At 41.9% G+C, this 72,089-nt stretch overlaps 1 protein-coding gene and 1 long non-coding RNA gene across 3 annotated transcripts; one reads left to right on the forward strand and one right to left on the reverse strand.

Moving 5' to 3' along the window:
- The first annotated feature begins 15,691 nt into the window (after positions 1 to 15,691).
- On the forward strand, positions 15,692 to 26,460 carry Bmp2 (bone morphogenetic protein 2). 2 transcript variants are annotated; one of them, XM_039104435.2, is made up of 3 exons: positions 15,692 to 16,811; positions 17,916 to 18,213; positions 24,425 to 26,460. In XM_039104435.2, the coding sequence occupies exons 2-3, from the start codon at positions 18,045 to 18,047 to the stop codon at positions 25,264 to 25,266; spliced, it is 1,011 nt and encodes a 336-aa protein (XP_038960363.1). In that variant the 5' UTR covers positions 15,692 to 16,811; positions 17,916 to 18,044; the 3' UTR covers positions 25,267 to 26,460. The 2 variants fall into 2 exon arrangements, with proteins under 2 accessions (XP_038960363.1, NP_058874.2); NM_017178.2 differs by having other exon boundaries at positions 16,568 to 16,811; positions 17,864 to 18,213; positions 24,425 to 25,281.
- Positions 26,461 to 35,529: 9,069 nt separating this feature from the next.
- Positions 35,530 to 55,785, reverse strand: LOC134486302 (uncharacterized). The gene is made up of 3 exons (XR_010065110.1): positions 55,180 to 55,785; positions 38,171 to 38,234; positions 35,530 to 36,654 (listed from the first exon to the last, which is right to left on the reverse strand). It is a non-coding gene; the product is annotated as an uncharacterized LOC134486302 (long non-coding RNA).
- Between the last annotated feature and the right edge of the window lie 16,304 nt (positions 55,786 to 72,089).

The following is a 72,089-nucleotide window of genomic DNA, read 5'->3' on the forward strand; positions in this document are numbered from 1 at the left end:
AAGGGGGGGGGAATATCTAAATGCCTACAAGAGGGGGAAATTAAATAATCTGAAGCAACAATCCCAATCAGACAATACTCCCACTGAAAACAAAAAGGTAGATACATGTGGGAAGAGCTCTAAGATGTATTTGTTTTTTAAAAAGGGAAAAGGGACTTAGAGATGCTTGGTGGTTAAGAACACAGGGCAGCTTTACAGAGGATCAGAGTTGAATTCCTAGCACCCATAGGCAGCTTACAGCCATCTGTAGCTCTAGTTCCAAGGGACCTGATACTTTCTTCTGGATTCTGTGACCACCAGGCAAACACATGGTAAACAGACATCCATGCAGGCAAACTGCCCCTACACATAAAAACAAAATAATAATAAAATTACGATTTAAAAAGCAAAAACATATGTTATAGATTAGTGTCTGTGAAGCCAGACTTCTATAAGAAAAGAGTATAAGACAAATAGGTGCATGTGTAAAAATATCATGTCTTGATTTGTAAGTTTATACATGCACTCATTAATCTGGCAACCCTTAAGGAAGGTCACTCGAGCTAGGAAAGAAGATTGCTACTTTTATGCTATGCATTTTGATGCTGCTTAAATATCCTAACATATGCATCTCTTACTATCTCTAGTTATCCAGCAGTAGAACCCTGGGTATACATAATCATTTTACTTTTGTCAAAGAAAATACTTAAAATAGCGTTTGCAATAAAAACGATGTGATTGTGCAGGTTTCCATGATTTACTAATTTCTCTATTAACATAAAAATAATTCCCTGAAATGTCTTGATGGTTTATAAATAAAGCATGAGTAATAACTTGGTTTTCTGTGTATGAGTTGTTTGAATGTCGATATTTTCCATTGTTTGTGTGACTGGAGTGCAGGTGCGTTCTCCTGTTGCCCTAACAGATGCCTGGTCCACATGGGAGAGCATCGTCTGCTTCCCAGGCCTTGAACCTGCGGCTTCTAAAGGTAGTCCATTAAGTTACAGGTATGCCTGGAGATACAGATGTGCTCCCCACAGATGTGCTCCCTACAGATGTGCTCCCCACAGATGTGCTCCCTACAGATGTGCTCGTCTCCCAACTCATTCACCTGTCCCTGAGTTTTCCCCTTTACTACGCAGAAACACTTAGCCTCGTATATGTCTACTTATTTTTCTTTATCTTGCCTAATTTTTGACATCATAACCAAAAGGACATTGCCAGGGCCAATGTCCAGGAACTATCACTTTAAGTTTTCATTTATGACATTAAACCCTATATCTACATCTTTAACATTCTTAATAATTCTCATGGTGTGAGGCAGGGTCAGAATGCATTGTTTTGCATGTGAGCACCATTTCCCTAACATCATCTACTGAAGAGGTTTTTCTTGCCACATTTCTGTATCCCAAAGAGTTTAGGTGTAGAACAATTAGACTGTAATGTGACAGGATTGAAAGGTGGTAGGATCTCAGGTCAAGGGGACATCACTCTCGTGAATAGATTTAATATTGTTCTCATTGGCCTGGACTTACTAATACAGGAACAAATGCTTCTAAGTCAAGACCACCGCTTTTGTCTTGACAGCTCTCCCCTTGGCCTCCCATCCCTCTGCTGCTCGGCTGTGAAATAATGAATCAACGAGCTCTCAGTAGACGTGGCCACTGGGCTGGATTTCAGTCCCTGGAACTGTGACTTTGATAAATCTGTGGTATTTATTTGTTCTGTTTGTGGGGCTGAGGACACATTCTGAGGCCTTTCATATAATAGGCAAGTGCCACCACCAATTAGTAATCCCCACCCCACATAGCTACTCTTCATAAATTACTCAGTGTTTGCTATAGCCTCAGAACAAGCAGACTCTGTGCTTTTAGTGATACTAGCAGATTTTTGTTAGCAGAATACGTAGGGGACTATTTCTTGGCTGTTTGTTATAATGATCTGTTTTTATGCAAGTATAATATTGTTTTGACTATTCTAGCTTTGTAATATAGTTTAAAATCAGAGAGTGGTGTCTATGATTTTTTTTTTGTTTTTTTGGTGTTGCCTAAAATTTCTTTTTGGGGGGTGGTTTGCTTAAAACTGGCTATTTGGGGTCTTCTATAGTTATATAGATTTTTAAGGTATTCTTTCTATTTTCTGGAAAAAAAGTGGAATTTTGCTTGGGACTGTACTGAATCTGTAGATCACTTTATATAGAGTGGACATTTTCAAAATAGTAGTTCCTTTCATCTGTATGCATGGGGGATCATCCATTGTCCATTTATTCCAATGTACTTCGGTCCCCCTCACCATTGTATGCTTGTGCCTAATCCAGTGTCCCCATCCTTCACAGCCTTGACTAAACTTGCTCAGTATTACTCAGAGCAACAAGACACTGAAGTAACTTAACTGTGTTTTGCTAAGTGACTGGGTCGGAATTGGGGAAGGTTGGAAAGACGGCTCAGCTGTTGCATTTTAGCCACATAGCCTATGGGCCCAAGTGTGAAGCCCAGCACTCATGCAGGAAGCTGGGTATGGATGTGCTGGTGTTTGTTGTGTATCCAGTACCAGGGATGTAGAGACGGGAAAACCCTTGGATTTTGCTGGTCAGCCAATCTTGCTGTGAGCATCAGGAACAAGCAAGGGGTTCTGTCTCAAAAAACAAAGTCAACAGTACAAGGTGAGCAGTTGTTGTCTGTTCTCCACATGAACACACAGAGAAACACATACGCAAATTCTTAGCCACTGCGAACACATTCAGGCAGAATCTATAGTGTATATTTAAACCGGACACTAGGAAACCCGCAAAAACATGGATGAAATAAGACATTGTGTTAAATGGAATAAACCAGACACAGAAAGACCAACACTGATTTCACATGCATGAGGAGTCAAAACAGATTATGCTTATGATGCAGAGTGCTTACCTGGGTGTAAGGATGGGTCATAGGGAGATTTTGGGTTCAGGGTACAAAGTGTCCATTTTAAATAGGGCGGACAGGATCTATGGATTTAATGCTTAGCCTGAGTGACTGTGGAGTTGTGAATTAATTAACTTACACAACACATGCGCGTGTGAAATAATATGTCTTGAGTAGATTCAGTCTTCATTTGCTAATTTCATTGTTTTAATATAAATAAGTACAACAATTGGAGGCACATTGAGGGCTTCTGATTAGGATGGTTGGAGGAGAGACTATGGGGTTTGCACACAGTTCGAAACATTAGAGAGGTAATATAGAATCAGTCTTGAAAGTGCTCCTTACATCACTCAGGTATTTTACAGGTAGTCTGCCTTACTGAAGTTATTCAAAGATAACTGAATAACTGAATGAACTCGACGCCCTTGTTCTATGGAGTACTATACAAGCAATAAACATAATGATCAAATAAAGAAGCAGGGGGATGACCATGGAGATGCTGTTTCGCTCAGTTCCTCTTGTGGCTTAATTTGAGGTGGACATAAGAAAAACCCAAAGGTGGAATTGCTATTTTTAACTTGTGATGAAAACATGAAGTACCGAGACAACTCATCCGAAAGCTGCCCCCGTTCTACAGGTGGCCATGCAGATGCAGGAGGCCCCATGGGAAAGGAAGCTTAGACATTTCTATCATCCCCGTGGCGAAACCCACTCCTAACATGGGTGAGGAAAAAAAATCATAGTGAAAGCTAGCCTCAGAGCTTTCCTCTGTAGGGGTCTGTCTGCCATTTCAGGTACTGTTGGCTCTGCAGTGAGAAACTCAAAGCCACTCTGAATTTGGAGCCGAACATTTGAGACTCTAGCGGCCTCTTCCTGGGTTCGTGAGAAGCGAACGGTGAGATCTGTGTCCTCACACAGTCCACTCTTGCCCTCTTCTTCGCTTTCCTCTGTAGTTTTTCAGGACAAATAGACAACTTTGTGTTTTTCCAGATAAAAAGCTGACAAACTTCGTGATATGTGGCCCCATAGCGTCATTACAGAAGCTGCGGCACACTTAACAACTTCAAAATAAAGTGAATCCTGTCCCCTGACATTTTCTTATAATCGTATGTAATCTATACATAACACAATTATAAAATCATTGTTAGTTTCACCTTTAAATGATTGCAGACTCCATCACCATTCACTCAACATATCAAAAATAACCACTGTTCATGAATCTGTGTGTTTTCTGGAGATTTTGTACTTTATTTGTCAAAAAAAAAAAAATGCGGAAACAGCCGTCTGACTTGAATCACTGCCAAGTCAGCAAAAACTCAATCGGTGGAAAGCAAATCTATTGCTAAGATTAATTTTCAAAACATTTAATCATATTTGCTTTCCTTATTGCTCTTACGACTGTTGCCTTTCCGGGATGACCAAATATTGTCCAGCTGTTAGCCTTTTGTACATGTGCATGGGTCTTTTGTCAATGAATTATTTAAGCACAAATGGCTCCCTGAGGTGGAAGCTGCCTGGTGAAAGGACTTGGCTTCCCTTTGAATACACATTGACTGCTATGAATGGCCCTGAAGGAACGGCCATAAGGACTTCGTCACTGAGCCTTGTGACAATGGAGGGTTTGGGTTTGGGAACACAACGCGGTCTTCCTAATAATGTTTCCTGTACATTTATTAGCAGGGCCTGCTCCCGCACTTCGTACGTCAGGTCACCCCAACTCGCTTTTCATCCTTGTGCTAAGATCCTTCCAATTTTATCTTTTCAGTTTCTTTCAGAGCCTTTCCCTCTCACACTTCTGCTGAGTGCAAACTCCCCATCTTGTACTTAAGTAAATGACGACCTTTAATTTGTCTTCGCCTGTAATCTGGCACTACTCCAAGCCATCATGCCCACTTCTACCGACAAGATTTTTTTCCCGTGGGCAAAGTAGATCCTATGGGGAAAAGACCAAATTCCTCCGCCCAGCAAAATGCTGGCACTTCTCTCCCCGCTTCCCCTCTTCCCCTCTTCCCCTCTTCCGTCCAGTCACACTTAATTGCAGAAGATTTCTTTAATGCTTCTTGATGTTTCATGCCTTTCTGCTTTTACCCCTGCTGGTCTTCCTGCCTGGAATTCCCTTCCCTACCCCTGTGTGTCTGCCTAACACCTGCTCAATTTTCATGATCCAATACGAGGGTTGCATCCTCCCAGGAAAGCTTCTCTGACCTTCAGGTGAAGGTAGTAACTCTATTCTTGGCACAGTTTCTGGGCCATGTATAAACTTCTTTTTGGTTGATTTGTTAAATTGACATGTTTGACTTTGTCACTCCAGAAACTTAGCAGCGCCTGGAAAAGTGCGAGTCGGGTGAATGAATACATGACCCAAACATTCAAACATCCACGATTTTCCTCCTCCTCCTCCTCCTCCTCCTCCTCCTCCTCCTCCTCCTCCTCCTCCTCCTCTTCCTCCTCCTCCTCCTCCTTCTCTCTCTCTCTCTCTCTCTCTCTCTCTCTCTCTCTCTCTCTCTCTCAGTGCAATTCAAGCTTAAATTCAAAGCAGTTTGATTAACACTATCTCGTGTCAGTTGAACAGCCAATGTTTCTGATTTGGTGGCAAGAATTTAAGGGTAAGTACATTAGAGGTAGTGACACAAAGAAAGTTGGGAGAAAGGGAGGGAGGGAGGGAGAGTGGGTTGCAAAGGATGCAGATGTGTCCTTAAGTCAGGGAGAGCTTTGGAGGTCAGCTACTGTCGAATTGCTACTTTAATGCTCCCTGGTCATTTGTTAAAGGCTTGGCCAGCAGCATACACGAGAAGAGCAAACTACCAAACGGGAAAAACTTAGCAGACAAGGAAACACTGCAGAGGTCAGCGTGGTGGGGGCTGTGGCAGGGAGAGACATCTGCTACATCTGGTTTTCTGCACAACTGCAGAGCAAGCATCATAAAGTGAAATATTGTATTTCTCACTAGATCTGGTGACAAACGTCTGAAATTCTACCACTTAGGGCCAACACAGAAGAACTGCACAGTTGGGGCCAACCTGGGCTACAGTTGAGAGAGTAGCAGCAAAACAGTGTTCTCCCCCTCAAAAGAAAGACACTTCTGAAAAATGTCATAGGTCATATATACCCACTCAGGTTTTTCTCAAGGGGAAAAAAACCACAGTAGTTGGGAAAAGAGGAGCATTTAAATGTCTCACTAAGCAAAATTTTTTAATCCCCCAAGGTGCTTTTCTACCAAGACTTAGTGGTCAAAGTAATTCTCTTAGGCCGCTGCTGTTGAACCAAAGTGGTTTTGAAACTGAAATTTAAAGCTTTGCAAAGTTCTCTCACTAGAGTAATGAGTAGCCAAGGTGAGTAGAATTCTCAGCCTGTCCAGTCCATGATGATCCTAAGGACAGAAGCAGATACCTGGCAGTTGAGAGATAGGTTGCCAGGAGTAGGAGACATTTTTTGGGTCCACCAGATTGTAGGAATTGCACAGACATGCAAATCATTCTCAGTGAGGAAACCTGGAGGGGACAGAGCCTACAGCTGTGCTATTTTCCCATGTGGTTGATTTTTGGAAAGAGCAAATAATCATTTAAAAATTCTCCAAAAAACCAACTCATGGCCCCTTGGTTGATAGGCAAATGTCCTCTGATACTGAAAAGCTTATTTCCCCCATTTTAAAGCTAAATTCCTAAGTGCCGAGTTGTAAGAATAGTAGCATTTACTACGGGGAGATTCATTTTCTCTACTGATAACTTAGCCTTATTTTATTTCTTGGCTTCTAACACCTCTCCCATAGGCAAATTTGTCTTATTTATTAAAAGTAAGCATAATAAGGTCAATCACTCACAAAGAACCTTTATAACCACTGTGCGAATCACCAAAGTTTCATTTATAAACTGGCTGTTGGGACTAAGAAGATAATTTAGCTGGTAAGTGTGTGTTACAGACATAAGAATCCAGGTTTAAGTCTCAGTAGCCTTGTCAGAAACTGGCTGTGTGGAAACAGTAATCCCAGCACTGGGGAGGCAGAGGCAGGCAGATCCTGATAGCTCACTGGCCAACTAGCTGAGCTAAGTCAGCAATCCCAGATTCTAGTAAGAGACCTGACTCTAGTAAGAGACCTGGTCTTGGAAAGCAAGGAAAATGGTTCCTGAGAAACCAACCTCAGGCATCTCCACCCAAGTATACATACATACATACACACACACACACACACACACACACACACACACACACACACACACACAGAGGCATTCACATACACACACACATACACACACACATGCATTCACATACACACACATACACACACACACATACACACACACTCACACACATACACTCACATACACACACACAAACACACACATATATACACATACACACACACAAACACACACACATACACACACATACACATACACACACACGCATACACAAAGACACACACAAAGACACACACAAAGACACACACATACACACACATACACACACTCACACACACACACACACACACACACACACACACACACACACACACACACACACCAAAGCAAAAGCCAATCAACAAATAAAGCAATATTCCCCTAGAGTGAAATAAACTGACTATGTTTTATAATATGTTCAGAAATCATTTCAACAGCTCGGATATACTCTGTGAATTCAGTTAATAATTATTTTGATTGATTTATTTTAAAATTGCAGATATTAATAGCTTGCAGTCAAAGAAGGGGCCTAATTAGATGTCAATTCCCTGATAGTCCTTAATTTTTCAAATAAATGTATATGAGAGGGAAAACTATAGAATCGTTATAGCTGGTAAATAAAAATAAACTAAAAAATATTTTAAGGCTTTACTGCAGTTTGACTCCACAGACAGGCAGCATTGAATAATACTTTTTAAAAGTTCACACTGAGTGGTGGGACTCTCAAGCAAACTTGGTTTGGCTGACAGTGATTGGTCAGAGTTTCACAGAGAGGGATCGGGTGAGACGTAGGAACATGAGGAGATGGACTAAGCGGATGCCTAGGTTTCTGGCACCGCCCTTGTTTACAGGCCCTCTTCTATCCTATTAGCTTATGCCAGCCCCTTCTCTAAAACACGGACCCATTTAAAGAACTGACCAGTATGTCTCCCTATTGACAAACCAAAATGGAAACACTGGGAGACCAAGATTGATTTGTGTAGAAGTGGAACTGGACACAGGACAACAATAATAAGATAAGAAAGAGGAATGAACATGAGTCTGACAAAAGTCAGATGGTTACCTCTAAAAAGGCCCACTCTTACTGTCTCCATGGAGAACCCTTGGGAAATCACCCAGGGTGAAGGTCTTGTGCACTGGAGGGTCTCTCAAGACCAGTTTAGACTGAAACAAAATCTTATTTCCTAAATTTAAATTTTTATTCATTTGTTCTTAATTTATTGATTTATTCACTCCAATTGAGGGAACCCAATACCCATTCCCTCCTTTCTTCCTAGTCCTATCCTCTTGAAGATCCTTGCCCACCCATTCTCCTCTGAGAAGGGAGAGCACAGCCCTGGGTAACCCATCCTTCCCCTTCCTCACATAAATACATCACTCACTGCAGGACCAGATACATCTTCCCTCATTGAGGCCAGACAAGGCAAGCCAGTTAGGGGAACGGGGTCCACATGCAATCATATTTCCTAAAACAAGTGCATTTGCTCATTTGACTTATTTTCTATTAGCTCTCAGTTCAAAGACCTAGAAAATATATAATATTCAATGTGGATCAGAACTAAAAATTTTCCAGATAAATGTTATTTCCTTAGAAAATCTTTGTCTTCATAGGAAATAGGGCACTACTCTAATCCTATTTAATAATGAACTTTCTGGAGAATCTGACATCTATGTTGGAAGTGATGAGCTTTCTCAGAACTACTGTAAGGCTCAATGAAAAATCCAGCCACAGCAACTGTCTCTAGCTGAGACCTTCATTTGTAAAGAGTCACAGGTATAGCTCTGTTCACTAAGGAATAGAAAGGCTGGGAAAGTGACCCAATATGTCAGGCAGAAAGTTACTTTAAACTTGAATTGTTAAAGTGAAAAATACCATTAGTTTCTACATTCAAACAAAACGTCAATAATGGGTTTCTATATAAGAGCTGATTGTAAAGAAACCAATGAGAGTAAAGATTTGTCTCTATATTAAAAGCATGGGTATAGGGCCTTTGCCAGATCTATTTAAAGATAGATCTTTATATGGAGAAGGATTTGATCACATTTATAGTTAAGTTGAAAACTGGCCTCTTGAAGCACTGCATTTTTTCTAGTTATCAGTTAAATTCCCATTCTAGTTTTCCAGGTCCCCAACCCCCTCCCACTGAGTCCCCATTGCCAGCTTCCTGTTCCTATGTTCAGTTTCCTCAGCACGTCTTCCTCACTCCATGTGACCTCCTACTTCCTCCTGATCAGTGACCTAGAAACATCACCAAAGAGCTGGGCCCTGGGTGCCCTGGTCCCTGTCCTCAACATCATTTGGGACAGTATGTTAGCCTTTCCAGAGACTTGCATCAAATGCATTCTAAGACAAATGGCCATCAGCACTGTTTTCCTTCTCTGAATACATTCTTGGGAGCACCTTCATCTCTTCTCAACAATCCACTCTTCTTCAGGCAGGCTCTGTCTCAGGAATCTACAGTTCCATGGCTTGATCCCTAATCTGAGCTCTGGAGTACGGTCTAATGACCTGTTCCAGATTTCTATGAGGCTATTTAGATCCAAGTCTCTCTGTGAGCTTTCATCACACCTATCTGGGCACCGTTTATTTATTTATTTATTTATTTATTTATTTATTTATTTATTTATTTATTTATGCCATCTGGAATCTTGCAGATTCTTCTCTCTCATAAATTTGTGCCACACATCTATATCCCATATCCTGCCCTGCCAACTTACATGACAACTTTCGTGTGGACCCCTCCCCCAACACACACACACACACACACACACACACACACACACACACACACACACACACACAATCTGTCCATATAATTTTCAAAGCTACTCATTGGTCCTTTACCTATGGTTTCCCTACTTCCCCTGACTACTAACAAACGCTAGATTTATAATAGACATCTCCATCATTGGTACTCCTCTGGTCAATAATTACTCTTGATTCATACTCTTCAGACGATCAGCCAAGAGCTACAAGGTCTTAATGATGCTTTTGTTGCAACTGTGTTATGTCTGATAGTCTTGTTTTTGTATTTCTAGATACAGGCTTTATCTTGTTCTTTACCTGAAACATCTAATTCTACAGATGAGAGTAGGATTCTGAGTGTCTGGTATATAGACTTTGCATCATTCCCTATCTGTGAGTGTAAACTGTATCTGTGAATGCGACAGAGCTTTACTCTCATTGTTGGGTTGCGTTGTGTGGTAATAATGAAGAGATTTCCATATGTGTAGTCAATTGAAGGTGAGTTAATCAAAATTAGATTATCCTGAACAGGCCTACGATCAACAGGTGAAACTTGCAAAGATAATTCTAACCCTAAAAAAAAGAGAGTCTACTGCTGGCTCTTTTTTTGAAAGAAGTGATCAAGGATGAGTTCTAGACCTGGAAGAAAGTGAATCCTGCCAACAACCACAGGTACTTGGAACACGAGCTTGGGTGTCAAATGACACTGCAGCCCTGGGCAACACTGATTGCAGCCTTGTGAGATCTTGAGAGAACCAATTAACCTGTGCTTGGATGCCTGACCGACAGAGACTGTGAAATAATAAGTAGGCATTCAGCCAGGAAGATTACGATCTTTTGTTACACAGCGGTAGATGCCTAGATGCCTAATATTCTTGCCCTTGTGGTTAAATTATATCAATAGGAGACAGTCACAAATGCTGAGAAGAGAAGGACAGACAGGTTGACTTATTTACTCTGCTTAGGGCACTCTACTTCTGCCAAGGCCTGTCTTTCAGCTGTAATTGCCCCTCCTGTGATCCAGCAGACCAAGGGACTTGACAGTCATGTACCTTTCCTCTTCACACTGCCCACAACTATATACACCATTCCATTGTTAAACTGGTTTCAACTTCCCCTCTAGAATGAACCATTGCTGTTTTCCCTGAGGATAAATGTACTTCCTAGTATTGATTGACGCCTATTCCAACTCCCCCTCCAAACTGAAACTGTCTTTGTACATCATTCTAGGTTCACTCACCTAATGTGTTGACTCCAGCTTGCTACCACTATATGGAATTGAGAGACTATTATCATCATGATTGCAAAAACACCAATTCTAGCTGCCTGCTAACCGTGAGACCTTGGGGAAGATGCTTACTCTCTAAGCAGCTTCCTCATCTATAAAATATGGTTAGTAACACCCACCCAGAATTATTTTGTAAAAAATTGGATTAAATAACACACGGGAAATTATATCTAAAATTTAATAATTAGTAGTTCTGATGAAATTTCCGCTGCTAGTGTTGCTTATGTAGTCACCTACTGAACCTCACTCCCCAGTCCCCAGCCATTGCATTCACCTGAATATTCCCCGAAATACTGCTATCACGGGTACTTATTGCTGTAATGAAATACCTGACAGGAATCAATTTAAGGGTCTATTTTGGCTCTCACAATAAAAGGCAAACAGTCTGTCTTAGTGGTAGAGGACTAAAAAAGGTGGGAGCACATCTCAGCAGAGCAGGGAGCACAGATCATTGGGAATCTGGATGCAAAAGCTTAAGGCCCACTGCCCTAGTGACCTACTTGCTCCATCGAGGCTCAATCTCTTATGCTCCTACATTACCACACTACCATCTCCTGGAATCGCATCACTAGATGCGGACCAGGCACTCAGTGTGAGCCTTCAGTGGACAGTTCACAGCCATCCTGTCTTTGCTACAGACTTACTAAGTCCACACTGCTTCCCATTTGGTGCTCAGCAACTCTTTGCTCTCCCGAATGGCCCTCGTCATAGGTCTTATGCTTTATATTTCTTTACCTCTGAACATACCATACATCTTTCACTGGCTCCTAAATAAATGATGGACAGGGCTTATGTGTCTTTATGCACTGGATCCAAGTAACATGGTGTCATGAAGATCCTAGATCCTCAGTAACGATTTATAGGCTGGGTGGTATTAGTAGATCTGGTTTTGTTGTTGCTTTTGCTTTTAGTTCTGAAACAAATACCTAAAACAGTTTGAAAAGAAGAAATGATTTATTTTGCCTCGTGTTTTCGGGAATTTCAGTCTATGGTTCATGGTTCCATTTTCTTTGGACCTGAAGTGAGGAAGAGCATGATGGTGAGATACATAGACGAGAAGGCCTCTTACTTCATGGTGGCCAGGAAGCAAGGAGAGCAGCCGGAAGGAACCTAGGATGGGCAACAGGAAGAAAACTGGGAAGGAATAACAGGACAAAACCAGGAAGCAGCAACAGGCAGGACCCCAGGAAGCAACAGGCAGGAACTTTGAAAGCCTGTCTTCAGTGACTACCTCCATCAACCCGTCCCCATTCCCTAACACTTATGTCTCTGTCCAGTAAAAACGTTTTGAAATTTGTCATTGGATAAGTCCACTGGCCATTATGATCCAGTCACATCTCCAAAACTACATCTATGAACACTTATCCTGGGGGAGTACTTCAATACAGAAGCTTTGGGTGAAAACTGTCACTCCATAGCTAACCTGTAAAAAAAACATCAATACTGAGACTGACTCCTTTTTAAACACATTACTTCTTTTATCTTTGGAGATTGTAACTACCCCTTTCCCCTCTTCTCTATGTTTCCTCTTTATAACATAATAGAATAGCAAAACATTTTAATATCATTGGTCACATATGCAAGTATATTGCTATATGGTAATTAAGATTTGATGGCTGTCTAGAACAATGTGACTTGGCCAACCTGGCCTAGTTTGGCATACATGTCACTCCACCCATCATTTTTACTGTGGCTAATCCAACATAGGTAAGCCCTAGGAAGAGCAAATGCTACTCTTGGCTGTGACTTCTGGTTCCTAGGAAAGAATCTCAACCAGGAGTTAGTAGAGCCAGGGTTGGGTGTCACATCAGCAGCAAATGATACACAGGCTAAGAGGTTTCTCAGGGGAGTTGCCACAGGTTACAATGGAATGACAATTACAAGGTAGATGGCTCATGTCATGCCTGCTGTGACCTTTACAATACATGGGGATCATTATTTTAATGTTAATTTGCATAATGGTCCACCTAGTAGGAACAATGCTGAATGCTAATAGCTGCAGGATGCAATAAAATTAAACATTATCTGGGCTGAACTGCTAAAGGAAAAGTTGCCAAAGTATGACTCTTTAAGTACTTAATTTCATCCCAGGTCATGTCCACACAACAAATGAGGATTTCCGGTATCTCTTGAAAAACTGGCAAGAACTAGCTAGAATAGAATAACACCAGCTTCCTTTATGCGGAACCCTAGCGAATAGACTGTGTTTTGACACGATTTGTCTGGACCTTCTACAAAAATTAGAATTGTTATTCTCACCATATCTTGCCCCAATACTGCCTTGCCCCACTCAGACCCTTTACGCACTTGTTGACAGATACACTAAAAATGACAAACAGAGATACTCTCAACTTCTGAACTGACAGATACCAAGAAAAACTTTTTAATTGGTAAGATCAAGCAAGTCCTCAGAGAAGACAGCTACTATCCCCTCGAACTATTAAGTAACCAACCACACATTCTTAGTTGTGGGTGGAAGGATAGAGAGTAAAGAAGCATAGAGAGTAAAAAAGCAACGCCTTTGTATTTGTTTCTTCTCTACGATTTCTATTTCATGAAGAACGGACTGACCATGACCGTCTATTTTGTATTCCAAAGAACAGAGAATTCTTTCAAACTGGATCCACTTCTGGGTCCCATGCGTTTACGCTCATTTCCACCACAAGAGGGCAGCCATCTCTAAAAAACAACAGTTGTGCTCTTCAGAGAAATTGGGCCAAACTTCAGGAAAGTTCCTGGGAAAGGCTTTTAACTGCCTGCACCTCCCCTCTCCCGTTGCATGTCCTACAAAAAAGAAGCCGCCAGGCACCACCAAGGTGGAGTAACTGTCCGGAGGCATCCATTTTATCTCAGAGTCTTGATTACTAAGGATATCATAAATGGCCAAACTCCCGCTTCTGGAGTTCCAAAGGCCCAAAGCTACACGGCATTGTTGATGTCATCCCCAAAGGTTTCATTTTCATCTTTTCTTGGGGTGGGTCCAACAGCTGTCAACTTTCTCTTCCTCATTAAAGGCAACTTTCTGATTTAAATCTCATATATGTTTGGAGGTTTTGCTTTGCTCCACAAGTCTTCCCGATGACAGAAGCAATTGTTAACTTCTCAATTAAACTTGATAGGGAAGGAAATGGCTTCAGAAGCGATCAGCACTTTTGGCTTACATGTCTGAGTGGAGTGTTTTATTGCCTTCTTGTTTGGTCTCTCACGATTTAGAGTGACAATTTCTACAACACATCTTAAGAAGGAATACAGTAACTGATTGCAGATTGCTGAATCTATTCCTTCTCCTTTAATTTTCCTAGTAGGCAGCCTTCCTTCAAAGTACCTTATTTGCCCTTTACAGCTCTAGAAACAGCCAGGGCCTAATTTCCCTCTGTGGGTTGCTAATCTGATTTAGGTGAGCAGAACCTAGAGTTATTTTAGCTTCCCAACTGAAAAGCTAATACACACGGATAATAGATTATTAAAGCCCCTCCTTCTGGTTTTTCTCTGTCTTTGCTTTGCAAACTTGAAAGATCTGATTCAGAACCTGGTATTACCAATCTGGTCTTCCACAGAAATGTTCTGCCCATAGCTTTGGGGGTCATGTGGGCAACAAGGTGGTAGTATGTATGAAGGCTCCTGAAATGAGGGAGAAGTGGAAAGAGTTCAAAACGAATCCTGGATCAGCAGCTTTGGGGACATTCCAGCTGAGGAAGAAAAGTGGCTTAGCCACAGTCAGAGTCTTGCTTCTGGAGACCTAGTGGAGAGGGCCAGACAGAAAATTCAAAAGTCTCAAACCAGAAATGTCTTGTTACCTGCCTCTGGTGTAGGTGGGTGGGGGAGGGGAGATAAATAGCCCAAGTATGGAAGTGATTGTTTCTATAAAGAGAACTTCTATTAACTCCCATTGTCCCCTCACATGGACAGACAGACAGACACACACACACACACACACACACACAAACACTAGAGGGGACATCCACTTTACATGTGTATATCTATGTACAGAACCTGTACCCTCATTTTTATAATTTACATAAATGAATACATATATGTATATACATCTTTTATTAGATTCATTTATTTGACTATATATGCACATGGGCGCATATAAATGTATGAATATTTATAAAATGTAATAATACACTCGAATGTGTATTGGCTATTTCTTGACATTTTCTTCTCACCATTCAAAACAGAGAAGCGTTTGCTCACATCTTTGCCAACATGTCTGATAACTTCTAGGTTCTTCTTTTTAATGTGATCTTACCTAAAAACTTCAAACTCAAGTTGAATATTGGCCCAGTGGGGGAACTCAGAGGCAAGCCTACCCTGAATTTGCCCTAAACTCGGGCATCTGGGGCACGAATCCTGGTCCCGGGGGTCTGCTTTACACTCAGCCGGGACGCGACCCCTTAGCGGCCGCGCGCTCGCCCCGCCCCGCCCCGCCGCGGCCGCCCCTCAGGGCGCGCCGTCCACACCCCTGCGCGCTGCTCCCGCCCGCCCGGGGATCCCCAGCGCGCTGCGCCTCCGAGGGGGAGGTGTTCGGCCACGGCCGGGAGGGAGCCGGCAGGCGGCGTCTCCTTTAAAAGCCGCGAGCGCCGCGCCACGGCGCCTCCGTCGTCGCCGCCGGAGTCCTCGCCCTGCCGCGCAGAGCCCGGCTCGCACTGCGCCCGCCGCTGCGCTTCCCACAGCCCGCCCGGGATTGGCAGCTCGGGACGAAGCCTCCCTAGCCCACACCGGCCATCGGACGCCCTCAGGGCGAGCGACGCGAGGGTCACCCGGGGCTTCGAGGGGCCGGCACGACACCGGTTGGAGCTGCGAACTGTGCGCGCCCGGCTCTGTGGCCTCAGCTGTCCGGGAGAAGCCAGAGTCGCGGACCGACGCTAAGAGCCGGGAGTCCGGAGCACAGTCTTACCCTCAACGCTGGGCTACTCCGACACGAGAGTGAGCGCCCGAGGCGAGCAGGAAGAGTGATCGGACCCCAGGCTGCCACAAAAGACACTTGGCCCGAGGGCTCGGAGCGTGAGGTCACCCGGTTTGGCAGCCGGGGACGCGCGGCTGGACTGTCTCGAGAATGAGCCCCAGGACGCCGGGACGCCGCAGCCGTGCGGGTTCCGCTGGCGAGCGCTGATGGGGGTGCGCCAGAGTCAGGCTGAGGGATGCGGAGTGGCGGCCCGCCCGCCACCCAGATCTTCGCTGCGCCCTTGCCGGGACCCGGCGTCGCCCACGATGGCTGCCCCGAGCCATGGGTCGCGGCCCAGCTAACGCAGAACGTCCGACCCTCGCCCGGCGAGTCCCGGAGCCGGCCCCGCGCCCCGCCAGCGCTGGTCCCTGAGGAAGACGACAGCAGCAGCCTTGCCTCAGCCTTCCCTCCCCGTCCCTGCCCCGCACTCCTCCCCCTGCTTGAGGCTGTGTGTCAGCACTTGGCTGGAGACTTCTTGAACTTGTCGGGAGAGTGACTTGGGCTCCCCACTTCGCGCCGGTGTCCTCGCCCGGCGGATCCAGTCTTGCCGCCGCCTCCAGCCCGGTCACCTCTCTGTTCCTTGGCCGGCTGGGCCCACCCCAAGACACGGTTCCCTTCGGGGAGAACACCCGGAGAAGGAGGAGGTGAAGAAAGGCAACAGAAGCCCAGTCGCTGCTCCAGGTCCCTCGGACAGAGCTTTTTCCATGTGGAGACTCTCTCAATGGACGTGCCCCCTAGTGCTTCTTAGACGGACTGCGGTCTCCTAAAGGTAGAGGACACGGGCCCGGACCCAGGGCTGGCGGGTGACACCGCTTCCCGCCCGGCGGCGCTGGGCGCCTCGGAGGACCGGTGGAGTGGACGTAAACATACCCTCTCCCGGTGCACGTGCAGCGAGCGGATCCCTAGAGGGGTCAGGCACTCTGAACCCCAGATCCCTCTGTCTTGCCCACCTGGTCTGCGACCTCCTTTCAGCCCGTTCCTCCTCCCCAGTTTTAAATACATTATCAGGGCTGTTTTGGGCTTTACCCCCTCCTCCGCCCCCAAATTGCAGAAATCCATTTAGAGAGTATGGCCGGTGGATTTCACTAGTTCATTGCCCACCAGCACTCCAAGCCTTAGAGATCCTTCGCTATCCTTAAGAACTAGGTCCCATTTAGGAAGCTACTAAAAGTCGGGGTTCTTTTTGTGTGTGTTTACTGACTGTGCGGATGTGTCACAGCTTACACGTGCATTTATAGACACTATCTATTTAGGTCATTGCAGAAAGGTGCATGGATTTCTTGACTGCACAGGGGTCTGGAGAAGGGGACAGAGTGGCCTGTGGGTCAACCTTGAAGTTAGGGGCGTAGGCCACGACTTGCAAGTGGCGTCATTAGTATTAATCTTTAGTTTACCGCTTTCTGAATCTACAATCTACCAGGAAGTTCTATACGGCGCCTCTAAGGAAGTCACTTGTGCATTTGTGTCTGTTTATGTGCAAATGAACGCTGTGCAGTATAGTTGTAAGGGATGCAGTGTCCGAACAATCTATGGGTTCCCAGCTTCCTGACACAGGCTTTACTAGCTAGTGTCACAAGAAAAGGTGACAGACAGTCATTGATTTTTCTTTTTTAAATTGGGAGTTAAGACCAAGCCCCAAGTGAGAAGTCCGGCTGGGACTTAGGGGTTCTTCATCCTCTTGATCATCCAGGCTGTAGCTTGGATGACATGCCAGGAGGGCATCCTGGAGAAGGCCAGCGAGCCCTGTGGGAGCCGGGGCCGCGGGGGCGGGCGGAGGACTGGGCGGGGAACGTGGGTGACTCACGTCGGCCCTGTCCGCAGGTCGACCATGGTGGCCGGGACCCGCTGTCTTCTAGTGTTGCTGCTTCCCCAGGTCCTCCTGGGCGGCGCGGCCGGCCTCATTCCGGAGCTGGGCCGCAAGAAGTTCGCCGGGGCATCCGGCCGCCCCTTGTCCCGGCCTTCGGACGACGTCCTCAGCGAGTTTGAGTTGAGGCTGCTCAGCATGTTTGGCCTGAAGCAGAGACCCACCCCCAGCAAGGACGTCGTGGTGCCCCCCTATATGCTCGACCTGTACCGCCGGCACTCGGGCCAGCCAGGAGCGCCCGCCCCAGACCACCGGCTGGAGAGGGCAGCCAGCCGCGCCAACACCGTGCGCAGCTTCCATCACGAAGGTGAGCGGGCGGCGGGTGGCGGGGCGGGGACAGCGGGCGGAGACTCAGTGGGCAGCCCGGGCCTCCGCTAGCACAGTGGACGGTCCTTCGGCTTCTGTACCGTCCCCTCTGTGGCCCCGAGCCAGGGATTCCCCACTGGTGAGTCCGCACCCTTTTCCTGGCAGGTGGCCAGCAGACAGACTCCTCCCCACTAGAACTGGAGGGAAATCGAGTGATGGGGAAGAGGGTGAGAGACTGGCTAGCCCCTTGTCAGCTCATTGTGGGAGAATTTCACAGAAGGCAGGGAGTTGGGGCTCCTTAAATCTGTGTGGAAGCTCAGATCTGTGGCTTGTGTTCAGGCTGGAGTTTTAAGCTAGGCAGAGGTAGTATTAACAAATCAAATCCAGGGCCCCAAAGCATTCAAATTTGCTGTTCATCTGGGCCTCGTTTGAAAGATTTTTGAATCCCTATCTAATCCCCGTGGGAGATCAATTCCACAATCCATCATACTGTTTCCCCAATGACCTTCCTTTCTCCTGCTTAACTCTTAAGTCTCCAAGTGGAGACAGGTCAAGCCTTCAGATAAAAGCATTTTCTCCCACTGCCTGCTACCTTCCTAGACAAGGTAATGGAATTTTTAAAAAAATACGATATGAGTATGGTTTCCCAAGGTAGAGTAATGTTTATTTCTTCGGAAGGAGATTTAGTGGGTAAGACATGCTGTAGAGGCCTATTGAAGTCTCTTGTGCCAATGTCCTTATAGCAGTTAGTAAAAATAATAATAATAATAATAATAATAATAATAATAATAATAATAATAATCGTGCCTCAGTTCAATTCCGTGTGTGTCACTTTAAATGTGCTTTTGGTTTAATGCAATCTCAATAGGATATCAGTTCCTTCAAGTTCTAGAAGAATTCAGAGTTGTCTGTCAGTGAGCTGCAATTTATAGAACAATGGGGAGCTAGGAGAGAAGTTCCCTTTTTAAAGCTTCGCTTTGCCTTTCTTGAGAGGATACATTTTAAGTAGAAATCTATGCTCTGAAATGGCAGCCCAACCCCCATCCCCAATAAGGGATGACTCAAACTTTGAGAAGTCTGGTTGATAATAGGAAAAAGAGCCACCGGCAGGTCACATAGCAAGGGGTGTATCTTCCTTGAGGCAGCCAATGGTTATGAAGGGCACTAGAAACTGGTGTCTAAGGTTTTCTGGGGACAACGTTCAGTATTGAAAGATAGTGAGACCTTATTCTGCTCCTTAGGGTCTGCTTGCTGAGAGAGGGAGATTCCAGAATGTACACCCCCAGCCCCCGTCCCCAGGGCTAAGCTAATCTTTCTGGGTTAATATTTATTGGAAAATGTTTTGTAGATCAAAACAAACAAACAAAACCACTAGCCAGCACAGCTGTTTTTCCCACTGCCTTTGGAGATAGAGCAGGAAAACAATTTATTCGTGTATTTGTTTATTTATTAGTATTTTCTAATGTGAAAAAAATTATTCTTTACCTGTAAAAAAAAATGAACGAGTTATTTTATCTTTATCTTAACTAAGCTAAAAGCATCATTTAAGTCAACTAAAACTCAAAAATCCAATTGAATGTAAGGTTTGTCAATAAAATCTACATATTCTCAGTCTTCATTTGGAAGTGGCTTGATAAAAACACAGGCAAAACGCTATCTAGGTGTCTTATTTTAAAACTTAGTGAGCTTCCGTTCACAAGAAAAATTGTATTTTTAAAAGTGGTTTTTCTGGTGTAAAACTGTATAGAAGTTATCGACCTGCTTAAAATAAACTTGCACTGACTTTATATCTTGGTGCAATCAGATGTGATTTTTACCATAAATCTCAGAAACCATTTCTTTTCAGTCATCATCAGGTATACACGGCATATGGGAAGACTGTTCACATTGTTAAGTAGCCTAGAGTTTAGTTTTTCTAAGCATCCTTGTGCCACTGAAAAACCTTAATAAGCCATGTGTTACTTGGTAGGCTTCTTCGTAAATGCTAGAATGGCATGAGACAAGACATACCATGGTAGTCTTTCAGTAGATTCTTCCAGACAAAATCTCCTGTTGAACATTAAGAGCATTTTACCATAGATTTTATCCAGGAGAGTCCAGACTTTGCTGAATTCCCACCCCAAGGTCACTGAAGACCTTCCCGAACTGGCTGCCATTGGAAAACAGTTGGAAATTGCTTGACTCCATTGGCCCCATAGAGACTTCCCCTTTAGTGGCAGATCATATACAGAAGGATCTCATGCTGGTTCTTCTGACTATGGAGAACATAGTCTTTCTTTTTTCTTTTTGTAACTAACAAACGATGTGGCCCTGTGACTAAAGTTTTCAAAGAGGGAGAGAAAATAGCCGCAGGCTAGGACATTTCAAGGCACAACTCTGTCTTGTGATGAAGAAAGCATGGTCCATCCACCATGCCAGCATGGGTTTGAATGCAGACACCCAGGAAGGCTCCCATCTACTTCTGGCTGTGTTAGTGTGCTCACAAAGACCCTGTGGGGAAAACAGTTCCTCAGTGTGCAGTGTTCCTTGCCACTGATGTTCTCAGTGTCTCTTGTTTGTCAGCGGATGCTTTGAATACCTCTTGACTCCTCTCCAAGCTGCTTTTGTCCTCTTTACATGTACCTTGGGACATTTCTCTTGGTCGTTAGAGAATCCCTCCTGGACCTACAAGGTCCCCTTATAGGGCCTGTGATGAGGAGAACAGAGACCTAGTCAGGTTGCTGGTGACTACTAGACCCTGTTTCCCTTTCCCACCACTTCCTTTGTTGACTTAAAAATTAAACCTTAATTCTGTGTGTTTTAAGCCTTTTCTTCCTTCCTCTTTGGCATGCCATTTATCTTATTCCGGAAAAAATCACAGTCTGTCCCAAAGCTCCTTGAATCTTGTTGCAGCGGTGAGATGCAGCTGCTGGTCTGGAATAGCCTTAGGCCTGTTGTTGTTTTGATGGAGGAATGTTTTCTGTCCAAAAAGTGTTGCAAAATCCCCCAAGCTTAATGATAACTTTTGAAATGAAACTCACCCTACTCTAGGGCAAGCAAGAGCCACAGAGAGCAGGATCTAAACAAGGCCTGGTGTCCCATTTGGCTGCATCTCTTCAGTTTTTCTGTTCCTTTAGCTCTGTCTGCATCTAAAGGGTGCTGAGCAGTATGTTTGGTGTCTTCCAGGCAAAACTCATTCTGCAGTTTCCATGGTGTCGGGTGCCAATTCCTAGTGATTTGGACTGTTGCTTGGGATTTTAGGTCTCTCTTACATTAGATAATATCTCCCAATGGCTAGAACTTGGGCCTTGCAGGGCACGCCAGTTAACAGTTCTGTGAACTAAGTCACATAACCACTCTGAATTCTCAACTGTTTCACTCACAAAATGGAGAAAAACCACTGTTCCCTCAATGTGCTTCTTGTAAGAGACGTCATAGAAAGGTGATGGCACCAGATTTGGCAAAAAGAGAAAGAAAGAAAGAAAGTAAGAAAGAAGGAAAGAAAGAAAGAAAGAAAGAAAGAAAGAGAGAAAGAAAGAAAGAAAGTAAAAAAGAAGGAAAGAAAGAAAGTAAAAAAGAAGGAAAGAAAGAAAGAAAGAAAGAAAGAAAGAAAGAGAGAGAAAGATAACAGGAGGGAAGGAAGGAAGGGAAAAAGGGAGGGAGGGAGGGAGGGAGGGAGGGAGGGAGGGAGGGAGGGAGGGAAGAAAAGCAAGCAAGCACAGCCACTAATGTTTTGTGGTGACATTTTTATTTCATATTATTCATTTTTCTAGGAAGTGGCCCTAGCCATATCTTTTGGGTTATTTTGAGGTAGAGGAATAATCAACATAGTGGAGAACATTGAGTGTGGGCTTAGCTTCTAGAAGAGACTAGAATGGCATGGCTGCCCCCACTTACTTCCCTTTCCTGCAGTTTGTTTAGGGCTAGGAGGCTGATACTCAGGTTGGAGACAGGTCAGAATCCTGAAATCACTTAGCAAGTTCAGCTGATTCAACAAGGGATATTTACAGAGAATTAACAGCTATTCCAGCCTCCAAAAAGTGTACATTACCTACTCTGTATTTTCAGAACCCCAGGCTTGCTGTGATCGTTTGTCGAGGTCTTTTCCTATAATTTTCTTTATTTAAAAGATATTTTCAATTTCCCACCCTCAAGAAGAGGTTGAAACTTGTCCCTTGAAGTAGAAAAGGTGTTGTGTGTCCTGACCCCTGGTCAGTCGGCTTCCTGTGTTGAGGTCTTCTCTAAATTCTTGGCTTCTATGTATCATTTCAATAAACAGTCACATTTGATAACTTGGTATAAGGATGGGATAAGATCTTCCAAGGCTTAGGCTGGTGGACATGCTGCTGAAAGACAGAGATGGGTCTTTGTCATTACTCTTGGTTATATTGTTCTCCTCTGTGTGAAGGCCACTTATTCTGTCTGGAAAATATTTCTTACCCCCAGGGTGATAGGCCACAGGGAGTGGCTGTTTTTATGCTTCCAGTTGAAAGATGACAAGTTTCATGTGGTCCAAACTTAGTAGTTTTATTTCTTGGAAAGATATTTCTCTGTGACTTCAGTGACCTGCCTCTATTATTTATCTAGGGGATTACCTCTTCCCTTTTGTCTTCTTGTCTTGGATGTGTCTGTGTACATGTGTATGTGCTCATGATTGTTACTTTTCCTCCATTTGTTTTTGTTTTTTGTTTGTTTGCTTTTTGTTTTGTTTTTTGTTTGTGGATCGGGATTCCAGGATTTGGTTGCCATTATGATTTTTTGAGTCCTGTTGGTGACCAATGTAGCAATTTGTGGAAGGACCTGGGTAATTGGCCTTTATACTCTGCCTGTACAGGAATTAATGTGCACATCACTGTGCCAAAGGCAGAAGGTGCCAATGTGATTTGCTGTGATTAGGGTCTAGGGGATGTTGCTACTGTTTTACATTTTCTATCGAAGAAGTGCCTTAGGCAGAAGCATGAAGGGACACCAGAATGGCAATGAAAGGCTTTTTTATAAAAGAAGCTAAATACAGTCCATCATACTTTCTAGGAATGTCCCTGCCCTAAAGTACCATTAGCTGATAGTGGAGTTCAGAACATAAATGGCTCCCCAAAGGTATTGCCAAGAACTTTTTGGCAAGCAGATGTGAGGGAACTATGAATGAAGCTCAGCTTGGCCTAGTAGTCTTCATATCCAAATAGAAGAGCTTTAAAAGACTCCTTCTTGAGTCCCTGGCTAGCTTACCAGAGCCTGGATCCTAATGTGTTGGCCAACACTAAGGCCTCTTCTAGGAAAGGTGCATTACAAGTCTACTCCTTCATCAATATACTCTTGAATATGAGAAACATCCTTTTAAACCCTGACACTGTGTGGTCCACAAACAAGCAGCATCTTTTGCCTAAGAGCTTGATGGAAATGCAGGCCCTCAAGTGTCTTCCCAGACCAACCAATGTGCAGGCCAAAGTCTAAGAACTGCTCTATCAACATAGAAGTTATTTTGAATGAGAATGAGATAGATGCAAGAGAACAGGAAGTAGGAAGTGATTTCTCCTGAAGTTCTTTATTGGTAATTGCTACAGTGTCCCAGTGCCACCCCATACCTTTCTGAAGAACTTTATATCCCTGTGAATGCCTTTGTCTCTAGAGTTATGAGCAAAATGGTAGGGTGTGCTTTGCAAAATGTCATCAGTGATGTTGAATTTCAGGGTCTTTAATTAAGGGGCTGAAATCTGTATATTGAGATTTGTAAATCATCTAAATTGTAGAGTAATGCTTGCAAATGGCGCTTAAGGGATTGACATTAAAGCTCGTTTTCTTAGTTAAGAAATGCAGTAATTTCCTCAACTCCTCAGTCATTAGCCCTCTACTAACTATAGTGCTGACTTTCCCCCCTTAAAGTCTGTGAATTCCAGAGAAGCGTTTCACTATTTCCTCTACTATTATAGTTACCTAGAAGCTATGCTCATATATTAGATTAAAAGCATAGGAATTGCAAAGTTAATGTGGCCATATAGAAAAGGGAAAAAGAGACTCCGTTTTTTTTTTCTTTATAGTGTTAAGCAGTAAACCCAGGGTCATGGACAGAGGGCAGACACTGTATCTCTAAGGTCTGACATTTTTAATTTCTGGTTGCAAATTTGTATGTAGTTGAACTTAAGCCATGCGTTGAAGTTTGAAATGCTCATAAGGAATTAAGTTACTAAATTCTTACCAAATGCTTTTCCATTTTCTCTCCACGTTGATCAAATCAGAAGCCATCGAGGAACTTCCAGAAATGAGTGGGAAAACGTCCCGACGCTTCTTCTTCAATTTAAGTTCTGTCCCTACTGATGAGTTTCTCACATCTGCGGAGCTCCAGATTTTTCGGGAACAAATGCAGGAAGCTTTGGGAAATAGTAGTTTCCAGCACCGAATTAATATTTATGAAATTATAAAGCCTGCCACAGCCAGCTCAAAATTTCCTGTGACCAGACTATTGGACACCAGGTTAGTGACTCAGAACACAAGTCAGTGGGAGAGCTTTGATGTCACCCCGGCTGTGATGCGATGGACAGCACAGGGACACACCAACCATGGGTTTGTGGTGGAAGTGGCCCACTTAGAGGAGAAGCCAGGTGTCTCCAAGAGACATGTGAGGATTAGCAGGTCTTTGCACCAAGATGAACACAGCTGGTCTCAGGTAAGACCACTGCTAGTGACTTTTGGCCACGACGGAAAAGGACATCCACTCCACAAACGAGAAAAGCGTCAAGCCAAACACAAACAGCGGAAGCGTCTTAAGTCCAGCTGCAAAAGGCACCCTTTGTATGTGGACTTCAGTGATGTGGGGTGGAATGACTGGATCGTGGCCCCTCCAGGCTATCATGCCTTTTACTGCCATGGGGAATGTCCTTTTCCCCTGGCTGATCACCTGAACTCCACCAACCATGCCATAGTGCAGACTCTGGTAAACTCTGTGAATTCCAAAATCCCTAAGGCATGCTGTGTCCCCACTGAGCTTAGCGCAATCTCCATGTTGTACCTAGATGAAAACGAAAAGGTTGTGCTAAAAAACTATCAGGACATGGTTGTGGAGGGTTGCGGGTGTCGCTAGCACAGCAAGAACAAATAAATAAAAAATAAATATATATATTTTAGAAAAAGAAAAAACCTACTCACCCCCTCTCCCCCTAAAAAAAAACCAGCTGACACTTTAATATTTCCCAATGAAGACTTTATTTATGGAATGGAATGAAAAAAAAACACAGCTATTTTGAAAATATATTTATATCTACGAAAATAAGTTGGGAAAACAAATATTTTAATCAGAGAATTATTCCTTAAAGATTTAAAATGTATTTAGTTGTACATTTTATATGGGTTCAACTCCAGCACATGAAGTATAATGGTCAGAGTTATTTTGTATTTATTTACTATTATAACCACTTTTTAGGAGAAAAAATAGTTAATTTGTATTTATATGTAATCAGAAGAAATATCGGGTTTGTATATAATTTTCAAAAATAATTGTAGTTTTTCAGTTGTGTGTATTTAAGATGCAAAGTCTACATGGAAGGTTACTGAGCAAAGTGCTTGCACATTTGCTGTCTGTTTTTTGCAGCACTACTGTTAAAGTTCACAAGTTCAAATCCAAAAAAGAAAAAAAAAAGGATAATCCACTCTGCTGACTTTCAAGATTATTATATTATTCAATTCTCAGGAATGTTGCAGAGTGGTTGTCCAATCCGTGAGAACTTTCATTCTTATTAGGGGGAATATTTGGATAAGAACCAGACATTACTGATCTGATAGAAAAGCTCTTGCCGCCCTCCCTGCAGAAAGAACAAAGCAGAACCAGTGGAAGTAATTAAGAAAACTGTGACCATGTCAGGAAGTGATGATGGCCTCTTGTTCTTTCTTAAACCTATGATCCTTTCCAGGGGGCTGATCTGGCCAAAGTACTAAATAAAATATATAATATTTCTTCTTTATTAACATTGTAGTCATATATATGTACAATTGATTATCTTGTGGCCCTCATAAAGAAGTGGAAATTGACTTGTATTTTGTGTTTACCCTAGCAGCAAGCTCTTTATTCTCCAAAGCACCCAATTTTCTACAGTTGCCTGACACGCAGCAAAATTGAGCACGTGTTTCCTGCCTACACCCTGTTCTCTGTCCTATCAGCTTGCTTTTCTTTCTAGGGATATGTGTTTGAACATATGTCTCCAAATGTTAAACCTGTCTCAGATAATAAATATCAAAATTCTGGCATTTCATCCTATAAAACCTACCCCGTGAGAGCAAATGGTGTGTTTGTGTTTAAAGTGTCTGCCCGTGTTTGCATTTTCATTTCTGAGGTGAATGATGTCAAGGTTGTGGGGGGGAGGCGTGACTTAAATGGTTGGAGATTTGCAAGCAAACCCCATTTGGACCAAAGGACTTACCAATGAGTTAGTAGTTTTCATGAGCAGGGAGGAAAACATAGTGAGGAAAAGTCGGTGCCTAAATCAAAGCAAAGCGTGCAGAACTCAAGGTAAAGTTCCAGAGGTGATATGCCATGCAGCAGAGGCCACAGTGCCAAAGAAATTAGAGAGTGTCTGCGGTCAGCTTCTGAAGCACATCGCCAACTGGCCAGATGCCCGACAGAGTGAAGGCAGATAAGGCTCTGGAGAGTGGTCCCTCAGCCCTGGCAGAACTAGTGCTCAGGTTGGAAGTGAAACCTAGGCAGGGCTTTGTGGCTGTGTTTGCAGCCTGGGGAATCGCTAACAGTGCTCGTTCCTGGCAGTGTTTCAGGTCAGTTTCCAGAGTGTGTGTCCCTTTCATGGGTGAAACCCACTTCTCACCTCCTTTCTCGACCCGTGCCTTACAACTGACTTGGAGAGCAGTGTGCTTATGATGGGACAGGCTGTCATGATTAAATTCTTCCCAAGGATCTCCATGCAGTGACCTTGGGCACACTTACCTTTGGCAGCCTTGAGGTTCTGAAGGTCTAGTTTTAAATGAATACCCTGGTTAGCCTTCGAAGTGTCCTTTATCCCTTTTGCAGTTGCTTTGGCACAGGTAGAAACCATTAGACCCACCTATGGGTAGCCTTGTCTTCCTTGTCCTTCAGTCATTCGCCACTGTCTCTTGCTTTTCATGGATACTGATAACAAACTACTATCTTAACATTTCAAAAATAAAAAAGATTGAACCACATATTTCCATCTCCAAATCCTCCAGATGGGAGTGGGATTATCCTAGAATCCCTGCAGGTCTATCCAGTACATGTTTTCTGCTTTATTAGTTTTGGTATATACATACACATATATGCATACAGTGTGCATATGTTCTAACTTATGCACTTATGTGTGAAGATTATATATGTTACATATGTAGATGGCAGCACTTCCAATTTCCATTTAGGTTCAGAGACGTCACGATAAATGGAGCTATGCCATTGTTGGTATTTCCCTGAGTGGTTCATCATTGGTATATCCCCTGAGTGGTTCACCATTGGTATATTCCCTGAGTGGTTCACCATTGGTATATCCCCTGAGTGGTTCAGGTGTTCCTTCTATTTTTTTAGAATGGAGGAAACTCATCTGTACAGTCAAAAATGAGTCAAATCACTTAGCAAGTTTCTATTCACTTGCCTTGCTGTTAAGATACTAATGATTCATTGGGTGCTAACCTGCCCTGCCCCTCCCCACGTTTTGATTGAAAAGCCGGAGGAGCAGAGCTTCGCAGTAAAGAATGGGTAAAGTGTGGAGCAGGGGTGTGTAGACTGGCATAGATAGGCAACCTGAGGAAGTCAGAACCTCCCGCCCTATTCCTTTTTTGTTTTATGTCTTGCAGGGGAAGGGACCGGTAGAGTGGGGTTGGGGGCAGGGCACATACATCTACTTGGGTAAATTGCATTTTCTCTTCCCTTCACCACGCCACCATATCTTAGAGCCTTATGACATCCTCTAGGGCAGAATTTTCTCACCAGCTCCCTGCCCTACAAACTTCAAAGTGAACTTCTAACTAACTCGAGGGGCCAAAGTTCTAAATAAAACTTCTTAGACTTTAGCGAGCACCTCAGTCATCAGTAATGCCTCGAGGAAAGCAAAATGCTTGATGTGTGTACAGCCCACGTGGTTAAGTCATGCCACCTTATGACTCCTGTCCCAGTGGTCTGGGTGGGGCCCGAGGTCCTGAATTTCTAATGAGCTCCCAGGTGACACCCCGATTCCCCGTGCCAGAGGACTGCAGTTTGAGTAGCAGGGTTGTGCCGACTGTTCTTTCAATCATAGCTACAGAAGCTGGCTCGAGTACAGCCCCTTCGTGTGTAAAAGCCTCGTGTAAATGAAAAGAAACAGAACACAGAAGTGCGCTGCCTGGCATCTGAAACGGTGCCCTGCAGATTTCTTTTTCCAAAGACATTCTTTTCCCCAACAAGATGACTGGCAATCTTGTGTTCTAGCCACTCTTAGACATGAAAACACTTGGTTGCTTATCTTGTAAAATCTGCTCCGCTTGCTTGCTTGGGCATGCCGAAGTCAGTTTAGTCAAATACGTGTCGGTACATCTATATGTATGGGGGAGCAGGTGCAAGTCCTTAAAAATGTACTTTCAAAAACTTTAACGCTTAAGTCAGTGTGCTGAGCTGATCCCGTGTGATGTCAGTGCCAAGCATCTGAATTAAAGGTTTCTCTTTGAAGGCAGCGGGGAGATGTCGTATGGTTGAAGCATTTGTTTATGCTAAAACGATGCTTGACTTTTTTTTCTCTAGGTTGTAAGACAGTACACTGTATAACCTCGTTGAGCCTAGAGGATGGTGTAAGACTCCAAGGCTGGTATTTGAGGTTTGGTCTAAGGGAAGTTGGAATTTTCTGCAGTTGTCTGGGAATAAAGTGCTTATGTGAGTGGGCTTAAGCTAGAAAAAAGAAAAAGGAATGGGTTTCCCTCTGCAAAGAGGGTCAACACAGAAAAACCTTCCTGTTTTTGCTTGGCATGAATACCACTTGTTAGCAGAACTCCCTTTGGGGATGGAGCTTGCGAAGCCCCTTACGTGGCTCTCAGAAACTCTAATAAGCACCTCGGATTTTAGTATTTGCTGAAGAAATGTTGGGATGAATACATTCTTAATCTCAACTGGTCTTGTATAAGTCACACAAACACACACATGCACATACACATATACAAGCACACATGTTTGCATATGCACATGCTAACATGCACACAGAGATGTTCACACACACACACATACATGTTCACACACATTCGGGTGCAGACTGTACATGCATGCACATCTCTGAGGGAATTTTCATTTGATCCCATCTAGAATTCGATTGCTGAGACAAGACCAGCAACCTCCGCCCCCCGCCCCCCCCGGCCCCTAACCCCCATGGGTTTATCATTTTGTTTAGGTCTCTAAACTCTGAGTCAAGTCCCTCTGAGGTGCTATACCAGACGCTGACTTTAACAGCACTTAAAAGCTTGTGTTTGCCTGTGTGCTGGGCCCCTCGCCAGGGCATTGCTGGGAGTCCATTACTGCTGCAGTCCATTCTGATGAGGAGGTCTCCCAGCAAAGCCCCGATTTGCTCACAGCTCTCCTCATAAGGAGCAGGAACTCATCTGGACCGAATTTACCCTGGAACCGCTTGGCCACAACACTATGAGAGAATAATTATTGAACTATTTTACTGTACAACTATTTCCAAATTGTTGATTTTTTATTGATTTCAGGAGGCAAGCTAATTGCCCCATGGCAACTTGATGTTAACATTTAATGAAGATCAGGAAACAGAGTTTATGAAAAGCGTTTGTATAGTGACTGCAAAGCTTCAAGAACTGTTTTACACTTCCTGACGGGGCTGGGCCTCGCTTAATGGTTTGTTTTTATTGCTTAAGAGTGTAAACCGTGCTTTAGCCCAGTGTGTGGAAACTATACCCTCATCCCGCATCGCACATTTTCTTGTTATTTTTTTCCTTGCTCCCCACGTCCTTTTCTGCCATCTACAATCAACTTTCTCTGCTTTGTATGCAAGCAGGTTTCTATCTTAGACATTGAAGATACTACATACACACACACACACACACACACACACACACACACACACACACGCACATGCACACATGCACACAGCCTGATGAACTGAATGTGCTGCTTCACTGTGTTTGGGTGGAGTTTCTGTTCCGCACTTGGTTGCTAGACAACCAAGCAGACAAAATTCAGCGATTCAAAAGGCATTTTTAAAGAAGACAAATTTGAGTGGCTGAACTCTTCTCTCCATCTTTATGTGGAAGGTGCGGGTTTCTTTCAAAGATCTCCTTGTCCTTTGTTGGGTAGCTTACTGGTAGAAGTGTGTGTGTGTGTGTGTGTGTGTGTGTGTGTGTGTGTGTGTGTGTGTTTGTGTGTGTGTGCAACATTCATATGTTTGCACGTGTGTATTCAGGTGCACATGCACATGTGTGCACATCCGTGTGGAGGTCAGAGGTTAACATGAAGTGTTCCTCTCAATAGCTCTGGGCCTTGGTTTTTGAGAAAAGACCTCTCACTGAACCTGGTTCTCATCAGTTGAGCTAGGCTGTCTGCCAGAAAGCCCCAGGGATCCTCCTGCTTCCACCCCTGTGTACCCACAGCACCGGGGTTCCAGACACATTACCCACCATGCCCAGCTATTTTTTATTGTGGGTGCTGAAGATCTGCATTCAGTTGCTTATTCTTGCGCAGAAAGCACTTTATTGACTGAACCATCTTCCTAACCCTGAAGAGTTTTTTTTGAAGTCTGGCTCTTACTGGATTGTCTGTCTGAAAGCTTTCCTAACTGTTGTTCCCATTTGCTGGAACTTGCTTTCCACCTGGAAGCTAACTTGGTTTCCAAGGGCATGTTTTAAATCACTAGTAAAGTGGAGCTACAGCTCCAAGCTCCTCCAATTGTTTCAACGTAAGGGAATGATTCCATTCAGAGGGAGGCAATGTTCGGAAGCAAAAAGCCTGGGTGTGGAGGGCACTGTCTCCAAGAAGCTACCCCAAGTTTTTGCCTGGTAGATAATATTGAAAATGTTTTCTAAGACCTTCGTGAAAGCCTAATTTTAAATCAAAGTCATTTTCTGATTTCTGTAACGTGCTCCAGGAGCATGTTGTAAAATCGGGATCTTTATAGATCGGCCAAGTTGGGCTTGTGTTCACAAGTTCACTCACATGCGCACACAGTTGGCAGCCCACAGGCTCCACGCTGAGATCTTTCTTCCTCCTCTACCCTCTGACATGCCTCTGCTGCTCTGGCTTCTCTCTTTGTGGGGTTCCCTGGGCTGGAATGCAGTCAAATCCATGGAAAACTTTAACCACTTTCCTGATTCGTTTACAGGCAGGATTTCCTGGCACTGGGATCAAGGGGGAAGGACTGAGGTTGGTTCATCACAAACTGGCTTGCAAACGAAGCTCGTTTGAAGCCCATCTGGCCTGTACAGAGAGATTTGACAAACTGGTCTCTGAGAGAGAAACCTCACCATCTGACTTTCTCCAATGAGGGAGCAGTTCTCTAAGGCATATCAGTGTGAAGAAGAATCATTTCCAAGCACCGAGGCTCCAGATGCTCAAACAACAGTGATCCACAGAGGAGCAATGAATGAAAATAACAGCCTCAGGTTAAAACTCCCAATATCCGGCATTCCCTACGTTCATCAGATTCTCTCAGGCTGGACAGTGGAAAATGGGAAGAACTGCAGAAACTAAGTAATGCATATATACATACGCGAATCTAGTATCCATATTCATGAATTAATGCGAATTTCAGAGTGGAACCATTCTAAATAGCATCAGTGTAGAACTGCCTTGGTGACATTGATGGCATCCTGTTCTTGTGCAGAGACGGTCTCAGACATTACTTTCAAGAGTTTCCTCTTTGTCAAGCTTCAGCTAAAGAACAGTTCTCAATCAAAGGAGGACTGTGATGAGACACAGTAAACCTTAAGATACACACATACCCAGCATGGCTGAATTACAGTAATACGAAGAGTTGTCCAAAGAATAAGTTAACACGCATGGATGTAGGTAAAGAATTATGATTCTTTCCTCAGTTACTCTAAGAATGGTGCTGATGCCTCTTCATTTGAATTACATTCTTAGGAGAGCAATATGTGTACATAAGAAAACCCATGAACAAATTATGCTGTGTTTGTTATAAATTAGGTCACAGACACAGAGCATTTCAGTTGACTGTTTAGTTCTCCGGCCTTGTTTGTTTCACGAACTCGTCCACTGATTTGACTTTCTGTCCTGTTGTTACCCCTGCAGCTTATCTTTTCCCCTACAAATGCTTTAGGCCTAGTCACAGCTGCTTCTACTTTTGATATTTCATGGGTCTTAATTAGTCTTAATTACAATCTGCTTGATGAAAAAAAAAAGGAGGGAAACAGAAAGATCTAAAAGTTAAGATCTGGAGATTACTCTTGCCAGAAACAGCTACTCCAAAGAAAAATATATTCTCCACTGAGTATATTTTCAGTATTACAGCTTGCAAAAATAAGTCATTGGTTGGCTGTTGTATTGGACCAGGAGCGAGCCCTGATACTCCCCTTTTCTCTGTTAGGAGTAGTATGGTTCATGTTCAAGATTCACGTTAAATAGATGTAGTCAGACTGAAGCCAGGGTGATAGAAAGAAACTTTTTAGACCTTTGTATCTTTCAGTCTTTGCTACACTTGCAAGCTTATGAGGAGCTTTTAAAGAATCTGCCCTGATGAAGGAACATAGAAGATATTGCTGGATGATCTTACAACACACATGTGGGTGCAGTCTCACAGCTTGGCCGATGGCATGCAAGGCATTCCCATATTCAGAGCCATGGAGGGTCACACACTGCACGTGTAACATTGTTACTAATCCTGGAAAATGAATAGAGGGCAGTCTGCAGGGCAGGGCCTGCAGTTCAGTCCCATTATTATGTAATGTTCCTAGAAAATTCACAAGGTGGTATTTTAATTCCAGTGGTAACAAAATTATAACCTTTCTCCATGGCATCTATGGGCCAGTGCTGTGCTCTGGAAATCTGCACAGGGGATAGGCAAAGCTTCCTATGCAGGAGATCTCTGTTCAGCTGGCATAGAAATTACTCTCTGGAATTACCTCCCCATCTCTTAACAGATAACTAATAAATACCGTACTATGAATCTTCGTGTTTGTATTCTCTGTTCCAGCATCTCGCATTCTCTCTCTCTCTCTCTCTCTCTCTCTCTCTCTCTCTCTCTCTCTCTCTGTTTCTCTCACTCCGCCTCTCTTCCTCCCTCCCCTCCCCCTCTCTATCATCTATCCCTCCCTCTCTCCCTCTTTCTCACTGTTTCTCCCCCACCCCCTTGTTACTACAGTAGTTGGAGATAAGGAACTAGAGAAGCTAACTTCCTGGGATACAGGGAAACAGATCTTCCACATCATTACAGATTAAGGATGTATTGAAGATACTCGGAACTGTGCTGAACGTCTCCTCTGAAATGCTCTTTTAACCAAAGAACAAGATCCTCTCCTTCTTTTTCTTTCCCCACATTGATGGGGCTGAGTTTGTGGGGAGAAATAATTCCACTGAGTTCCCTCCTGAAAATGTTCATGGAGAAGGAGAAATTACTGTCCTACCATCTATGCAGCAGGATCTCAACAATGTTGAGGAGAGGTGCAGCTTTTATGGGAGGCACTGGCAGCCATTTAACTCCATGGAATAAGTGCGTGCATAAATCAAAGTGAGTTTGTGCACAGCAGAGTGCTTACTCTTCACAGACCACAGTGTGTGTGTGTGTGTGTGTGTGTGTGTGTGTGTGTGTGAGTGTGTGTGCGCGCGCGCGCACGCAGCAGATGGGGAATATGTAGGGACCAGATTATGCACAGACCAGAATGTGTGCACATAAAAATGAGTGTGCAGAGAAAACAAATGACACTTATAGAGAAGAGTTAATGTGTACGGAACCATGAGTGTGCACAGCACACATAAGTGTGCACAGTCAATGCACTGGTCAAACTCGATGGGTACACAATAGCATTGGTCCGGACCAGAGCAAGTGTGCCCAGAAAAATGATTGTGCACAGATCAGAGCATTCACAAAGTAGAGTGTACCCAGAGTGAAGAATTTCAACTTCTTAGCCAGAGGCAGAGATTCGCTCCATTTTAAGTTCGGTGGTAGCATTTTTCTTCTGACTCACTGATAATTTAATGTGAAATTAAAAGGTTGAAATTGTTCTTTACTTTTCAGGAATTCACCCGCTCACCCGGTAGAAGACATTTTTCCTTTGAAAGGGAAGATGCACTAACACTTCATTAAATTGCAAAACACAGGAGCATGTCAGGGATCTGCTTCTCCCCACTGCAGCCCGCACCCCTGCAGCAGCTGACATTCCCCAACTCCCTCAAGTTGCCTGTTAGCCTGCTTGCTTTATCCTTTATCTTAGAGGTTTCTCTTATCTTGCTCTGAGCAGTAACCACTGCCACTTACCTCCTCTGGTCTTTGTTGTAACACTGCTAAACAGCTTAATCCTTCTCGGGGTTTGCATTATGAGTCTGATCTTACCTCTGATTCTACAGTGGGGGCTGGAGAAAGTCGGAATAATTGGGAAGAAAGATGTGCTGTCACAAGGATAAAAACAGACACTCCTGCATGCTCACACTGACGTGACAATATGAAGTGATCATATTGCTCTACAGCTATGGATTGCTGCTATTTTATGACAGACGGTTCTCATGGGAAAGACCACACAGAATTATTGAGACACAAGGTTCAGCTAACATCTCCCGTTTCACAAGTTTGATAGCCATAGAGGAAGTGCAGTGAACTGATAGACTAAGGCTTTTAAAAGTCAGCTTAGCAAGCGTACTTTCTAAAATTTGTAACTGATGAGCGAAGAGGTTTTCAGAAGCAGTCCTATTATTTTCCCATGAAGTTTTCATTCCTGTGTTTAGGATTATGCTGAGGAGGCCACAGATCATCCTAGGTTGGTATACACAGTACCCTCTCCCTTCCAGCTTCCCCCTTCTGATTTTGTCCACCAGGAGAAGACACTGGGGAGAAGAAAAGAGCACTAGAGGCAGTTTTCTGGGCCCAATATCCACACACGAATCCCTTGTGAAGTGTAAATCCAGCCATTTTATATATGATTTTGTCTGAGATATAAGTAGAAACACACTGTCCAATAGAGCTGCCACTGACCACTGAGGCAATGAAAGCCCTATAGTGTGCCTAACTGAAATGGCAATGTGTTGTGATTTTGAATATGTCCATGATTTCATGGTTAGTAAAATAAGAAAGAAAAAGAAACAAAAGGAAAAAGAAAGAAAAATATCATATAAAGAATCAGTAGGTTTCTTAGATATTATGTATATATTAACCTTGAATAACTTATTTCAAATTTTATTTCTTTTTTTAATATAGTAGAAAATGTGAAATGTTTGTGGTGCCAGAATTTACATTTCAATCAGACAATGCTAGTTTAAAGCAATACAATAGAGCAGATTCATGTCACTCAAACTTACTTCCAGGTTGATAAATTCAGGACTAAGGGAAATATGACTTAAGAATAAACCCTGTGTAGAGTTATGAAAAGTCACAGTGAGGGAGTTGGAAACAGTCAGAGGATGTGCACCAGGTTTTGGAGTCAGTTTGGTATCTGTGGCTTTGCACACATCTAAACGTGTGTGTCCTAGGGGGTGGTTTGATCCATCAGAACCTCTACCTCTTTTCCTTTAAATCAGATGCTATCCCAGTCCTTCCTCATCCCTAGGACTTTTAAAATGACTGAGAGCCCACGGTAGTGCATATAGCCCCACTGTATGATAAAAATATAGGTTATTTGTAAATACAAAGATTGTTACATATTTTGCTGAGAAAGAAACCATGACCAAAGCAACTTGAGGAGGAAAGGGTTTCAACTTCAGTTCAGAGTCATGTGGAAGTTGGAGGGCAGGGCAGGAACCCAAGGCAGGAACCCAAGGCAGGAACCTAGAAGCAGGAACTGAAGCAGTTCCAGCACCAGACCATGAAGGAATGGTGCTTTCTGGTTTGTATCTCACAGCTTCAGCCTGTTTTCTTAGATAATTCCAGACCACCAGTCCATGGAGGGTGCCACCCACAGAGGGCCGAGCCCTCCCATATCAGTGGTTAATTAAGAAAATGTTCCACAGACTTGCCTCTGGGCAATCTGATGGACGCAGTTCCTCAGTTGAGATTCCCTCTGCCCTGCTGTATCTAGGTTTGCATCAGGCTGACAAAAACCAACTTTGCATCAGGCAGTTATTACTGTCAAATGAATTACTGCAAATAGTGATTTCAAATAGCAAAGGTTTATCATTTTGCATAGTTTCTGTGGAATGGGAATTCAGGAATGACTGAGCCACGAGATGATTGCCTCAGTCTTTCAGGATACTACAGCCAAGCTGTGGGCCACCATTAGTCATTTGAAGAGTTAGTCTGTCTGCAACAGAAGAAGCCTCTTCTCAGATGCTCGCTCAAATCTGTCCTCCTTGGATCTGTTCATATGGCTATTTGAGTGCCTTCAGAGTAGACAAAATGAGAAGGAAGTCAAACTAAAAGTCATTAGGACCAAGTCACAAAACCCTGCCCAACTCAAGGGGAAGGAGAGGATAGGTAGTAAGTTCCAGTCAAAAAACAAAACATCCAGATATAGCGTGTGTGTGTGTGTGTGTGTGTGTGTGTGTGTGTGTGTGTGTGCGCACACACACATATGCTCATGCATTGCGCATATGCACACACAAATGTATTTTACAAAACTATGCACACATATTTTTTAAGACAAAACAAACAAAACACTAAACTCACTCTATAAGAGATGGGGCTCCAAGTGTCAGTGTGCTCTTTAAAAAGAAAACTTTTGATCCTGATTAAGTTTGAAAACTGAAAACTTTACTTACACTTTATACTTGTTAGAAATATCAGTTGTGGTCTTTTTCCTCCATTATTAACCATAATTCTTTGTGAAGTATAGTACAGATAATCCTTAAGGAATTCTAACTCCACTTTTCCCCCCCAAGTACAAGGGCTAGCAAAAGCCAAAGATACAGAACTTCTTTCTTTCAAGAGAAAGAAAGGATGGTGCTGTAGAAGCCAGGGGAGCCAGAGACCTGAATGGCTGTTTTCTGAGAGCCTTTCTCATCACAGCCAGTTATCCTCACCCTCTACTCAACTCTTCTCTTCTGTTCTCTTCTGTTCTCTTCTGTTCTCTTCTCTTCTCTTCCCTTCCCTTCCCTTCCCTTCCCCTTTTCCTCTCCTCCCCCCCTCTTCTCCTCTTCTCTTTTCTTTCTCTGTTCTCTCTCTCCTCTCTCTTTTCTGTTTTTGGTCCCCCCTCTTTTTTTAAAGAAGAGATAGTTCCCTTAGAGTGAAGGGTACCTGCTGAGTGCCTGCTATTTCTCTGCTATTTTCCTGGGATAGCAGGTAGGTGATGTTGTAGTTACTTGAAGTCCCTGGCCTTTCTCATCCATAGCCCTTTGGTCTCAAGGAAACCTTTCTGGCTAGAGAACACTGATTCAGGGAGTCTTTATGACATTCAAGCGTAGCCTCTCAGTTCTGCTTTTTCTTGCAGGTAGATGCACATAAAGTTGTCTGTAGACAGCTGCCCGGTTGAATGTCAGTTTCTCCCCCAGTGGCTCTTTGTCAAGTTCAGCATTTTCCATAGTAGAAGCATGTGGTCTAATGACTACCACTCAGCCCAGGCTATTGCAGGTAATAGGAGGTGACTGTGGATGGTTATTTCTTCGTGTATCTCAGGAGCACATAAGTGAAAGAACACCAACAACTTGAAGGAAACTGGCTTTACATGATTTTTATGAGAGTAGAGATAGGGAAATGGAGCTCAACAGACTGTCAACAGCTGTGTTAAAAATTTTCAACACCATCAAATCTAATCATAGAATGGTTTTATATGTCTGAAAGAAATAGTCAGGGTTGAATTTCACTGCATTAGGAACCGGGTGCTAATTTACCTTTTGAAGTATTATTCTTATATTAATTCACTATAAGTATTCATTCATTAAACTATTTCTTAAAACTTACCTAAAAATAGGTCCAGTATGCTGCCCTGGGTTCTGTAGTTTAGTGTCTGTAGTGAAGATGGTAACTGTAAGAGAAACATCTTAGTCAAGCAAAACGTGTAAGGTAAGGTTGGGAACAAAGCAAAGCCATATCACACTCCTCTGCCAGTCTACGTCTGACTGAAAATTATTTAAGTTTCCATAAAGGGGTTGGGGTGGGAATTAAACACATTTCAATTGGTTAATATTTTTAAAGTGCCAGAGTGCTACATGACAAATGGAATTGGAGAAAGAAAGGAGAAAAGAATAATAGTGGAGAATGTGTCAGGAATGATTCTAAATGCCCACAAAGAAATCTGACAGAGGGACTGGAGAGATGGCTCAGTGGTTAAGATCACTGACTGCTCTTCCAGATGGTCCTGAGTTCAATTCCCAGCAACCACATGGTGGCTCACAACCATCTGTAATGGGATCTGATGACTTTTTCTGGTGTGTTTGAAGACAGCTAGAGTGTACTCATATGCATAAAATGAATGAATGATTTTTTAAGAAGAAAGAAAGAAAGGAAGGAAGAAAGGAAGGAAGAAAGAAAAAAGAAATCTGACCAAGTATCTTGTCCTTTCATTTGAAGTCAGCAGTCCTGTGACTACAATGAAGGAGAGTGTGTTGAGTTTGAGTTGAGAGGAAATTACCCTGAGCAGGTGAGGCACGTGTTGGAAGGTTAACAGAGCAAGACCCCCACACGTGGCTGAGAAGAAACCAAACAGCAGTCTGACTGAAGGGGCCATGTGGCTAGGAAATACATTGACTGAGCAATCCCGGGCTGGTAGCTGATAGGCAGAGACTGCAGCTCATGAGAACATAACTGCTGATGACAATATGTTCAAATTAGAATAGTAGAAGAGTGAAGCTATAGTCACAGTGAACACCCCGAGGAGGCCTTGACCAGTAGATCAGGCCCTGTACCTAGACCTCCATCCCAGGAAAATAAGGGAATAAATTAATCTTACTTTATGTTATTGAGTGTCATTCTATAGACAATGAAGAAATAATTTATTCTTTGTATTTGTGCTAAGGAAGACGGAGAACAATAAAGAGAATTAAGATCTGATTTATGAGTACACTTAACATTATGGAAGATGGGCTAAATGTTGTTGGAGAAAAAAAGAAGTAAAAAAAGAAGTAAAATTTATGAGTACACTTAACATTATGGAAGATGGGCTAAATGTTGTTGGAGAAAAAAAGAAGTAAAATTAAGGATGCTTTAATTGCTTGCTTTTTAACTCAGAGTTCTAAGAACTCTTTGTAAGCTTTAGTCATGAGTCCATTAGTTATATTTTTTTGCAAATATCTTATTCTATATTGCAGTTCTTTTTTAAAAATCTTCTTGACAGATTATTTCACAGCACACATATTTGATTTTCTCCCGTGCTCCACTATTAACACTCTTCATCAAGTTCTAGATTTGAAGATATTTTTGCCTATGTTTTCTTACAAAATATTTTCTTGTTTACATTTTAATCTATGATCCATAAGTCAGAACAACCTGGAGCAATGCATTCTAAGTTCTAAATGACCGAGTTCTAAAAGAACACTGCCTTGCAACCACCAACTGCCAACTTAGACTACTGTACCCAATAAGACTGTCTGCAACAGATCAAGGAGAAATAAAACCTTTAATGATATAAGCAGCCTAAGATAATTCATATTCAACAACAATAACAAAACCAAACATAATGTTGGAAGGTATACTCTGAACTGAAGAAAGAGGTATAAAAACAGCCAAGAAACTCTAGGGGAAAAAAGATACAACCTAATAAAATACAAAGCACAATTAAGGACACAAACCAACCAAAAAATAATAAAAAAATGAATGCAATCTTCACAAACTTTTTAATAACTATAAATGTTAATGGCTTCAATTCTGTAATAAAAACAAATAGACTAGTTTAATTGATTAGACAGCAAAATGAAGGAGTCTCTTTTGCCAACTTTTGGGACTGTTTCTACATACTTGGTTACTTCATTTAGTCTTGCTGGGGGTGGAGGGTACCTAATCTTATTGCAACTTGATATGCTATGTTTGGTGGATATCCATGGAAAGCCTGCCTTTTTGTGAGGTGAAAGGAGGAGAAGGAGGAAGAAGAGGAGGAGGAAGAGGAAGAGGAGATGGGTTGGGGCTGAGAGGAGGTAGTCAAGGGTAGGAGAAACTAGGAGGAGAGGAGGGAGGAGAAACTGCAATCAGAATGTAAAAAGGGAATAAAAACAAAGAAAAATCCATCTATCTATTGCCACAAGGAAGTCATCTTAGCTTTAAAGATAGGTACCCCTGAACGTGAAGAAAAATGATCGAAAGTATTATAAGAAAAATGAGATCAGGAAGCAAGGAGGTATTGTTATCATATTTAATAAAATAGACTTAAAACTAAAACTACTTAGAAGAGACAAAGAATGGTACTTTATTCTAACCAAGGGATTAACTAACAAAATATTTCACTACAAAATATGTATGCACCAAACTCTGGTGAACCCAATTTCATTAAATGCTTACTAATGGAATTAAAAACACAGATTAACAGAAACTTTATGACAGTAAGCTATTTCAACAACCCACTTTCTCTAATAGACAGGTCATCTAGACAAAGAAAATAAACAGATTCCTCAGAATTAAATGATATCTTATATTGAATGTCCTAAGATATATCTACAGACTGTTGTACCCAAATGCCAAAGAACGTACATTTTATTCATCAGTGCATGCAAGCCTCACTAAAATAGACCACATGGAGAACTATAAAACAAATCTTAACAAATAATGAAAGTTGAAATAATTCCTTGTACGCTACCTGACCATTGTGCAATAAAACTTAAGGTTGACAGCCAACAAAACTCTAGAAAGTATATAAACTCATGGAGATTGAGCAAGTCATTGGTGAATCATGAATGATTGAAAAAAAAGAAATAAAATTTTTTTGAACAAATTAACAATAAAAAAATGCAACACGGCATTAAAAAAAAGTTCTAAGAGGGAAATTTGTAGCCCAAAGTACCTATGGTAAAACAACAAAAAGCATACAAATAAATGACTTTATGATGCAACTCAAGAATTTGTACAACAAACAATAACGAATCAAACCCAACAGAAGGAGGAAGTAATAAATATCAAAACAAAAATTAATAAAATAGAAACAAAGAAAAGAATAAAAGAATCAATAAAACTAAGAGGTTTTTTTTATGAGGTTGTTGTTTTTGTTTTTCTAAACATAAACAATATTAACAGAGCCTTGGCCCAACTGAGCAAAAGAAAAAAAAAAAGGTGATTCAAATGAACAGAAACAGAAATGAACATTATAGTAATAAGACATTACAACAGACACAACAGAAATACAGAATATTACAAAGGAATACTTTAAAAACCTATACACTATTTAGCTGGAAAATCTAAAAGAAATAAATACATTTATTTCTTAATAAATTTTTATTATTACATTCTTCATTGTTTATAACAGTTTTCAAATTCAAAATTCAAATGTATTTTGGTCATATTCTTCCTCTACTGCAAGTCCCTCCAAATCTTCTCCCTCTCTCCTACACATCTGACTTTAAGTTCCTTCTAAAAAAAAAAAAAAGAATCAACCTCCTAATACAACAACAACAAAAACTCTTAAAAAACCCAGAAAGCAAAAAGAAAGGAAAGAAAAAGAAAATAAACTCAGGAATTATTCAATATATATACAAGTCAAGAAATAAAATAAAGCATATAAATGGAGTTAAAGACAAAAATAACAATCATCTCAATAGATTTACATGAAAGCCTTTGGTAAAAATCCAATATACTTTCATAATAAAAGTGCTACAATAGATAAAGCTGGAGGAAACACACCTCAACGTGGTAAAGACTGTATATGACAAACCTACAGCCAACATTATCCTAATTGGGGAACTTGAAGACATTCCATTAACATCAGAAACAAGACAGGGCCATCAGTTATCCCTGCTCTTTCTCTATATTGTTCTAGAAGCACTTGCTAGAGCAGTGGTTGTCAACGTGGGATCATGACCCCTTTTGGGTCACATATCAGATATTTATATTACAATTCATAACAGTAGCAAAATGACCGTCATCAAGTACCAACAAAATAATTTGGTGCTAGAGGTCACCATAACATGAAGAACTCTATTAAAGAGTTATAGCATTAGGAAAGTGGAAAACCAATATGCTAGAGAAATAGGACAAGGGAGAAAATTATGAAGAAATAAGGAAAAGAAGTGGAATTACCCCTAATTGCAGATGACATGATATTATAGGTAAGATATTTCAAAAATTCCGCCAGAAAATTCCTAGAAACAACCAACAATTTCAGGAGAGCTGCAGGGTATAAAATAAACATAAAATAAGTAGCCTTTCTATACAAGAACAACAAACAACTCACGAAAGATCCTGTCTTGTTCGTAATAGAAGAAATAAAAATGGCTAAGAAATACCTCAAATTGATAATAAAAATAAAGGCAAAAAATATAAGATCAACTCTGGTCCTAGAAAACCTGGATGTCAAAATTGCTAGAGCATAGGTGATGCCATAGAAGATTTATGTAGGAAAGAAAATTTTGAATAAGGCTTCATTTGTCCAGGAATTGGGCCCAGCAATCAGCAAGTAGGACTTCATAAAACTAAAAGGCTTCTCTACAACTATAAAAACCTTCGCCTGTTCTACATTTGAGCAAAGCCTAATAACCAGGATATACAAAGAACTCAAAAAAACAGTCAAGAAAACACAGGACACAAGGTAAAAAATGGGATAAGGATCTCGAATTAGTTCTTAATAGAAGAAATAAAAATGGTTAAGAAATATCTTAAAGCCTCTTCATCCTCCTTAGCAATTGGAGAAATGCAGATGAGAACTCAGACTAATCCCAGTCAGAATGACTAAGGTCAGCAAAGCAACTGACAACACACGTTAGAAAAAAAGGGAATCCTCATTAATTTCCTGTTGCCAAACTATATACAGTATCTGATATATGTAGCCTAAATAAGTTATGCTGTATAGTTGCATTTATACATTTTTGAATATATGTAGATATATACATATGTATGTGTGTGTGTGTGTGTGTGTGTGTGTGTGTGTGTAACAATACTAACCAATGAAAAAAGTTACTAATGAGAGTGTGGGGCCATGGGAGCAGGTTCTATTTATGCATTTATGCATACATATACACATGTATATATGTAACAAAAGTAATCAATGTGAAAGTTATTAATAAGAGTGTGGGGACAGGGGAACAGTTGAAGAGAGGGGACTTAGGTGGGGCTTGGGTGATGAAGGAAATAAGAAATAATAAATAATTAAAATATATAAAAATCAAATCGATAATAGAAATAATTCTATGATTCAACTCGAGTTTATTCCTGTATATTATGTAGTTTTTAGATAAAGGGTTGTGTGTGTGTGTGTGTGTGTGTGTATGTGTTTGTGTGTAGGTATTTGTGTGACCACTTCTTCATTATCTTGAATGGACATATGAAGCCAAAATAAACTACCAAAAACCTGTCACCTGTGTCCTGCAAGCCCCAATGTCCTTATGGTGCTTGCCTCTTTGTCCCCCTCTTTCAGTAATTCTTTTATCTATTCTATCATATCTATTATCTATCATCTGTCATCTATCTATCTATCTATCTATCTATCTATCTATCTATCTATCTATCTATCTATCTAATCTATTATCTATATATCTAATCTATCATCTATCTATATCATCTATCTAATCTATCATCTATCTAATATTATCTATCTAATCTATTATCTATCTAATCTATCATCTATCTATATCATCTATCTATATCATCTATCTATCTATCTATCTATCTATCTATCTATCTATCTATCTATCATCTATCTCTCATCTTCCTATTTGTCAGTTATCTATTGCCCATGAGTTTTAGTTGTACTTGAGAAGGGCAAATATAGCATCTGCCTCCTCTTGGAAACATAAGCCCCAGCTGATGAGTTTTATTCAGTCTCTAAATGCCCTGACAAATCCTCACATCAAAGGGAATTCATTATTTCAGTTTTCTAGAGGGAAAATTTGAGACACTTAGGGGCAATTTACTTGATCAAAGTTTCTTAGAAATGCAGCCTTGGCTTCCAGTAAAACCTTGGAAATTTTAGCAGTTACTTTCCTTTCCATTTCCCCGTCCTCTACATTTCTTTAAAAAAATAAACCTGCGTGGTGGGGGAGGGGAGGAGTAGTTACAGACAGAGGAGGCTGCAATAACTACTCTTTTGACTTGGAAGGAGTGTCGACAGATATTAAACAGAGAGCTTTGAACAAGAAAATGCTAATTTATACAAATTGATGATGCGAATTTCTTAATTACAGAACATCTTATAAATGAATGCATTACTTATTTACAGTGTGCTAAAACTAAGTGGCAAGGTTCACTTTTAGATCACTCCTTTGACAAGGACTTCCAAAGAAATGGGGATGAGGTCAAGAGTCACCTTCAGCCTGTCCTTTCCAGCAGAAGCCTTCACTTCAAGCCCTATCTCATTGACTTTTATTTTGAAAAAAGACAGGAAGCCCCTCCCCTAGCACTCATTATAGAAGATTCTTAAAGATTTTTGTGTTTCAAATGTTGTGGTGGGGGCAAGCACAGAGAATTAAATTCTGAAAGTAAATTTGCCTTAATACTTGTGTGCAAATCCCCAGGCTCTGTCTCTGTTTAATTTTAATCTTTAGCATTATTCTTCAAAGCCATTTGTCTGCATCTAGATATGATGCTGGGAGGCAAAGACCTCATAGGAATGAGTGCACCGACCTCCTAGTTGGCTCTTTCTGTACCATCGACTCCCGAGAATTCAAGACTAGTATATGCGGGAGGCTGGGAAGATGGGCATGATTGCTTGAGTTCTTTGAAAGAATACAGAGGACAGCAGACGGTATTTGGCTCAGCAGAACGAAGGAAAGCGCTTAGTTTTCCGGATGAGTCCGAGTTCCAGCCTTCCAGGACTCACCTGGGGACCATGAGAGCTTTGCTTGGCTGTATTTCTCCTGTCTCTGCCATCGTGTATGCAGGAAGAGAAGGCTTTATTTTCAGTTTTCTTTTCCTTTTTTTCCCCCAACTATTCTTCTGCCATGAAAAAGACAGTCACACATTAACCTACCTGGCCAGAGAGGACTCTTCAGCCGTAGGAGCTTGGCAAGAAGGCACTCAGAAAGCACTTCTAACTCTACAATCTAGTCTTGTGCCCCTGTCAGGAAGCTAATTACCACCTCCAAGAACTAGGTAGAAATTATAAATTCATTTTCTCCTGGTAAGAGAGAAAGAGAGTGCTGAGAAAATAAGGAGCCAGGAATATCCTCCTTCAGGGACTGAAGGGCCATCTTACTGACAGAGGGTTCTCATCCCCAACAGGCAAGATGAAGGAAAAGGGTCAGTAAACATTTATCTTAGCATCAGTTCCTAAAGGGTATCCACTACCATCACAAACTCCAAGAAGGCTACTTCACCGGGGTTTCAGGGTGGGCAAATGCCAGGAGTCACAAGTGTGCGTATGTGTGTGTGTGTGTGTGTGTGTGTGTGTGTGTGTCTGTGTCTGTGTCTGTGTCTGTGTGTCTGTGTGTCTGTGTGTCTGTGTCTGTGTCTGTGTCTGTGTGTGTTTTATATTGTAATTTTCTCTCTAGATATCTCTTTCTAGATTGCTAGATGGGCTTCAGGAAGGAGTCTATCTAAATTTCTTCCCTTTCCCTTTAGAGCTCCACATATGGTAATAAAGAAAAAGAAAACAAAATTTAGAAAGGAACTTAGGATGGAAAGCCCTTATAATTGTGTTTCATTCATTAATTAATTCATTATTAATTCTTGAGACAAGCTCTGACCATGTAGTCATGGCTGGCTTGGAACTCACTGAGATGTCAGGGAACTCACAGATACCCACCTGCCTCTGCCTCCTGTGTTCTAGAATTAAGGGAATGCAGCCCTATGCCCAGCCCTTACCACTGTAGACTTTGCTTTTCTGCTGTCTAACAAACCAGAGTGTGTTTCCTGTGCAAACAAGTATCCATTTCAATAGTCACACCTATTAGTATCAGGAACTGCTTTCCCCTGGTGATGTCACCTAGTCACCTGTGTATCTGTTGCCATGGCAACAGAGATGCATTCCCTGCAAAACTTTGGTTCAGTTCCCACCTTTACCTGGGAGGAGTTATGTCACATTTCAAATAAAAGGCAGACCTTTCCTGACCCCTCTCCCTTCTCTTTGTCTCTCTTCTCTTTTCTCTCCCCCTCCCCCGCACCCATCTCTGTCATCCCGATAAACCTCCTCCACACAGGACCGTGTTGGCTTGGTGTAGTTTGTCCAGATGCAAGTTGCGATTTCCATCCCAACAACACCTGTAGCTGTTACACTTTGCATCTTCTTTATACTATTTTGGATTTTTATTAGCATGCTGCCCAACTTTGTTCATCCAGGAGATGCAGCAAAAGTTGACATAGCTCACATCTACTCATCTACCTTCACATGCTCTATAATCCTTCCCTGTGATAACACTGATCACAAACAGCTGTGCACCAGAGAAGACGATCCATACACTGAAGATGGATGCCCCAGTCAGGGTGCTCCGCTGATCTCTCACGCTCGTGTACTCCTTATTGGCTCTCAGAATCTACTGAGTAATAAAGTGATACTGGAGAGGCTCATCATTGACAACAGAGAGGCAGAATGGATTAAAAAGACGTGCTCTCTGACTATGCAGCCATATTCCAATTCATTAAATTCTCCAAGTATTTGTAGTATATCTGTTATTTACTGGGTAGTTGTGAAGACCTTGGGAATTCAGTAGTAAGTAAACACAATGGATGCTAAGATGTCTCCTGAGGAAGGAACACTTATTATACAAGCGTGTATATCTAAGTATGAGCAATTCAAAGGTTGGGTGGCTGTTCACAGGCCTGCAAATCCAGCACTGTGGTGGGTGGGAGACAGGAACCTGGGTCTCTGGAGTTTGCCGGCCACGAGTCATTGAAAGACTCTACTTCAGGAAAATAAGGTGGAGAGGGACAGATTAGGACAGTAAATGTCCTTCTCTCACAATGCACAGGCACCCACATCCACACATACCTTCCAAGCCTTCCATGTCTACTCCGTATTCTATGTCTCTGTACTCAAAGAACATAGCACCTGCATTCCAGTGGGGTGCTTGGTTTGCAGAATCAGAGAGTCCAGTTCCGCTCTCCAGATCCTGCCTGTAGTATTTTACAAATAATTCCAGAGGATCACATGTTATTGTTCAGTTTCAAACCTTGGACAAATGGCCAAGGTGCTCATTTAACACATCAAAGTGGACTTGGCCACCAGGTTCTCCTAACATCCCTCAGTCCTTACCTGTTACAGAGTATGATTGGCACACCCTGCCCTCTACTCTGAACTTGCCAGCCCAGCGGCTGGGCTGCCCTTCCTTCCCCCAGAGACTCTTCTCTATACAATCCAGGTATTTTGGTTGTACCCTTTTTGTACCTTTGGCCTCTTGGCTGCAGACTCTCATTCCCTTCTCTCCTCTCCCTTTCCCTACCCCTTCTCATGTGGCTCGGGGTCAAAACCACTCTGGAGTCTTCCAGGTGTGGCTGCCTCTGTCTATTCTTTCTCACATATCTATAATAAACTTTCTCCTCCACCATACAGGGTCAGTCATGGCTTTCCTTTTTATTTCTTTTTTCATTCAGCTATAAAGAATGAGTTTGTCATCGGTCAGGACCCAGACTCTAGCTAACCAGTGCCTGCCACCCCCTGACTACAGAGGCTCAGAAATAGGTACATTTTCAATGCAATTTTGGTAAGGAGATTCTTCTCTCTAAAGAAAAAGTTGGAGGAAGAAGTAAGCAATTCTGGAAATAGCTACAGGCTAGCTATGATGGTGAGGACGGATATAGGTCAGAGCATCACCAAAGTACATTGCACAAGCCTGATGGAACCCCATTTGATCCTACTCTGTCTCCAAGCTCCTGTTATGGGAGCAACACGTGCCATAACATTCTAATCAATGCAGATGTATGCACTTGAACTGTCTGTTTCCCAAACTCTTAATGGAGAGTCTCACATCAAGACGTAGACTGGATCAGAGTAGATACTTGTGGCCCATGACTTGAAGCCAGAGGTCATCCTGGGAACCACCCTTAGTGCTGTCCGCCATGCAGGATAAATGGAACACATTGTAGAACACTCTGGGCTCAGGACTAATGTAAGAGGCCAGATGGAAGAATGTCATTGTGTTTCACTGATGATGAGGGAAAGGCAACTGTAGAGACCTACTGTACTGACGCTGAACAAGACAAGGGGAGTCCTTGCATCCTTGATATGGACCTGTGCAATGCATCTCAGCAGCACTGGTCTTCTCTGCTCCAGACCTGCAGCTCGCCTCGCCTTATCGCTCTAACCTTCCTTATTCTACAGCTCCAGGTGAGTGAGTACAGCAGTAGCCTTTGTGGCCTCTCCTCATTGATTCTATTCCCTCGCACTTTATCTGTTATATTTTCACAATTTACTTAATGTGGTGGTTAGGCAGTGTAGGGATTGTTCTTTTCCTTTGTGGAGAAGGGGTGATAAGGACTGAGCTCAGGTCTTCCACAGGTGAGGCAAGATCTTTCACTTAGCCATACCTCCAGACCGGGTGTGGGGGACAAGAAACTTCTTATATGAGAGAAAAAGGGAGAAGAATTTGGTGTGCCTTCCCATCTTTACGCAGGAACATCTTCAATGTCACCCCAGAGAACCTCCTGGTTATAGAAGTCTGATTGCAGGTGCCTCCATTAGAACAGTATTTAGATACCAGGCTCCCTCCCAGTGACTTAAAATGCCACATCATCCTCCTAGATATCATGGAATAAATCATTCCATATCCATTTTTCATACGAGCAACTTCAGGTCTAAAATGGTTAAGACTATTTGCCACGTTTACTGAATATGGAGAAAAAGTCTGATCCTTTGTCATTAGATAAAGAAATGCCATGTCCTAGTGTATTTCTGTGACGTGCCTAGGTCTCAGTTATCTAGCAATTATTTATAAAATCAAGCAAGCCATGCTGTTAAGGCTGCAGGTATGAGCACACCACAGGGCTATGGGTCCTTGGGCACAGGACACCTTTGTGTCCCCTCACTGAGTATGGACTGAGCTAAAGCCATATATCCCAGCAAGTTTTATAAGCAAGTATTGGCTCCAAATGTCTTATTCTTAGTAGAATTGTTTATATCTATTCTATTGCCATAACACTTAGAACTCCTCTCAGTGACATTCTGACATTTTAACCTGAAATGCAAACATTATTATTGACTTTTGTTTGTTTGCTTGTTTGTTTGTTTGACAGCTGGGGAATGTAAGGTTCAGCTAGCTAAAGCAGAATATCAGCATCGGCAGGTTGTGGGCAGTTATATCAAAACCAGAACTAGGTTACCTTGGTCCCAGACCAAGATATATATAAAGAGAAACATGAATGCAATGTGTGCGACTACCCTCTGCCCATGCCATTTGGACAAGTTTTCTCAATTCTAAATTAAGTGTTGATTTTTACTTTAGAATAAGGTGTTATTATTTGAATTTCTTTCTCCCAAGAGCCCCTTTGCTACGACTTCCAAGGCACACAGACTTGCTTTAGAGCTCGCCCCACGAAAGGCAATGGCGACCCTTAAAATGGATGTTATTCAACAAAACACAAGCTTCTAGTGAACTTTGGGTAAGCTCTGTGGAAAATGGATGGCATTTTGACCAGGTGTTTTCATTCATCCATTCCAGAAAGCCACTGCAGTGATAGGGCAGCCATTGTTCCCCTAGGGTGTGGTAAGCAGAGACAAGGAGCAAGGAGTGTATTTGAGAAAGAGGATTTGGGGTGGAGTGGAGCATAGGGAAACAACTCATCTCTCATTGTTACTGAAAACAGTATCATCTCCATCTCGGGCAAACAGTTTGAGCAACATTATAGCTAACTTTGAGTAGCAATCCTGGTAGGGAAAAGAAATACAACAGGGAAAACCAGGGTAATAGTAAATATAGTGAGCATTGCTAAATCTGAAGATGCCTACCGTCATCTGGAGAGACTGAAAATGTCTCTCACTTAGATGCTCACTGGGCCTGACTGCAGGGTGTCAGGGGCTTTATACAAAGAAAGTAAAAGCTAGAGTGATTTTGTAAACCACTTGAGTACATTTCCCAATTAATCCCCACACAAGCATCATCAAATGACAGAAGCATTGCTACCTCAAAGTATTTAGCCTGACCTCTGCCAATCACAGAGTTTCTATGGAGCTGTGCTGACTCACAACAACCCCAGGGGGCCCATCAACAAATCAGTTCAAGAACAGAAACAACAAAGATCTAGGGAAGATAGTAGTAAGCGATCTACTTAAGGGAAAACAGACTCCACAAAATTAGGTCAGGGAAATTACCAAAGAAGGGAACAATAGTGTGCTGACAACAGCCCCCAAACACAACAATAGAAACGTCAGAGTTGCAATAAGGTGTTAGCTAACATTTCTAATTTTCAACAATAAAGGGCAAGATAAAGGAAGAGAAAGGAAATGTTACCAACATTTAGAAGAAGCTTATCCCTACTATTTTTGAGAGTGACTGATGGACTTCTGTTCTTTTGAATAGCTATTGAAAACAGCAAACAATGTAGTTTTTAAGGAATTAAAGAGTAGCATTAAAAATGTGAAGAATCAAATATAGTCTCCTCTGGGACTCCCAAGCTAGCTTGTGTCAATCTCAAGAGTTATGACTTACGTCACTTATTGAAGTATCAGAAGGATAGGAGAGTGACAGAACACCAGGAAATAAATATAAAGAAACAATGGCCAAATCATTTCCAAATTTCACCCCAAAACTAATCTACAGATTCTATAAAGCCAACAACTGCACTTGGCTTTATACACTCATACACTCATACAGCCACACCACACCGTGTTATTGTCATGCTGCTGAAACCAAGGACACAGAAAAATCATGAAAAGAATAGCAAAAAAGGACTCATCTTCCTCAGGACAAGAACATGATTGACAGCTGACTATACTCATTGGGAGCAAGAACACCAGGATGCACTGGGACAGAATGGTGTACTCCAAGAGAACGGCTGATGGTTATAGTCATCCTTCAAAACAGAAAGTGAAGGAAAGACATTACCAAATAATCAAAGAATGAGTGTGTTTGTTGATAGCCCTCCAGTCCTATAACAAATATTAAAGGAAATACTTGGGATAAAAAGGAACTATACAGAATAGTAACTAGAAGTTGCAGAAAGAAACAAAGGAATTTAGAAGATCAATATGCATGAAACTAAATGAATGGTTTTTTTCCTTTTCTTTAAAACATGTCTGTATAAATCTATAAGTACTGATGTGTTTTAGATAGAAAATGATCCCACCTCTCATTGTTGTATCCTTGGTCCACTGGTGATGCTAAAAGGAGACGAGTGGATCATGAGGGTGCTACATTCCTCTGTGAGCTAATCCACTGAACTCCTACTGACCCAGGCTGTTAGGCCTATGCTCTTGAAGTGCTTGCTGTCTTCTCTTATCACCGTGACAAAGTACGTGGCAGAAACAACTTAAGGGCACAAGGTTTATTTTAAATAACCGCTTAGTCCCGTGCACTTAGAAAGAATACCATGGTATGATGAGCAGAGCATGGGGTGGGAGGCAGCAAGAGAGAATGTACCCCAAAGACCTCTCTCCCCTCCCCAAATAGAATCATCTGTGGACCAGGTACTCAAATCACAAGCTTATAGGGGATATGGCAGAGTTAAACTATAACGAGAAGGCTATACTTTGCCCTGACCTTCTCTCTGCTTCCTGGCTAAGATGAGTTGAACAGCCTCTCTTGTCTTGGGTTGCTGCTATCACTCTGGCTGTTCTGGTTTACATCAGGTCCAAAGCAATGGTCCCAGCCAACCATAAACTGAAGCTTCTGAGACCATGAGCTGAAATAAGTTGGCCAACATTATTAGATGTCTTCTTATATCTGTGTCACAGCACATATATAACAGTGCAGTAGTGTTCCTATTACACATAAAACTTTAATACATAGCAAATGAGAGTTAAAAAGAAGAAACAATTGGACCAAATTAGAATGCTCCTGCATTTTATAATAATTAATATCAATCTGAAATAGACTGTAAATTTAGATTTGTATTGGAAGTCTTGAATTGGCCTGAGAGCTTCCTGGAGAGTTCCACCAAATAGTTAAGGAATATCTATAACTGATCTGTTACAACCTCTCACAGAAATCATATTGGGAACATTCTTTAGCTCATTCTGTCAGGCCAGTATTATTTGATACTAAGACAAAATAGAAAAAAAGAAAGGAAGGAAGGAAGGAAGGAAGGAAGGAAGGAAGGAAGGAAGGAAGGGGAAACAGAAAAGTTGGTGGGCCTTTGCAAACCCATATCCTTTGAAAATACACATGAAATATTATTAAAAAGTCAGATCTCACAAGGTAAAGGGGTTTATATATCATGCCCAAAGGCAAATTGTTCTAGGAGGCAAGGTAGTTAACACCTAAACTGAACACAGTGTACCATTTCCCTCATGGTGAAAGTAGTGATCAATTTTCTACATGCTTGTTGCTTGTGTATATGCCTTGTTTGGAGAAAATGACTGTCCTAGACCTTTGACTCTTGTTGAGTTAGGCTTCTGGGGTTATGCTGAAGGTTTTGGTCTTTTGTTATCTAGTGTAATGTTAAGTGTGTGGCCCCCAAAATGTCCCAGAGATGAGAGAGTCCACAGATATGTCTTAGCCCCAAGTTATTTTTGACTGATAAATAAAGATGCCAATAGCCAATAACTGGGCAGAAGAGATATAGGTGGGATTTAGATTTTTGGAGCTTGGTGGTTGGAGGAGAGTCATAGAGAGAAGAGGAAGGAGAAGCCACCATGGTTAGGTGAGCCATAAACACATGGCCCTGAGGGCTGGCCAATTGGAGGTAAGAGTAGTCCCAAAGAAACATAGTAAATAGTAATATTTTGGGGTTATTGATAGGGAAGTAGATTCTAATAGCATAGAGGTTAGGTATCAACCCAACTCTTGTGCTGTTTAAAGCTTATTTTTTATTTATTTATAAATATACAGTCTCTTCCCCTGTCCCATACCCCTCCCCTCCCCCTTATTCCCCCCCCATGTGTGTGTATGTGTGTGTGTGTGTGTGTGTGTGTGTGTGTGTGTGTGTGTGTGTTTTCATCTGGGAACTAAATGATCTAAGGCAGGGTAGAAACCCCAGGCAGGAATAAAGATTTTCTACAACAGGGTTTGTTATTGACTATTAAGGGGTCTGTGTAGGTTCTTGTCATTAACGCCTCACTGATAAATTACTTACAGATTTATCATCCATTGCTTATCTGTTTACTCCACTGATTGTATCTTTTGATACAAAATTTCCACAAATTCTTCCATGATATGTGATTTCCCTACTTTCTGTTTCATTGACTTTGTCTTGCTCTTGTGTCATATCTAAGAAATCACTGTTAAATTAAAATTTGTAAGCCTTTATCTGTTTTCTTCTAAGGGTTACAGTTTGGGGGTCTTACTTTTTTGTCTTTCAGTATTGCATTTGAAGCGTTTGTTCGTTTTATAGATAGTGTTAAATAAAGGTCTAACTTTATTCTACTTCTAAATAATTTAATGGGATTCTTATATCACCATTATATAAAATGCCCTCAACTGGAAACCATTTCAATGCCATCAACTATTACACAGATAAAGTATGACATATTCACGCAATGTAATATTATTCAGCAATAAAATAAATTACTGTGCAGTGTCAAGGATGAATAAGGAAGCAATTATGCTAAATATAGTAAGCCAAAGGCAAAAGATATACAGTATTTGTCTACATATTGATACTATAGATAAATGCATATCATTATCACCAAATAACATAAAATATAATATATAGGTTCTATTATGTATGCTTGTATGCACATGTATATGCACATGTATATTAAATTAGATTCGCTTATATAAACTGCCTAGTAAAGGAAATATGTAGAAACTGAAGGCAGATCCCTGCTTGTCTAGGGTAGAGACAGGCTGCAAGTAGCCCGAGTCTCTTTTGGGGATGATAAAAATGTTTTAACTTTGGATTTTGGTAATGAGTAAACAATTTTATAGGTACATTTAAAAGTTTTTAAATTACTGAAAGTTGGCAAATTGTGGTAAGTTTGACCTCATTCTAGCTGTGTAAAAGATATAAAAAGTTTCAGAGTCAAATCATTCAATAACAAAGAACAGGAGCTCTGTTAGAGTCTGTGTCCCTGTGATGAACACCATGACAAAAAGCACATTGGGAAGAAAAGCTTTATTTCGGTTTACAACTCTCAGTTCACATTCCAGAGCTGGCAGACCTAGGGTAGGAACTCCAGGCCGGCATCTAGAAGCAAGCCTGAAGCAGAAGCCATGGAGAAATGTAGCCTACTGGCCTGCTCCCCTGGGTGGCCCTGGGCTTGCTCAGTTTGCTATTTTATAAGCCACAGGGCCACCTGTCTCTTGATGGCACCGCCCACAGTGGGCTGAACCCTTCCATAGCAACCCAATCAAGAAAACGCCATGTGGGGGCTGGGGATTTAGCTCAGTGGTAGAGCGCTTACCTAGGAAGCTCAAGGCCCTGGGTTCGGTCCCCAGCTCCGAAAGAAAGAACCAAAAAAAAAAAAAAAAAAAAAAGAAAACGCCGTGTGGGCTTGCCCAAAGGCCATTCTTATGGGGCCATTTGCTCAATTGACGTCCCCTCAGATGACTCTAGCTTGTGTTTTTTGGTTTTTTTTTTTTTTTGTTTTGTTTTGTTGACCGAACCCAGGGCCTTGCACTTGCTAGGCAAGTGCTCTACCACTGAGCTAAATCCCCAACCCCCTAGCTTGTGTTATGTAGACAAAGACAGACAGACAGACAGACAGACAGACAGACAGACAGACAAAATACAACCAACTAGGATACAAAACAAATATCTAAAAAAAATCCCTGTGATACAAAAAATAAGTATGTGTAAATCAATCTTACCTTGAATATCTTGGCCAAGGCTGAAATGTTGACAGAAGCAAGGCTAATTTTGCAGAATGAAAAAATATCAGATCAAGTCCTTTGTTCTTTGAAAATGCTACCCGGGTTCCTCCATCTGTCCGTGTCTCTCTCTGTGTGTGTCTCTCTCTGTCTCTGTCTCTGTCTCTCTATCACACACACACACACACACACACACACACACACACACACACACACACACACACACACACACAGTCTGTTTCTAAACAGTAGCGAGCAAATCCACTCGCTCGTTTCTCCTATTTGATTTTCATTACCCCAACCCCTCTCGCCTTAGACATCCACAAAAAGTCAGAGGTCGGTCAGTGTTGATGCCCCTGAAAGAGCTTGTTGCCTCTTCCCAGTGTGGGGAGAACCGTAAGCAAACCTTTTCTTAAGTTAAATTCTTGTGGGAGGAGTGGCAGGGCATGGAGCCAGGCATCTGACAGAGATGGAATCTCAGGCCGACGGCCAGCAAGGCCATTCTGGTGCGTTACTGGGACCATCATGCTTTCTTACTGCGAAGGGCTTTCGGAGACACCGGGCTGGGATCCTACTTGCCAGCTGGTGACCACCTGTCTCAGTGACTTCAGCACTGCCCCATAGTAAAAAATCCATGCTCAGACCTTGCTGAAGGCAACTATTTAGAGATTTCAAGGTCCCGGGTTTATTGAGTAAGAATTTCTCATTGTAAACACAAAGAACTCCTATCATTACCAAAACATTCTAAAAACAATGCTGTTTTTGGCATTTGACCCAGGTTCATATCTACACACCAGATAACTCTGCACGGATGCTTTCCAATCGCCTGTTCTCAAGGTTCCGAACAGCAGGAACATGCTAAATACAGGGGATCCTATGGGGAGAGTTTCTCTGCAGCCCCGCAACGGGTCTCTTGGAACACCATAAGCAGGAGTACTGAGAGAAGCAGCTTAAAAGATGTACCTCATCCCTGCTTTTCTGCTCCCTGAAACCCTGCAGACCCCAGGGAGATTCGGCAGGTACAGACTGCCCCCTCTCCCCGCTCCCTTGAAAGAATGAAAATCCAAAGAGAGAATTGTGCAAAGTGCCCTTGCGCCTGTATGATTTCCTTGTCAACAGTTTTCGAGGTCAACCTGGTTTATTTCGTGAAATTAGAGGCCCTGCTGTCAGGGTTTCCCCAGGCAAGAAAACGAGGTTTGTTTAAGTCCCTGCCTTGGAAATCCATCCACTTGTGGTTGTTTCCTGCCTATTCAAGAATAGCCTTCACTGTTCTTGTGGGACCTCGGGATGCTGTAATTCTCGTCTCTTTCTCCTTCCTCAGACTTCTGATTTTAAAACATCTGAAGCCCTCACAGAAGAATGTACTATGCATATGAAACACACACACCTACAGACAGAGCAGTCTAACAATACTTAAGGAAAATCAAATGACCCCTTTATGTCCCAGTCCCCAAAAGCACAGTGCAGGGAGAGACTCAGCATGGTTTCTTCAACAGATGCCTGCAGCTGCTGCTTCTCCCTCACATCTGTCCAGGTAGAGGAATGAGCCTCAGGTTGAGAAGATCTCTGACTGGACCCTGAAATTCTTTTGGGAACTCATTTGTGTCTTATTTTTCAGCGGTCTGGTGCCGCAGGGGATTACTGCTCCGGAGTTGTAGACCAAGCAGCCTAGTGTTGGTCCTCCACCTTGCGTCACCCTCCAGCTTTTGGATGCCCTGTGCTACTGGTCCACTTTCCTTCAGGAAGTGCTGTGACAGTGGCAGGATCTCTCACCAGTTAACACACCATCAACATCTAAACTCTTGCTTTGTCTTGCAGGACATTTGGAACGTCTCTCCATTACCTACAGTCTGAGCACTGCAGATGCCTTCTGTATCCTTTTACTATCTCTGCCCTGAAGCTTGCATTTGCTTCAGTGTGCTGTTACCTCGGTCTTGGCTTTCTCAGTGTTTGACAGGGGTGGCAGTTCTCCATTTTGTAGTCAATACAATGCGTTATGTACTCACCCTGGGAGAGCTCCTGTGCTTCTCAAACCTCAGCTGCCAAAGCCTTCTGCAGCACCCTAAGCTCTACTAAACAGCTCATCCACACCATTCATTCTTGCTTCCCCATTTTCCAGCCTCAACATTTAAAACTGCCAATGATCCCTCTTTGATAATACTTACTGCGCTTTTGTGCTGTGGGGGAAGAACCGTCATTTCGAAGATGATATTTGCTATTTTCTGCCTCCTTTGCTTTTGTTTTAATAGCCAATGGAGGCACTCTTGAAGAGATCTGTTCTCCGTTGTGGGCACTCTGAACCCCTCTCATTTGTCAAGAACATGCATCACTAGGAAGAGAAACACGAAGGTCACACAGTGAAATAGTGACTTTTTCCAAAATCACCTAGATTTTTCAGGGCGTGGGAGGTGAAAAGAAGGGAAGGGATCCTTTGTTATCCTATATCTCCTCCTCCATGTTCTTTCATTAATGTATTGTTAACTATACTCTAGAGACTGGGATGTTTTCTCATATAAGGCAAAGCAAATGGGGTTTCTGACATTTTGCTATGCGATTTTAGTTTCCTTTATTTCCCAGCAAGAAGAAACGCCGAACCTGGGAAAATTCCATTGTGAACACATTGCCTCTCGACTATGGCCCCAGGGGATATGGCCCTGTGTTTTACATATTTCACACAATAACAATATCATCCGATTTTATAATTAACATTAAACTTTTATAGGAGAAAGTACCCTGTTAGACGAGTTGTTAACCTTTCTATGCATTTAAAGCTCCCTCCACAGGAAACCATATGCTTCTTCATTGCTGTCCTAAGTGGGTTCTGTTGCTAAGCACTAGGGGACCTGGAATTGAAACACATGCACATAGCTAGTGTGCTCAACACCCCTGGCAGAATTAAAGGAGCACCGGGAGCCTTAAAGCTTAGGTTTCCTGGCTTCTGTGGGTTTCATTTCCCACCCCGACATTCCAGTGATCACCCCATTTCTCACACTCGTTCTTTTTATTTGACATTTTTTTTTTACACTTCATGTACATGTTTTGTCCCCAGCCTAGGTAATAACTCTGTAAACATCCCTTCTCAATGTCGACCACAATGAGATTGGTGATGTGTTTACCGTGCATCAATACCAGCACTGGCGGGGTGTAGTAAGGTCACAGCAAGTGCGGCAGTTAAAGAGTGCTGGTGAGGGCCAGAGAGATTTCTCCGTGATTAACCACAGCACTTAGTACTTTTGCAGAGGACCTGGGTTTGGCTTACTGCACCCCTTGGAGGTTCACAACCAACTGTATTTCCAGTTTCAGGGAATTGTGTGCCCTCTTCTGGCTTCCCTGGGCACCAGGAATGCACAGGATACACATACATACATCAGATACAGATACACATACATACATAATACATACATACATACATACATACATACAGGTAGGCAGACTACTCATATACATAGATAAATTTTACTTTAAATAAAAAGGACTAGTGAAATGAACATGTTTGCTAAGACATAAGTGGTTTATGATAGGCTCACACAAGCTCACATTTTTGTAAAAAACGAAATGGTTAATGAAAGTCTCTCCCATCACTCACTCCTAAGGACAGGCCTGTGTATAATTAAAATACAGTCTTTACAAAAGATAAAACCAAAACCCAGCTGAGCCAAAGAACTCTACAGCAGGGTTATCTGTGCCTGGGACCAGTGGAGGAAGGGAGGCATGGGAAGTCTAGTGTGATTCTTCTTGTCTCCTGAGGGATCACTTATTTCAGCTTTAATATTAAGTATCATTAATATTCATGTACGTTAATTGATCACACACTCGTGGGAGGTTAAGAGAAAAAGCAGCCTCTCATCAGTCAGAAGGCAAATTTAAAGTCAGAGCTTGAGTTGAAGTCTGTGCAACTCTGCCTGGATTAACTTCGTCTTTGCTACTCAGATCCATAACGCCAGGGTAATTCTGATTATGTTGTCATCCAACTTCAGGTGGCAAAAGTCACAAGTGTGTCTCAAGCTCCAGAGAATCCCACCTCCCATTTAAAGTTTCAGGTGTAAAGAAACAAGGAGCTAAATTTCTCTGAATTTCTAACAAGTCCCAAGTTGCTTGACACGGGGTAGCCAGAGTATAGATGGGTATCTAATGGGACCTGGAAAGAGGCAGTAGCCAGTCCTGATACCTACCTGTCTTTTTTCCCTGTTGGGGGAATGTCTCCATTCTAATTTCTTTACCTGTAAACCAAAGGGAGTAGGGTGTTCACCATTTTCTTCAAATAAAAGATGTTTGACCCTGTTGTATTGGATGAGCAAAATACCATTAACTCAAAAACAATTTCTCTTACTCACCTCGGTGTAGGAGAAGAGATTTTTCAAGCGGATGGAAACACAATGCAGCAGCTGTTCACACTGCTGTCACGCATGGGATTAGAGTGCAGATATTGGGGAATGCCCTCTCCTTGTTGGCTCCTCGCTCTGACTGTTGATGCCTCCTTGCTCACTTTATTAGATTCCCTCAAGGAGAGCTGTTTTTAACTCTATTTAATGAAGTACTCAGTTGGGGCTAGAATGGTGGCTCAGTGGTTAAGAACACACTGGCTGTTTCTCCGAAGGAGCCCGATTCAATTCCCACATGGTAACTCATAACTGTAGTTCAATCAGCTCAGATTGTTCAGACAATGTCATATATGCAGGGGAGATAATGATGCACAAAAAATGTTAACAAAATAAACTTTGTTTAAAATTAAATAAAATACTCAATTATAATATTCTAAGTTAAGTAAAGTCTTTCCATCGAAGTTGAACTAAGCAATGGAAAACATCCCCTCTTTGGACAAGAGCTCAACCTAACGAATAAAGTAGCCACAGAAGGGTGTGAATTTATTTAAAAGATGTGTGGTTTCTTTTAAGCACATCAAGACATTTGGGATAGCAGATGGAGTTTTTAAACAAAGCAAATTTTTCATCAAAATATTATGACCTGTGATGTCCAGCACCGACGTTTGTTTTTCTGTAGAGTGGGGATTGGGTATTCCATTTGACTGCAGCTGGGGCTTTCTTAGCCTTCATTTCATAAAAATAGATGACTAATATCTTTGTAATAACATCTTTCTGCTAGACTCCCTAAAAACACAACTTTAGACCTTGATAAAGACTATCATTTCTAAAATATTTACATTCTTTTTAAAATTCTAGATGAGAGTTTCCATCCTTGAAGATGAAAATGACAGTAAAAATTTTAACTGCACTTTAAATTAACTGACATAATGAAAGTAAACAGCTCTTTCTTCAAGGGGAAACACACCCATTTGCTGTTGTCTGAGAAGCAGCTGCTTCACTCTGCTTGTTCTCTTCTCTCACAAGAATGCCTGGAGACAAAGTGAGGGTAGGCAGAGAGCTAAGAATTGGGGAGGGCTAAGTTTAGGGCCAGGCTGCTGACCAGGGTCCTGAGAGGGGGGAATTCTGAAAGATGCTGTCTTGCTACTCCAGGAAACAATAGTCGGTCCCAGTCTGAAAAGAGCCTGACGTTTTTTTCTAAGGTTGTTGGTATGGAGTCCAGTGGACAGCATAACCAGGGCAGTGGTACTTATAAGTGAAAGAGGATTAGGAGTGATACACTTTGATACCTCATAAGACTTCCTAGTAAGAGGCACCTACTATATATATTTAGAGACTTCTGATCTTATATTTTGTGTATGAATGTTTACGTCTCCATGTCTGTGAACCACATGTATGTCTTTCCCATTGAGGCTAGAAGAGAGCATCAGGTCCCCTAAATATGAAGTTGCTTAGCCACTGGGCAGCTAACAGGCTCCCTTTGGAGTCAGGAAAATTTAGAAATGTCATTTATACTTGTCCCAACAATGTATAAATGTTGTTGAGAAGGCAAAATGTGTTAGAAATATCACAGAGGAAATTGGTAGACCTTTGCCAAAATTTTGGGCATTTGGTGACACAGGGTAAGACGTAGCATTTACTTTTAGAAAAGTGAATTCAATGTGACGTTGGATAGATTGGATAGATTGTCCTCAGGGATCCAGAGTCCCTGGACACATTCCTTGTAGAGATCTGTAATTGTGAAAGAAGAAAGACAAAGAAGTCCCTGCTCCTATAATAGACCAGAGAGTAAACCCCTCCATGTGGTGGCTACATGCTAGAAATTGGAATTGTTCATCCCATTAGTGCCGGCTCATCCCTGATACACTGTAGCTGTATAGAACAGGCAGCCCAGCACTTCAAGGAGGGGTTACCTAGGAATATAGCCATTGGCAGCCATAGCTCAGCCATCACTGGGCAACAGTGGAAAGTCAATCCTAAGTAACAAGATAACAAGACAAAAGATGAATGTTCTAGACATGTCTTTACCCTTCTAAGTGGAAAATATATTTACTCACATTTAAATTAGTAGTTTGTTTTTCTTCTTAAACTTATACATGGTTATTATTATTACTATTATTATCATTATGTTTTATTAGTGCTGGTGGTGGTGGTGGTGCTGGTAGTAGTAGTAGTAGTAGTAGTAGTAGTAGTAGTAGTAGTAGTAGTAGTACCAGTTGTTGTTGTTGTTGTTGTAGTTATTGGGAATTTGTTCTAATGCTTTGTCTTATTTTGGCTCCCAAAGGGTGTGCTTCCAGACCTGGAGGTCCCTGCCCCCAGCTGGCTTTGACAGATAATCAAGAATTTCCATATAGCCAATGGTTGGGTTGAGAGACAGTGTGGGACTTTTAGATTACATGGACAAATGACTGAGGGAGAAGAGAGAGTCAGAGAACAGCCATGAGTTGGAGGGAAAGGGATCAGATTTAAGAGCTGCAGGAGAGAAGGCATCCATTAGTATAGGTGGAAAGGGAATGCATCCCTACATGGGGGAGGTGGAGATGGGGGCTGCCCAGAAGGTAATAGGTCAGCAAGGATAAAATATAGATTTAGAAGGTGTTAAGTCAGGAATACCATGCATGCTAGCCACGGGGAGGATTAGAAATGTCCAGCCATTGAGCTAGTCAAGGCATATCAAAATTAACTGGTGTGTGTATGTGTGTGTGTGTGTGTGTGTGTGTGTGTGTGTGTGTGTGTGTGTGTGACTTTGACTCATTAATATAGAGAGCTCTTGGGTAGGTGCAGTGTGTCTGACCCGCTGGGAGCCAAAGTGGTTCAACCAATTCACTCTTACAAGTATTATTATTATTATTAGTAGTAGTAGCAGTAGTAGTAGTAATAGTAGTAGTAGTAGTAGTAGTAGTAGTAGTAATAGTAGTAGTAGTAGTAGTAGTAGTAGTAGTAGTAGTAATATTTTTGCATTTCTTGATTTGTCTCTAACTTACCAGGCTACCTCTTCCTGTGAATTAACTTAATCTGAGCTAGATGCCAAAGAGATTTTCATTTTATCCTGTTTTAATTTTCTCTAGCTGTCTACAAAGGGTCCATCAGCTCTGTCACCTAATAGTTGATAACACTGAGCACAGAACTTTCCACAGAAGGAGGATTATAAAACACACTAGCTTTGACTGCTGACCTGGCTTCTCCTCACATCCTGGGTAGTTTCATGGAAATGACATTTTGAGCTGGTGTCACTACTGCCTCCCACATCTAACTTTCTCGTTCTGCAGAGCATAGATATATTCTTTCCCAGTTTCTTAGGCCAGAGTGGAAGCAGGAACCCAGGCTTATGCAGAGCTCTGTTGAAGCCCACACTGTGGGCACTGCTCACAGGGACTCAGAGGGTGTCCCACTGCAAGACAGTGTGGCCACTCCATGGAGGATTTTGAGGGATCTCAGACCCTAACCAATTGTGACTGCTTTTTGCTGTGCCTCTGTCAGCTTCTGTGGCTTGAAGAACAACCTATTGCACATCCCTCTAGAAAAAAAAATGGGCCATCCCTGAATGTCATAGGCTAGCATTGCTTGTGTAAGAAGTAGGTTTCTTTCACTGAAAATAAACTCTCAATCATTTAAATAATTCAGGAAGAATAACACACTACTGGGGAAGAGGAACCAGAACTTAGGGGAGCTATTTTCAACCCCCTCAGCTCATGTTTATTGATCCCTATTAATGAGTGTGCTTGAAGCAAAAGTATGAAGCTCTTAAAATTCACCCTTCTGAAGCTTTAAAAATTGGTGCAAGGGAGTTATAGGTCCACAAGATCAGAATGATCACCTTTCCCAGGGAGATGTACTTTAAAAGCAGTGAGAAATTGTAACAAGAAAGGTGAGAGGGTAGAATTCTGCCTGGTAGTTTACAGGGGTAAAGAGGGAGGTAAATGGCCCAGGCTGTGTTATTAAAGCAAAAGTAAAAGAAGCATGAAGCCAGCACCAGGTACATAAAAAGCAGGCAGCTACTTACCCAGAAACTCTGACTTTGGATAAGAGCTTTTCCTCTCCTTGATGGTTTGACAAAGTGGAGAAATAGCTCAGCATTAAGAGCTGCAGTTCAGGAGCCCCAAGTTCAGTTCCTAGAACCCACATCCAACAGCTCATCAGTGTCTGGGACTCCAGAGCCAGGGGCTATGTCTTCTTCTGGCATCTCTGGGTGCCTTGAAAACATGGCACACACAAATGTACATACATACACACAAGTAAAATAAAAACAAAAGCAACTTAAGAATAGGTAATCTTGTGCCTCTGAACCAGTGGTTTTCAACCTTGTGATGCTGTGACCCTTTAACGCAATTCCTCCTGTCATGCTGACCCCTGACCATAAAATTACTTCATCGCCAGCTCAATAACTGTCACTTTACTACCATTATGGATTGTAATATAAATATCTAATATGCAGGATATCTGATAGGCAACCCCAAAGGTTGAGAACCACTGCAGGAAAAATCAACATATACACTCAATGGCATTACTTGCTCTTTATCAATACAACTTGAAGGAAAGTGGAAAATTCCAATTAAGCTGTGCCTAAGTTTACGTCTGGCCTGGAATTTCTCTCAGCTGAACTGTGGAAGAATCTCTTGACATTTTTGTTTGTTTGATCACTTTTCCACGGGCCATTTCCTTGCCGTACCCATGCATGATGAACCTAGTCTTGTTAGAAAGGAGATGGATTAGCGAGTGGGGAAAAAGAACACTTAATGCCCCTTCTGCTGCTGCTCTGTGATATCTTTGTTTCTCCAAGTGTGACCTGACTGTTGATGTGGCATGACCTAGGAGTTGATTTAAGAAGCAGTACTCCGTACTATGGAGTCAAGGGCATTTTCAAATGACCTATGGGTGATTTATGGGCCCATTAGAGTCTGAGAAGATGCTTGTGGTCTCTATAACACATGGAATTGCTCACTAAGGAGATAAAGTCTAAAGCTACAATGTTCAACCTGTGGGTTGTGACCACCACACGGGTTGCAGATCAGATATCCTGTATATCGGACATTTACATTATGATTTATAGCATAGCAAAATTACAGTTAAGGTATAGCAACAAATAGATTTATGATCATGGGGGGTGGTCATCACAACATGAAGAACTGTATTAAAGGGTCGAAGAATTAGGAAGTTGAGAACCACTAGTCTAAAGTATTCTCCATATGACTTACCTTCTCTCTTAGGGTTTCCATTGCTGTGGAGAGACACTGTGACCAAGGCGAATTTTACAAAAAAAAAACCAAAAAACCAAAAACAAAAAACAATGTTTAATTGGGGCTGGCTTACAGATTCTGAGGTTCAGTCCATTAGCATCAAAGTAGGAAGCATGGCAGCATCTAGGCAGGCATGGAACTGGAGGAGAGAGTCCTATATCCTCATCCAAAGGAAGCCAGGAGTAGACTGTTTTTAGGCAGCTAGGAGAAGGGTCTCAAAGCCCACCCGCACAGTGACACACTTTCTCCAACATGGTCACTCCTACTCCAACAAGGCCACGCCTCCTAATAGGGCCACTCCTTGGGCCAAACATATTCAAACCACCACAACTACTGACCAGGTAGTTAGGTAGTCTAAAAATTTCTAAAATGTCTAAAAATTTGAGGAAACAACTGTAGTATAGATGCTTGGTTTATCCATCCATACATCTATGTGTCTATCTATCTATCTATCTATCTATCTATCTATCTATCTATCTATCTATCATCTATCTATCATGCATCCACCCATCTACTTGGTATTTTTGGTTGGCTAATAGACATTTACTTTACAGATCTCTATAAAACTAAGGCTTCTACACTGGCAGGGGACACAGTTAACATTTCCAGTATCCAAAACTCAGCCATTCTCAACTGCACAGTTATGTGCACCAATTTGGGAGCATGATGGAAGCAACAGAAAATTTACAAGGAAAATGTCCCTGCTTTTGAGAACCCAGAGTATCACCCTCTGTGGAGATCTTCAAGGTAGTTTTCCTAACCTGGATGCTTTGGTATCTGAGTTTTTTTTTTCCATCTTTATTAAATAGTGTATTTCTTATGTACATTTCAAATGTCATTCCCCTTCCTGGTTTCCAGGCCAACATCCCCCTAACCCCTCCCACTCCCATTCTATATGGGTGTTACCCTCCCAATTCTTCCCCCACTGCCTGCCTCTCCCCAAGAATCCCGTTCACTGGGAGTCCAGCCTTGGCAGGACCAAGGGCTTCCCCTTCCACTGATGCCCTTACTAGGCTATTTGTTGCTATCTATGCAGTTGGAGCCCAGGGTCAGTCCATGTATAGTCTTTGGGTAGTGGCTTAGTTCCTGGAAGCTCTGATTGGTTGGCAATGTTGTTTATATGGGGTCTCAAGCCCCTTCAAGCACTTTCAGTCCTTTCTCTGATTCCTTCAACGGGGGTCCTGTTCTCAGTTCAGTGGTTTGCTGCTGGCATTCACCTTTGTATTTGCCATATTCTGGCTGTGTCTCTCAGGAGAGATCTACATCCGGTTCCTGTTAGCCTGCACTTCTTTGCTTAATCCATCTTATCTAGTTTGGTGGCTGTATATGTATGGGCCACATGTGAGGCAGGCTCTGAATGGGCGTTCCTTCAGTCTCTGTTCTCAGTCTCAGTCTCTATTCTCTGTGTTAGAGATTCTACCCCACTTTTTCTTCTGTTAGTGTGAGTGTATCTTTGCCTCCCTATACCCTCAAAGGGTATTCTTGTTCCCCTTTTAAAGAAGGAGTGAAGCATCTGCATGTTCGTCATCCTTCTTGCGTTTCATGTGTTCCGTGCATTTACGGTAATTCAAGCATTTGAGCTAATATTCACTTATCAATGAGTACATACCTTGTGTGTTTTTCTGTGATTGGGTTACCTCACTCAGGATAATATTTTCCAATTCCATCCATTTGCCTATGCATTTCATAAAGTCATTTTTTGATAGCTGAGTAGTATTCCATTGTGCAGATGTACCACATTTTCTGTATCCATTCCTCTGTTGAAGGGCATCTGGGTTCTTTCCAGCTTCTGGCTATTATAAATAAGGCTGCTATGAACATAGTGGAGCATGTGTCTTTTTTATATGTTGGAGCATCTTTTGGGTATATGCCCAAGAGAGGTATAGCTGGATCCTCAGGCAGTTCAATGTCCAATTTTCTGAGGAACCTCCAGACTGATTTCCAGAAGGTTGCACCAGTCTGCAATCCCACCAACAATGGAGGAGTGTTCCTATTTCTCCACATACCTGCCAGCATCTGCTGTCACCAGAGTTTTTGATTTTAGCCATTCTGACTGGTGTGAAGTGGAATCCCAGGGTTGTTTTGATTTGCATTTCCCTTATGACTAAAGATGTTGAACATTTCTTTAGGTGCTTCTCAGTCATTCGATATTTCTCAGCTGTGAATTCTTTGTTTAGCTCTGAACCCCATTTTTAATAGGGTTATTTGTCTCCCTGTGGTCTAACTTCTTGAGTTCTTTGTACATTTTGGATATAAGCCCTCTATCAGTTGTAGGATTGGTAAAGATCTTTTCCCAATCTGTTGGTTGCCATTTTGTCCTAACAACAGTGTCCTTTGCCTTACAGAAGCTTTGCAGTTTTATGAGATCCCATTTGTTGATTCTTGATCTTAGAGCATAAGCCATTGGTGTTCTGTTCAGGAAATTTTCTCCAGTACCCATGTGTTAGAGATTCTACCCCACTTTTTCTTCTATTAGTGTGAGTGTATCTGGTTTGATGTAGAAGTCCTTAATCCACTTGAACTTAAGCTTTGTACAGGGTGATAAGAATGGATCGATCTGCATTCTTCTACATGCTGACCTGCAATTGAACCAGTAGCATTTGCTGAAAATGCTATCTTTTTTCCATAATTTTGGCTCCTTTGTCAAAGATCAAGTAACCATAGGTGTGTGGGTTCATTTCTGGGTCTTCAATTCTATTCCACTGGTCCATCTGCCTGTCTCTGTACCAATACCATACAGTTTTATTTATCACTATTGATCTGTAATACTGCTTGAGTTCAGGAATAGTGATTCTCCCCGGAAGTCCTTTTATTATTGAGGATAGTTCTAGCTATCCTGGGTTTTTGTTAATCCAGATGAATTTGCAAATTGTTCTGTCTAACTCTTTGAAGAATTGGATTGGTATTTTGATGGGGATTGCATTGAATCTGTAGATTGCTTTTGGTAAAATGGCCATCTTTACTATATTAATCCTGCTAATCCATGAGCATGGGAGATATTTCCATCTTTGGAGATCTTCTTCAATTTCTTTCTTCAGAGGCTTGAAGTTCTTATCATACAGATCTTTCACTTGCTTGGTTAAAGTCACACTGAGGTATTTTATGTTATTTGGGAATATTATGAAGGGTGTGGTTTCCCTAATTTCTTTCTCGGCCGGTTTCTCTTTTGTGTAGAGGAAGGCTACTGATTTATTTGAGTTACTTTTCCCAGTCACTTTGCTGAAGTTGTTTATCAGGTTTAGTAGTTCTATGGTGGAACTTTTAGGATCACGTAAATATAATATCATATCATCTGCAAATAGTGATATTTTGACTTCTTCCTTTCCAATCTGTATCCCTTTGATCTCCCTTTGTTGTCTGATTGCTCTGGTTAGGACTTTGAGAACTATATTGAATAAGTAGGGAGAGAGAAGGCAGCCTTGTCTAGTCCCTGATTTTAGTGGGATTGCTTCAAGTTTCTCTCAACTTAGTTTAATGTTAGTGACTGGTTTCCTGTACATGGCTTTTACTATGTTTAGGTATGGGCCTTGAATTCCTGATCTTTCCAGGACTTTTATCATGAGGGGTGTTGAATTTTGTCAAATGCTTTCTCAGCATCTAATGAAATGATCACGCGTTTTTTATCTTTCAGTTTGTTTATGTAGTGGATTACATTGATGCTTTTCCATATATTAAACCATCCCTGCATACCTAGGATGAAGCCTATTTGATCATGATGGATGATTGTTTTGATGTGTTCTTGGATTCGGTTTGCAAGAATTTTGTTGAGTATTTTTCCATTGATATTCATAAGGGAAATTGGTCTGAAGTTCTCTCTTTGTTGGATCTGTGTGGTTTCAGTATAAGAGTAATTGTGAATTCATAGAAGGAATTCGGTAGCGCTCTGTCTGTTTCATTTTTGTGGAATAATTTGGATAGTATTGGTATGAGGTCTTCTATGAAGGTCTGATATACTTCTGCACTGAACCCATCTGGACCTGGACTCTTTTTGGTTGGGAGACTTCTAATGACTGCTTTTATTTCTTTAGGAGTTATGGGGTTGTTTAAGTGGTTTATCTGTTCCTGATTTAACTTCAGTACCTAGTATCTGTCTAGGAAATTGTCCATTTCCTCCAGATTGTCAAGTTTTGTTGAATCATAGGATTTTCTAGTAGGATTTGATGATTTTTTTAAATTTCCTCTGATTCTGTTGTTATGTCTCCCTTTTCATTTCTGATTTTGTTAATTTGGCTATACTTTCTGGGTCCTCTGGTTAGTCTGGCTAAGGGTTTATCTATCTTGTTGATTTTCTCAAAGAACCAGCTTTTGGTTCTGTTGTTTCTTTGTATATTCCTTTTTGTTTCTACTGTTGATTTCAGCTCTGAGTTTGATTATTTCCTGTCTTCTACTCCTCCTAGGTGTATTTGCTTCTTTTTGTTCTAGAGCTTTTAAGTGTGCCTTCAAGCTGCTGATATATGCTCTCTCCTGTTTCTTTCTGCAGGCACTCAGAGCTATGAGTCTTCCTCTTAGCACAGCTTTCATTGTGTCCCATAAGTTTGGGTATGTTGTACCTTCATTTTCATTAAATTCTAAGAAGTCTTTAATTTCCTTATTTCTTCTTTGACCAGGTTATCATTGAGTAGAGCATTTTTCAACTTCCATGTATATGTGGGCATTCTTTCCTCATTGTTATTGAAGACCACCTTTAGCTCATGGTGCTCTGAAAGAACGCATGGGATTATTTCTATCTTTCTGTATCTGTTGAGACCTGTTTTGTGCCAGTTATATGGTCAATTTTGGAGAAAGCACCATGAGGTGGTGAGAAGAATGTATATTTTTTTGTTTTAGGTCAGAATGTTCTATAAATATCTGTTAAGTCCATTTGGTTCATAACTTCCGTTAGTCTGTCTATGTCTCTGTTTAATTTCTGTTTCCATGATCTGTCCATTGATGAGAGTGAGTTGTTGAAATCTCCTACTATTATTGTGTGAGGTGCAATGTGTGCTTTGAGCTTTAGTAAGGTCCTTTTATGTATATAGGTGCCCTTGTATTTGGAGCATAGATATTTAGGATTGGGAGTTCATCTTGGTGGATTTTCCTTTGATGAATATGAAGTGTCCTTCCTTATCTTTTCTGAAGACTTTTAGTTGAAAATCGATTTTATTCGATATTAGAATGGCTACTCCAGCTTGCTTCTTCAGACCATTTGATTTGAAAGTTGTTTTCTAGACTTTTACTTTGAAGTAGTGTCTGTCTTTGTCTCTGAGGTGTGTTTCCTGTAGGCAGCAAAATGCTGGGTCCTCTTTACATATCCAGTTTGTTAATCTGTGATCTGTGTCTTTTTATTGGGAAATTGAGTCCATTGATGCTGAGAGATATTAAGGAATAGTGATTGTTGCTTCCTGTTATCTTTGTATTTGGAGGTGAGATTGTGTGCTTGTCTTCTCTTTGTTTTTTTGTTTGTTTGTTTGTTTTGGTTTTTGTTGTTGTTGTTGTTGTTGTTGTTGTAAAACAATTGGTTTCTTGCTTTTTCTAGGGTGTAGCTTGCCTCCTTGTGTTGGGCTTTACCATTTATTATCCTTAGAAGGGCTGGATTTGTAGAAAGATATTGTGTAAACTTGGTTTTGTCATGGAATATTTTGGTTTCTCCATGTATGTTAATTGAGAGTTTTGCAGGATACAGTAACCTGGGCTGGCATTTGTGTTTTTTTAGGGTCTGTATGACATCTGTCCAGGATCTTCTGGCTTTCATAGTTTCTGGTGAGAAGTCTGGGGTAATTGATAGGTCTGCCTTTATATGCTACTTGACCTTTTTCCCTTACTGCTTTTAATATTCTTTCTTTGTTTTGTGCATTTGGTATTTTGACTATTATGTGATGGGAAAAGTTTCTTTTCTGGTCCAATCTATTTGGAGTTCTGTAGGCTTCTTCTATGTTTATGGGTATCTCTTTCTTTAGGTTAGGGAAGTTTTCTTCTATGATTTTGTTGAAGATATTTACTGGTCCTTTGAGCTGGGAATCTTCACTCTCTTCTATACCTATTATCCTTTGGTTTGATCTTCTCATTGAGTCCTGGAGTTCCTGTATGTTTTGGGCCAGTAGCTTTTTCCGTTTTATATTATCTTTGACAGTTGTGTCAATGCTTTCTCTGGAATCTTCTGCTCCCGAGATTCTCTCTTCTATCTCTTGTATTCTGTTGGTGATGCTTTTATCTATGGCTCCTTGTCTCTTCTTTTGGTTATCTATATCCAGGGTTGTCTCCCTTTGTGCTTTCTTTATTGTTTCTATTTCCACTTTCAATTCCTTCATCTGTTTGATTGTGTTTTTCTGTAATTCTTTTAGAGATTTTTGTGTTTCCTCTCTAAGGGCTTCTACTTGCTTACTTGTGTTTTCCTGCGTTTCTCTAAGAGAGTTCTTTATGTCTTTCTTAAAGTCTTCCATCATCATGATCAAATGTGATTTTACATCTAGGTCTTGCTTTTCTGGTGTGTTTGGATATTCAGTGTTTGGTTTGGCAGGAAAATTGGGCTCTGATGATGCCATGTAGTCTTGGTTTCTGTTGCTTGGGGTCCTGCGCTTGCCTCTCACTATCAGGTTGTCTTTGGTGCTACCTTGTTTTGCTATTTCTGACAGTGGCTTGACCGTCCTATAGGCCTGTGTGTCAGGAGTGCTGTAGACCTGTTTTCCTGTTTTGTTTCAGTCAGTTATGGGAACAGAGTGTTCTGCTTTCAGGCACGAAGTCATTCCTGTCCACTGGCTTTCAGCTGTCCCTGTGTGCAGGAACCAGAAAGGTCTGCCCCTACTTCTCCTGGGTGCCTGTGCACAGGGGTCCCAGATGGTGCTAGGCATTTTCCTCTAGAGTCAGAAATGTGGGCAGAGAGTAGTCTCTTCTAGTTTCCCAGTTGTGTTTGCCCTTCTGAAGGTCTAGCTCTCCCTCCCATGGGATTTGGGTGTAGGGAGATGTTTGACTGGGCCCATTCAGATCCGGGCAAAGACTGGACCGCAGGGCTCCTGCAGTCTGACTGCCCCTATCTTCGTGTGCCCAGAGGCTCTATGCAGCTTTCTCTTGGGCCAGGAATGTGGGCAAAGGTGGGCAGAAGTGGAGGTCTCTCCTGCCCTGTAGTCTCAGGACTGCCCACATATCTGAGTGATCAGCTCTCTCTCCCACAGGGTTTGAGAGCAGGGAGCTTTGGGCTAGGATCAGCGAGGTTCAGGCACTAGCTAGAAACTGAGGTATCTGAGATCTTGACTTTAGAGTTATCCTACCCACTTCCCATCATGCATAAAGGTCCGTTTATATCTGTGTTTCTGGAAGAAGTCTTCATCTGTTCAACCTGGTTAACAAAAGTTTGTTTCCAACAGGCAGATCCAGT

The sequence above is a fragment of the Rattus norvegicus genome, chromosome 3 (genome assembly GCF_036323735.1).
Source record: "Rattus norvegicus strain BN/NHsdMcwi chromosome 3, GRCr8, whole genome shotgun sequence".
NCBI classification, from domain to species: Eukaryota; Metazoa; Chordata; class Mammalia; order Rodentia; family Muridae; genus Rattus; species Rattus norvegicus.

Excerpts from the sequence above, each read along its gene's own strand:
- Bmp2 (NM_017178.2), top strand. The coding sequence starts at position 17,871 with ATGGTGGCCGGGACCCGCTGTCTTCTAGTGTTGCTGCTTCCCCAGGTC. Across the intron at positions 18,214-24,424 it reads GCGCAGCTTCCATCACGAAG|AAGCCATCGAGGAACTTCCA; the intron begins GTGAGCGGGCGG and ends TGATCAAATCAG.